Consider the following 72,089-nt stretch of genomic DNA (forward strand, 5'->3'; position numbering starts at 1 on the left):
TAATTTATGTAAAGCAAAAACTATAAGAGTAAATAAATTATTGTACTCAATGTCTTTTCCTCTTTTCTATCTTTAAGTAAATGTAAGGTTTTTGGTTCTTATATACCAGGGACACGAAATGGTAGATTTCTCCTTGAAAATGTATATAACCTTGGGAATATAGCTGCGCATATATATGTGTGTGTATTCTCACTTACCTGTATGTTGCTCGTGGAAACTCGGCTCAATTAAGTCAATTACGAAGAAGATATGCATACAAAATGAAGTTAATCAACTTGATAATGATGTATCTTAAGATTATGATCCGGGTACGGGACGGAAAAGCAACAATTTAAGTAATTAATCAATGTAATAATCAAAGTAATGACTTGAGCGATAATTTACAAAATCTGGAGAAAGAATGATTTACAATGTTGCAATCGAAGGTGTGCGGCGCACCGCGGCTTCGCCCAATGCCCTTGAATAATGAATATTCTGAAGCAAGCTCACCGACCTTGATGCTGACTTCTCCGGGTAATGTTGTTTTCCTTCCCGGGACTACTGTCTTGGACTTATGCTGCGTCAGGGAACGTCGTTGACCAACGTAGAACTTCCCGGCGTCCTTTCCCGCAATGTCCAGTGGTTCGAGGGCTCCTCAAGCTGCTGGGCGGTTATTCCTACTCAAAGCGGAACATAATACAGCCTTGTCTGGATCGAATGGCGGCGAAAGCCCAACTGGCGATTCTCGATCGCCGCGGCGTGCTCGTAGCCTCGTTTGGCGGGACCTCCTTCCATGAAGAAGCTCCTCCTACACTGTTATCGCACCGCCGCTTTGGCCGCAACATGATTTCTTCTATGGTTTGACCTTTGGAAGTATTGTGGAACTCTTCATTATCGGTGGCTGGTAACTGGATGACCTGGAATATGCTTGGAATCTCTCCCGTAGGTAAAGGCATGAGTATCTCAGCAGGATGTGCCGGAAGTAAAGATGTCGCCACTTGACACGAAGGGACATAGAACCTTCCTCGTCTTGTAACAAGCTTTATATTGAGTTTTTTTTTATAATGAAAATTAGTAATGCGATGAAATTTTTGAGTTAAATGAACGTGAAAACCTTTCTTTCACTCAAGGATTTTCGTCTTATGATGAATCTTCACATTATATTGAAGATAACATTGAAATAATGTCTGCACCGTCACCAATTGGAGAGAAAATTATTAGCAATGACTTGAGCTGGCGTCAATTCGATTTTGCAGATAATGAAGACGATGACAACACGATCGTTAATGTAGATATTTGGTTTGATGTAAGAAATTATTGAAAAATTACAAAATAACTGTTATACTATTGAAAACCAGACTTGTAAAAAATATGTTGACGAAGTATAGTCTTCGCATTAGTGATTTCTTTTATATATGTTTTCGGTTCGCACCTTCCCTTAAAGTATGGAGTTTTTTTTGTTGGTTGCACTGCCTCCTTGGTTGCTTCTAGAGTGTGTATGTGTACAACTTAGTAGTCATAGACTAGTGGAGCAGTAAAGTTTCTTTCTTTATTCAAGTCTTTTACTTCATTATAACTAATAAAATCTTACTTTATATAAATCTCTTCACTTAATAAATCAATCCCTGGACACCTTTTCCATAATAGATTATGGACTCAAGTATCGCGTAACTGTCATATATTTTGAGTAAGAGAAAACGTTCGAGAAGTTTTTTTTCTATAACGGTCGCGAGCAGGTAGCCGTTACACTATTTTTTTGAAACGAGTATAAGTATACGTTGTGGTAAAAATGGCGGACGATTTTGTTTTAAATGCAACGACAAAATTTGATGGAAGCAACTTTTTACAATGGAAATTCCAAATTAAAAATGCTCTGTTTGTGTAAAAGCAACAGGACCTATAAGAGAAAAATGGATTAAAGATGTAAAAGCAATGTACTACATTTTAACGATATTAGTTCCAAAACAGCTAGAATGGTTGATAACGTGCACTTCGTCTAAAGAGATGTAGGACAAGCTTGTTGCCGTAAACGAACAAATTTCTGAATCGAACAAGATAATTCTACTCAAAAATTCTATGACTACAGTATGAATCCAAGTAAGTTGGTAAACCAGCACGTAGCCAAGCTGCAGAACATAGTGGGTCAACTCAAAAATGTCGGTGAGAATGTATCAGATGCATCGCTACTGGCTAAAATTTTCGGGAGTCTTCCAAGTAAATTCAACAACCTGATGACTGCATGGGATAGTGTTCCAGTAGATAGACAAAGTGTCCAGTTGCTACAGGGGCAATTGTTTGAGGAAGATTAGAAGATACAAAATTTAAAATTAGAACCAGATAAATGCCTTTTCTTAAAAGAAGAAGTTTGTTATTTAGGACCTTTGATTAGTCTGAATCATTTAAAACCAGATCCAAAGAAAATTGAAGCAGCTAAAAATTATCCAAGGCCAACTACTCAAAAGAAAGTTAGACAATTTTCAGGATTTACAAATTATTATAGAAAATTCATCAAAGACTATGCTAAAATTGCTAATTATAGTATTGATTAGTAATTTATTTAAAAAAGATGTAAGATTTGAATGGGCTCAAGAAGCTGAAAATTCATTTAATTTATTAAGGGAAAAGTTATGTACTCCCCCTGTATTAATTACTCGAGATTTCACTAAACGTTTTATTATTACCATTGACGCATCAGGATATACTATTGGAGGTGTTTTATCACAAGGAAAAATTGGTCAAGATTTACCAGTCGCTTATTCATCAAGAGTTTTAAAAGATTCAGAAATTGAATATGTCCTGGTTAAACATTCCGATTGTTACGTCCCCGTAACAGAACGGTATCTTTTTTGAGTCAAGACACAATCGCCTTCTACTCCACTCGGGTGCGGAGACCTCGCAGAGTTTATTTTAGATGGAAAATTAAAGAAATAGGTAAGGTAATCAGTGCTGGCAAACCACTATGGTGCAACAAATGAAGAAGAGAGTTGTTCCTTTTTATTACAGATAATCTTTATTAGCCTTTACTCACTTTAGTTGAATAGAAATTGTTTTACAAGGGTAAAATTGATAGGTAGCAGAAAGTTGAAGCGCTGTTCAGCAGGTCGGTGCGTAGCAGGTTGTAGTGCTGCCTGAAGATACTCGGCTAGGCTCCCTGGTTGGTTGATTTACAGCCGCTTGGGCTCCCTCGCCGTACCGCACCTCTCTCTCTTACTCGTAGACTTCGACTTCGCTCGTTTGCTCACGTATATATATATATTTCTTAAAGATTTCTCTTCACAAAATCTTTCCCGACGAGTTGAAAAAAATTCTTTTATTATTCTAAAGAAAAAATATTTCTTTGGTCGAGTTGAGATACTTTTAAAAATATACTTGTTTGAGTAAATAGAAGAATTATTTTCTTCAAGAAGAAAATTCTAAACGAATTGTTTCTCTTGAATAGTTATAACTTGAAGGAAACTTTTAATGTTTCTGAGAATAAATCTTTCTCAAAAAAATCAAATCTGAGTTTGAAATATGAAGTAGACTACAGCTCAAAAATTTGCACCAAGCCCGATAAAAATTCAGCAGAGACTGAAGTTCCTTGGGAGAACCTGGACTATTTATCCAGGGTTCCAACCCCTCTGAAAAGCTGGAGGTGGTAGCTTTAATGTTCTTTTTGCCAATCCGGTAATGTGAATATCCAAATTTCCTTTGGTCAGGCTATCCACGTGCGGGCCTCTTGAACTGCCTTTACGCCCGCTTTCTCTTCTTTCCTTCACCTGTCTGTCCACCTAGCGTCCTTGAGTTTCCCCATGGTGCCTTCAAGTCTGACTTCACTCTGCATACCGTCCCTTTTCCTTTTTAAAATTTAATATTCTATTTTGTTTTAACAAAAATGTTGTGTACTCTGGTACATAACACCGATAAAATCTTATAAAAAGAACTTCATAAGAATGAATCGGAAAATTGCATTAGAAATATCACATTTTTATAAGTATCTATAAGACATTTTCTTATAAATTCTTATTAAACAAGTGATATTTCTAATACAATTTTCCGATTTACTCTTATAACATGATAAAATTCTTTAAGAAACTTTTGTATCGTTATTTATCGAAATACATAAGGAATTTCTGAGAATATTCTGATCGCTTTGTATAAGAATCTATAAGCATGTTTTGTATCGTTTTTTATCGAAATTTATGTTCTTACCACAAAAGGAAATCAGTTCAAACGAGTAGTCTAGTAGCCGTATGAATTTATCGTGCATTAATTATAGAATGGAAATAAAAATTTTTTGGTTATAGATTCTTGTAAAGGATGATGAGGAGAGCATTTGTCCAAATTTCTATTACTCGGAAAAAAGAATTATTATTGTTTATCGAGTATTAGAGTTTGGCAAATTGCGTTGTTTCACTTTTCACCGCTTACGTAGCGAGAATAGTGATAAATATAAAAAGAAAGTTAGCATCTTTTTTTGTAGAGAATCGAATTTGGGTGTGATCTTAATCGGGAGTGGCGGTTTTATGGAATTATTTTAATATGGAAGAGAGGAAGAAAAGAATAAAGAATTGACTTTAATAAAGAAAATTTATACTTACCACGAGTATAGAGCTTAGAATGAAAGAAACCATGATGCTTACTCTTCTTCTTTAATGATTCTTAGTAAGGCCCAGAAAGGTTGAAAAAATAGTCGACAAATACCAATAGACACTGAGAGTTAGTTTTGAAGACTCTTATTTTATTCTTATGTAAGATGTTTTTTCACTTGATTTATAATTTATATTTTAAAACTAAATTTCGAATTCTAATAATTATAAAATAGTTACAATTATTAATTTAACGGTTCTGAAGAACCTGAATAAACAATTCACTTTACTGAGATTAATAATGCTAAGTTCACAATGTGACACTTTGCACTTGGACTCGGTAATGAATTCATTATTTATTATTTGTATTTAATTATTGGTTAATTTCGATACTACGGTTTTTCCTCGTTTCCTGTTCTTTGAACTACGACACTCGGTACGCTAGAGGTTAGACTTGCCTTCCAGAGAAACGTAAAGAGTCCGAAGTATTCTTCATTAACACGAAAATTATTACGCAACGATCGGTACGCGGGCAGTCTTGACGAGTCTACACGGAGAAAAATGCAAAAAAAAAATTATAGTCCAGCACCATAAATTGCACGTATTTTGTCAGTTTAATGATTTTTATTATGATTTAAATGAAAAATTATAAGTTTTAAAAAGAAATATTATAGTTTAGCTAATAATTTTTATTGTTCAGCACGGTAATTTTTTGGCCGACGAATAATCGATAGAATGTTAAAGAAAAATTAGAGAATAAAACATACATTTCACCTGTCCGAGAATTTTTCTATTGCGGCACGGTAAAATTTCTCTCTCACTCCAAGCACACATGCGATTGAAGGCCCATATTTTATGACGAGGCAGTTCAGAACTTCGGAGCAGACGCTACGCTTGAACGATGGATCATGAACCTACTCGCCAATAGGACGGCCATCACCCATTTAGGAGGTGCAAAAGTTTGAGCTGCAGTTGTCAGGGGCTGCCCGCAGGGAGGTGTCCTATCTCCCCTGCTGTAGACCCTGGTGTTGAATGAACTTCTTACGACCCTGAAAAAGGTTACGTTGATGACGTGGCCATCACGGTCACAGGCGACGATTTGGGAAGTCTGTCCCTCAGGATGCAGACGGCACTCAACGTCATTGAGAGATAGTGCCAGGCTCGGGGGCTCAGGGTCAATCCTAGCAAAACTAAACTGGTCTTATTTACAACAGGAAGGAGGACTGAATTCAGGCCTTTCTCCATTTTTGGCAAACGGCTGAGATGTTCGGAAACAGTGCGCTACCTCGGAGTAACCCTAGATAGGACGCTCTACTGGAGGGTGCATGTGGACAAGCAGGTTAAGAAGGCCACGGTTACCTCCTGGACCAGCAAAGGAATGTTCAGCATCACATGGGATTTGAAGCCAAAAATAATAGAATGGCTGTACACAGCTGTTGTCATTCCCCAACTAAATTACGTCTTCATAGTATGGTGAACCTTCGTCAGGAGGGACATCTGCAGGAGGCATTTGAATGAAGTCTAGAACAGCATTGCTGGGTATAACGGGAGCGTTGAGGACGACCCCGACCCTGGCCATGGGCTGCCTGCTGAACATTCCTTCGCCGGAAATTATGGTGGAGGCATTAACGAAGAGGGCGTCCATTCGCTTGAAAAATCATAGACAGTGGAGGCGTTTTCGAACAGGGCATGTGACGATTTTAACCTTATAGGACTCCACGGGACGCAGTGGCAAAAATTATTGTGAACATAATCTCTCATAATTAAAAATTATTATTTACTATAACAGTGTTTTCAAGGCTATTTTCTCAATCGTGACACAAGTTCAAAATTATTTCATTGCCGAGTTTGTTTTTGAATAGTTTTTTCCTTGATGAAATATTGTCATCATATTTTCCATCCAATCATTTCAAGGATTTAATTATCATATTTTTCGAAAGAACACGAAATTTGGTCGAAAAATGTGTTTTGACTTCGAGTCGGCCAAGATGTGAAAAATCGAAGAACCTAATGGACTGTAATGACAAGAGGTAGGTTGGATGCGAGATGGTTCAACAGAATAATGCACGACAACCAAAAAGTATGGTTTAATTGTTTGTGAGTTTTCCGTTAATTGTCTATATAATACACTAAACGAACTTTCTGAAATAATATAATCACTAACAATGATCGAACACAGCGTGTAGCGACACACATACTAGGTATTATGGCGTCAATGCCAGCATAGCTTCGCCCCTCAACACACAAAACTGATTCTCCTGGACCACTGGCATTGTGTAGATTGATGATTTTACTTATACGACACTATATAGTTGATCTATGAAAAAAGTTCCTCAGTTTTTTCAATGCTTTCGGGCTCTTCACCACTGATTTCTTATCCTTTCTACCACGTTTTTCGCTTTTGCACGAGCGTACAAGAGCACCTGAGGAACTCTCTTCTCAGTCTGACTATACAAGTGCTCGACCACGTACTTGTTAGTGGGTGCGTCACCAACTTGTCTGTTGAGCCATGGGGGAACTACTTCTCGACGATTGGTCTAGTGAGTTTACTGAAGCGCCGGTGGACAAGTCCGGCAGTCAACAAATTTGAATATTTTCAGACTAACTGACTTGGGGCTCTCCAAGTTAGAACAAAATGGTATATTAACTTCCCAGCAGAAGGAATGGGCCTGATTTTTTATAAATTGCAAGATACAGGTAGTTTTCTATTTTTTTCAGTTTCTTGATTTTCTACAAAAAATGACTAGATCGATATCACTGGAAAACTTATCGGTTCTTATTTACGTAGTTACACGTCGAATGCAATTGGTCCTACGTCGATAATATTTTTTGTTCTCGAGATAATCGACCAAAAAAATATTTCGGAACACACGTACGAGCATATACACGCACACAGAAGTCCACTGGAAAACGGTCGTATTCGACTCTGGGGACCTTCAAACGTGGAGATATATTAAAATTAAGATTCACATAATCAGACCCATTACTATAACTTTCCACTGGGAAATTAATAAAAGTTTTTTAGGTTTTTTCATACCAACAAATACCTAGTAAACACTGAAAATAACGGCAATATAACATAAAAGTAACAATATGTAACAAGTTATGTAACGCAAAATCACATATATCTCATATAACTGTAATATATTGTCAAAGTAACACGTTTATATTGTAGATGTCACACTCATGTGACGTTTTAGCCACATACCGTAGTTATATAATGGCAATATAATGAGCGTGACATATATGTTGTATTGAATGGCTAGAGGTAGAGCATCAGAATTTTATGATTTTTGTAATATACTTAATCTGAGGGTGTGGGTTTTTTGGGATAGACTGAAGAGGAAGGTGGGTGGATGTGGTTATTGCTTCTCTAAAGAGAGTGAATAACTCGTCCGATTAGCATATATAGTCTTTTGTAATTATTACAATTATTCACAAATTGCTTTATGACAGTTGTTCAATAATTATTATTCTCTTTTGCCAAAATTATATTTGTTATTAATATTATAGTGTTATATATCACTATCATTTATAAAGATGACAAAAGTGACCCGATGACGAGTTTATAAATTTAATCGTTATTATTCTGTTCAATATCGTTTCTAATTCCGCGTTCCTTTTCAATCCCTATCAGCATCTCCAACAAGCTGCAGATAAGGTAAGTGAGAAGGAGAACACGTATGGTTAAATAAAATATTCGAGATCTTAGGAAAAATATTCATAAAGAGCATAATTCCATTGTTACCGACAGTAAGAAAGAATCGATCTATCTCAACTAACATTTTTATCTTTTTTATTCTGATGCGATCCTTGACGATCCCACTAGAGTATCTCTAAGAGACTAGGTTGAAGTGTAGAAGGAGCTGATGGTGAGGTGTCACTGTACACTGCAGTTAGTAACATATGTGGCGATAAAGATGTCAAGCTGGTCTTCTTAACCTTTGTTCTACATGTGCTTCCTTTTGCAACACCACTTTAACTTTTGACTGACTTAACTCCATCAATGCCGATGGTGAGTGTGTTTGTCGTGGATGTTCAGGAGTCACAACCATTTCATCGATGATGTCTGGAACAGAACGATTATTTGTTGGCTAGCGCGTGTATCTTAGAAGGTTGACCTTTGGGGTTATCACTATCTTTGGTAGGTGAATCGAATAAACGTCTCTTAATTTGAGAACGAGTAACCATGGAAGATACTGAAGTTATAGACTGAGATGGAATGGCAAGAATAGTAAGATGAAAACTATAATCTGGCATATCATTGTAATGTCTAAATGTATTTTTAATTATTTCATATAATTATTTAAAATATATTTTAAGAAAAGCTAAAAATGAATAGCGATAAACTTAAGGATTGAGGTTAACGATTATTACTCAAGTTATTTTTTTGAGTTTTCTTAAGATTTCGTTAAAATAGAAAGGATTTCGAAGAATAGTTGAGGAAGTCATTTTTTAGATATTTTATTGCTTTTGGAAAACCCACGTGGCGAAAAGCAATAAAACTCTAAAAAAAGAGTACGTGACGTAAGAAGAGCGTTAAGCTTTTCCAAAAAGGGAAAAGACCATGCGAAGGGACTTGTGCGCGCCTGAAGCAAGGGACTTCTAATTATGTCACATTCGACTAAATAGATACGTAAGGTTTGATGCATCAGTCAGTTGTCGAAAAAGTAAGATCGAGATCAGATCGTCGTGGAACATCTCTTGAAATCATAAGTCTTGAGTATGGTATTGATAATACTTCAAAGTTTGTAAATTTTTGTATGAAGTTCATTTGATCGTCAAATTATTTTTAAATTGATATTTAAATTAATTTGAGAGAAAAAGTGAATAATTGCGCTGACTGAAACATCGAATAAGGACCAATTAATTGTAATTCATCTCGACCAGAGTAATAGGAATCATCTGTTGGTAACGTTTAAATTGTTGTTATAATTTTTCAATAATTTTCATTCAATAAAATTTTGTTATTGTTTTTATATAAATCACACATTTTTACTTTCTCTATCGAAGATCCCCTCATCCCTGTCTATTGGTCGAAAGGCTAGGACTAAAAAGAGGAACTTAAAGTCTCTAAGGTTAAGCATATGGTTTACATATTGACACCTTTAAAGAGCAAAATTACATAACAACTTAATATTCATATTTTTTTAAAGATTTCGAAATTTTGTTTAAAAAATGGTATAATTTATAAATTACAAAATTCCGGTCGTTTTCCATTTTCGCTAGTTTTTTGGTTCTGCATAAGAAACTACTGGACCGATTATGCTGGAAACCTTATAAGTTCTAAGTTGCGCAATTACGTGTCGAATGCAGTTGGTTCCACGTCGATATCATTTTTTGTTCTCGAGATAATCGAGGCGAAAAATAATTCCGAACGCACATACGTACATACACAGACGTCCACTGGAAAACGATCGTATTCGACTCTGGGAACCTTAAAACGTGGATATATGTCAAAATTCGGGATTCGCAAAATCGGACCCACTGGGAAGTTAATATTTTAAATAAACAACATTAAATTAAATTAGATAATAATAAACATAATAATAATACCTGTACTAATATCGTATTCCACAGAAAGCTGGATATCCATTTCATCGATTAGCGCCACACAGTCTGCTTCAGAACTTGATTTGTGACTTTTTTTTTTGATTCCATTAGGGATACCATATCATGCAAAATTCCTGGCTTGAAATCGAGTTGATTTGTATTTCTACAAATAGTTGAATAGGATGGCAGTGGGATCCCTAGATCTTTCCTCAAATTAAGATATGCTTCCCATCAAACTAGAAAAAATATGAAAGAAATGTTATATAATATATGATATAATATTCTATATTACAATATTATTTAAAGTTTATATTGATTACCTGCATATCAACTTTGTGTAGCGAACTTCAAACTGTCTGGACACCACTTTCCTCTCTTGTTACTCAACTCTTTTGCAAAATATTTGATGATTGGTATTTTAGTAATTTTATTCATTACTGTTTTATACTTTGTAATTATATTAGTAAAATTTAACTTTTTCTCAAAAAATCTTTTAATCCCTCGCGGTTTCTAGGAACTGCAATTCTGCGGTTAAAAAATCGTTAAAACGCGGTTAAATTTAAGTTAAATTCCAGTTATTTTCTGGTAAAAAAATGGTTAAGAACAGGTTGAATAATCGAACCGAAATTCAACCGTTTTCTCTCGGTTAAAACCCGGTTAAAAAGCAGTAAAAAAACTCGCGTATTTAACTGGATATTCGCGGTTAAATCTCGATTGAATCCCGGTTAAATCCCGGTTGAATATTAGGTATTTAACTGAATAAAACAAGTTAAATATGAGTTAAAAACTAGTTAAAGACTAGCTACATAACTAAAATATTTTTTATATATCTAGACGTATATAACGGTTGAGTATTGGTTAAAAACCGGTTAAATATTGGTTGAATAATAAAAAAAGATCTCACGTATTTAACTGCAAAAAAATATTTGTAAAAACAAGTTTAATATCAAAAAAAAAAAATATTTTTCAGTAAATAATTGATTTTTTATCTACTCCCGCCACTATAATTTGTTTATAACAGCCTGTAATTGTTATAAATAATTAAAAAACGTCAATTATTGTTAGATTTCAGTTTTTCTAGTGGAATTTGTAAAATATCGACTAGATGAGGTCTCTGATAACTCTGTATCCACTTTTGTAAATTTTATTTGTTTATAACAGCCTTTAATTGTTATCAACTTAAAAAAAAAGGTCAATGATCGTTGGATTTGAGTTTTTTCATTGTTGGATTTTTTTTTCATTTTTCATAACAATTACAGGCTGTTATATACAAATAAAATTCAATTCTCTATCGATTAAACACAACTTGTTTTTTGAGTTTTTGCGAATTTTTATACGCAAAACAATGCCATAAAAAAGAAGGTTCCTAGCATCGTTAGGTATTGGAAAATACAGATTTACTTATAAATGAATTTTTAAAATTTTTTAGATACTTAGAACTATTGTTATCACGATACAATGGAATATAAAGTAATGATTGTTTATTTAGTATTAATAAATAATTATTGCGTAATTACGAGATTGTGCAAAAATTTCAAGAATTTTAAAAATTACGATATAAGTAAATCTGCATCGTTCAATACCTAACGATACTTAAAACCTTTTTTTCATGCAATTTTTTTGCGTAAAAAATTTGCAAAAAATCAAAAAAAAATTCCTTAAGCATTATTAGCTTTAAAAATATAAATCTCTATCTATAAAGAAAATTTTGAGTTTTCTGAAATAATGAATAATTCTATTGCTAAGCTGTAATAGTATTTAATAGTATAAAAGTACTTTAAAAAGCTTGAAAACTTTCTGAGATCTTTCACCTTAGCATTTTTTTGTTCATAAGTCTTGAATGTCTAATTCAGAGCCGGGCAAAGTTTGAATCCATGGGCGCCGCTACCTGCAGTAAACCTTGGGTTACCATAACCACCAATAGGTGCAAATAAGTGAGAAACATGACCCATGTTTCTCTTCTTTTCTTCTCCCTTCCATACCGGTGATCCCCACTATTCCGCCTAGAAGTCCCTTTCCTTCCGTGGGCAAGCGAAGCCCCACTCGCACTTTAAATGGGACTTATAAAAATTTCCTTGGTTGAAGGAACGTCATCTGATGATCTGTTCACAGAACTAAAGCTATGATGTCATAATGTGAACCAAAGAATTGTCCAACAAAAATCCAGCAGGTGACTCTTCTATTTACATCTCTATTCCCTGGCACAGGTTCTCTCCTTCATGACTAGGACACCACTGATGTTCAACTCCGTGGTAGACGATGGTAGGTAATGGATGCTACGGTCGGTAGCGAGGATTGCTACTCGTGCTGTCTTCGGGTTGAATGCTGCCTCGTTCTGGTCCATGATTTCTTCTAGATATTGCAGGTTTTAGCTTAGAGGGCAACAGAGGTCACCAGTTTCCATGAGAAGGGACAAAATATGCTCTATCGTGTAACAAGATTAAAATTAAAAAATGTCTACTAAATTTTTGTCTTTGATGTATTGACTTACAAAAATTTACTAGTCAATGTAATCATTGAATAAATAAATTTATAAAAATTATTATCATGACGACTGATCGCCGTTTTAGAACAGTCAACAAACAGAAACTTCATGATGAAATCTCAAAAATAGACTAAAAATTCAAGTGGTAGTAAAGTTTTCTACAATGTACTTAAAATGGTTAGAAACAGTAGTCATTTCAAAAACTTGTACGAATAATCTCTAATATATCATTAAAATTTTTTTTGGTTAAAAAGTAATAGTTATCTTCTAAAAGATGTCTTGAGATATATCACTGTGAGCAAGTGAGTTGATACAAAAGAATTGCTGTCGAATGACTATGAGATTTAGGTCTGTCTGGGAATATCTATATTAGTAATTGAAATAACAAAAAAAAAATTATTAGAATCTTATATATTTGTTGATAGTATTCACACTTTTTTATACAAATCTATATAATTTTTTCAATTAGCTAATAACCTCGTATACCACAAGGAAAAAATGGATTATAAAAAAGTTCAGAATCTTCATTGTCATAAATGATTTTAATTTTTAGTTGTTTATTTTTGAATTAGATTTAATTTTTAAAATTTTATTTAAAAAATCTACTGCTGATACAGTATTTTTTAATACTTGGATAATCAAAATACAAAGTTGGAATTTATAATCAATTCTTTAAATCAAAATTTAATTAAGTATAAAATTTTAATAAAATATTTTCGGAATTAACGAACAATGTGACAGCAGAATTTAAGTTAGTTGGACGCTGTCGACCTTGTCACTTTCAGCGCTGACTTTTGCCTTCATTCTCCCGCCATCTAGGGTTATAAAACTTACATCTTTAATGAAGAAATCGAAAGTAACGTATTTAAGTCATTGCGGTTTCTAATTTTTAAAAATCTTGTATCCTCTATTACATTAAATATTTTATTTTACTATTAAAGTAATAATTCTTTTCTTTTTACTTTTTGTTATCGTTTTCTATAACTTTATATATTCGTTTTTACATACTTTTCACTTATAATAAAAAAATATATCGATGATAGTCCAACACGTACTAGTATCAGTGTTCCAACCAAGTGACTATAATTATACATATATCTTAATACTGAATACATCTTTCTTCGAAAGACGATCTTCAAGGATACTCTAAATTCCATAAGAATGACAACTCACTTTGAATATGTAAATAAACTCTACCCAATTATGTTAACAGTCGCAAAACATCAACTAAAAAAAAATTAGTTTATAACCATGTTTAAATTATTTAGTATTAAAAATTTTCATGTTATTTGTATTGAATATAGTGAATAAAATAATCATTGTTAATCGACAGCCTTATCAATAAATATTATTAAATTGTTGAATAGTATAATAAGGTTTAAAAAAGTTATAATTAACTAATAGAAATTAGGTCTATGTTCTTTTGTTATTAATAATTATAAGTTAATACAAATATCGTTTCTTCAAGTAACTGTTTGGATTGCTTTCAAATTTGAATAAAGAATATCTATTTTTTAATCAATATGAGATTTTAAGTTACGTCTAGCATCTGAAAATCGTGGGGATTTGAATGTCACATTGGTGGGGTAAGCATTTTCTATATAATCAGACAATCACTTCATCGTTTTCTTATTTTCTGTCAGTTAATCGTCGATCGTTGTTGTCCTCAAATCATTTAATATTATACTGTAGATAAAAAGGTAAGATATGAAATTTTTTAGCTTCATGAAAAAAAATTAATTAATTTATATCTTTCTTACTGTTCAAACAATAATATGAATAATAGTGAAAAGCAATTTATGCTTTGTTTTGATAATGTTAAAAGAAATATTTTCATTCAAAAAAGTACTAAACATTCATATTGCACTGTTTTATATCAATATACTTTTTAACACAATTTAATTTATAACAAATAAATTTTAGAGAAAAAATAAAACGAAATATTCTTTCTTGTAACGGAATTTTAAATTTAATTGTATGATTTTTATTTAATCTAATAAAACGTCTCATTTTAAAAATGTTTAGATGATAACACCATTAGTTTTTGCTGTCATCCTGGCAGCTATTTCGAATATAGATGCAGCAATTAACGAAGCTCGTCCACACAGTAATCGTCCTGGAAGATTTTTATCACTCCCTATTGCCCAAAAATGTTCGAACCGTAAGTCTCTATTATTTCTGTTTAATAAATAAACAAAACAATATATTTAGAAATAAAAAATAATTATAAAAAAATTAATCTCTGTATATAACTGTCTAAGTTTAACAAGAAGACAGGTATAATCATCAGTATTCCGTACCTTCTTATTGATGTCAGTCGGTCAAACAAAACCCTCCGGCGTTTATGATATTTTATTCAACTCATTGATACTGGAAATGTAATTTTCTATTTATGTAATATAAAATGTAAATAATTTATATCGTATATTTATCACTCCGAGTAGTTAATGACAAAAAAAAAAATAAGATGAGATCGAAATTATAAGTACATCCGACTCTTTTAAAATATTGTAATCGTGTAACACTTTCACTACGAAGTGTTTTGGTATAACGTAACACACGTTTGGAAAGAAACAGTAATAACATAAACGTAAAACTGATTTACGTAAAGATGTATAAGATCATAATGTTACGGAATACACTTGAAATTTGTTTGAAAATAATAGAAAGGAAGAAGAATATGTTTCTTTTCTACATTCTCTCCGATTCATACTAAATATATTATACTTTATTTTAAATGTGTAAAGTTTACTCTCTGTCATTATTTATACAATATTGTTTTAAAAAAAAACTTTATTATAAGTCAACAACAAATATTAGATAACAATTTTCTAAAAATTCAGTTAGAAATGTATCTTTTACTTGAATATTTAGACGATACCTGAATATTAATGTCTAAGAAAGTATTTATTAATTTAGTAGTAGACCTTGGGTATAGCTGTTATAATATATTCAATGGATATTGTATGTAATGAATCCAAACTGATTTATTGATTCATTTTCATAACAGTTATTGAAATATTTATCATTTCTGTGATTTATTAATTCAATAATGATGGTTTTTTTTTTTTATGTTTATACATTTTATATAAATTTAGTATCATCATCAATTGTCGCTTAACTTCAAACTTTATTTCTAGTATGTTTAAAAAATTTCATTAGCTCATATAAATTTGAAAAACATCTATGAAACTTTGATTCATTTGAAAAATATAATAATGATGAAAAAAAAACGAAAGATAATGTGGAAGAATCCAATAGAAAAAAATCCAAGAAAGACTTCCACGGCATTTAATGATGTGAGAGGTCTATGTAAACGGTTAGACCGTGGGAGTGTATCGTCACATGATTTCCAAGCTACGTAAGGTGTCGTAATGCACTGCTTACCCATGTCATTTGTGGAGATGTACACCTTTCAGATGGTTTGTAATCATAGCAATTTCTTGCCAAAGACTCCATTCTCTTAATTGATGTTTAATCACTCACAATATATACATTATAATTTTTCATTATATTTTTCAAAAATGACAATAATATAAAAATGAAAATTTATATATATATATATATATATATATATATATATATGCCATCGTGGCATCATTTTGCCACACCTCTTTGTGTAATACTTTCTCGAAGTTTCTCTATACAATTTGGCTGTTTCGATCTTCTGTTCTTCATTTGTATCCCATCTCAAATATAATATTGATGTAAAACTTGATTCACATATAAAAATTACTGTACGAATTGTTTCTAAAAATTTATTATTACACATTCTATTAAATTTGTTTTATCAACAAAAACAAACAAATTAATAAAATGAAATTACAATCGTTTTTATCTCTAATTTACTTTTTTAAAACAAATATTAGGTTTGAATTCTAATCCGAATTTTTTTCAAAATATAAAACAAGTTTGTATTTAATGATCCTGTTGAAGCTCAATTCTAGTTAATCATATTAATTTGATTGATGACTCCATCATCATGCCATTGAAACACCGAAAAAATTTTGTTGTAAAAATAAATTTCCTGAATTTTATGGTGTAATTTAGTCATTTTTGATGAATTTAGAAATAATTTGTGGAAAATAATTTTTCTTGTATGTATGTAGGTGAATAAATTATGTTACAGGACCAAAAGAATTCAATTTCCGAGGCCACAATTACTTTTTAAGTTCTCATGTACCAGCACATGCAAATCAAAAGGTTGATTGGTTGGATGCAAGAAACATCTGTAGAGAATATTGTATGGATTTGGTATCTCTTGAAACTCAAGAAGAAAATAATATGATCTTCCGATTGATTCAACAAAGTACGTATCATATATTAGAGAAAAAAAAATAAACCTTTCCTAAAAATGATTCTTTTATTTTAACGATAAATTTGTTTAAATCTGTACGGAAAAAATCAGTATAGTTGGATGCACTATTTAACGTTAATTTTTCATTTGGAAACTCATAGTTAAGACTTTTTATTACTATAAGGATCCAACTATGAAATGTTAAATGGAAAATGAATATTACATAGTAAATCCAACTATTTCATTTCTTTCAATGTCTTTTTAATATTGTGTTAGATAATACACTAAAGATATGTGATAAGTCTAATATTTAATTTGAATACTAATTTTTTAGACGATGTTCCTTATATTTGGACATCTGGACGACTGTGTGACTTTAAGGGCTGTGAAAACCGTCGTGATTTAGAGCCTAAATCGCTATATGGATGGTTTTGGTCGGCAAATCGTGAAAAAATGGCTCCAACCAACCAAATACCTAATGGTTGGGGATATAATCCCTGGTCTCAAACCGGACACAAGAAACAACGGCAACCTGATAATGCCGAATTTGATATTAATGGCACTAGTGAATCATGTATGTCAGTCCTTAATAATGTATACAACGATGGTATTGCTTGGCATGACGTTGCTTGTTATCATGAAAAACCATTTGTTTGTGAGGACTCTGAAGAACTTCTCAATTATATCGCAGGAACCAACCGGGGAATTCGACTATAAAAGCATTGATAATCTATTTTTTACATGCTATTCACTGTTTTTAAAATCAATGATTTAAAAACAATACAAAAATATTACTTTGTTATATTTTCATGCAAAGTATACACAGTTTATATAAAGTATAAATAATTTATTTAGTTTCTTACAAAGTTTTTTACGTACAACTCCATATGCTGTATTATTATTTAAATTGATATTATTTCACAATTCTATATATATATATATATATATATATCATCACAAATACTTCCATCTTTTATTGTCGAAAAATATATCAATGAGATGAAACAAAGAATTTTTTATTACATCACATAATTTCCTTTAGTATTAATTATTTTTTTCTTTACTTGATTTTTCACCATCTTGAGATTTATCTTGCGTTGCTTCATCGATATTGGATTCATTTGTTGAAGTTTCTTCAAGTTTTTCGACGGCAGTGTTTTTCTTAACATCTTTTTTTATCTGTGCTGTTCTTTTAAATACTTTTCTCTTTGGTAGTGAAGTAGGATCTGAAACACATCCGTATTAAAATTGATATAAAATAAAACCATTACATCTATACTTACGATCTTCAGGTATATTCATTTTTTTTCTTAAAACAAGTCTGACTTGCTTATTAATGATTTCTCGGCAGTGGTCACTAAAACCACTCGGTAGCCATCCTCGTTTTTCATGACACTTTATTCCTATCGGATCTGGCAATTTAGCCAACATTTCCTGAATTTCTTCAACGTGTACATCACAATACTAAAATCCAAATTATTTTTAATTCTTTAAGGGTATCAAATTAAAAGTAATTTAAAAACATGTAATGGAAAAATCCCATGATAAATTTTCTATGAATTTCTAATCAGATGACTAATTATTTTTAATAATATATTAAAAATGTTTTTAAGAAATGAAAATCGAATATTTAACAGCCTTTATATTCGTATTAATAATCATTTTAAATATATTTAAACTTATGTTATATAAACTTACTAAAGAATTTTTTTTTCAATATTCAATTTATAAAATATTAAATTATTAAATAGTTGAAATTTACCTGGTAAAACATTTGTCTTGAAGGAGGAATTGTCCCTTCTCTATAAATATAAACATTGTCACTAGATTCTTTGCTTTGTTTAATATTATGTATTTCAGTTTGCATATTAGTGAGTATTGCTGTTTTTGGTTTTGACATTGCTGCAGATTTATAAGGAAGAACATAATTCGAATATGTTCTTTTACCTTTAATTGATTGTTCCAAACCATGCATGGACTTAAGGCGGTAATCAAGAGTTTGATATATTCTAGCAGATGGATCTTTTCGTGGGTCATATCCCAATTTAACCCACATTATTCTCCATGGGCCAGTTAGAAAATAATAAGCTACTGATGGAAGAAGAATTTTTAATTGTTCATTTGTAAAATTTGTTCGACACACAAGTGCTGTTTTAGACCAAATGGGACGTTCTTCGAATAATGAACGGATTAATTGAAATTGTGGATTAGTTAGAAATTTAACTTTCATTGCCACTTCAATTCCTTTTGGTGGTGATGTAGGAATAAATGGTGAATGAAAAGTTATAAAATTTGCAAGCCCTGCTCGACGCTTTCTTGTTTTTCCTATTACATTGTCCGGACCACTCTCTTTAGATTCTGTTTTTAAACTGTATTGTTGCACGCTATCCATTCTACTAAAAACCGCTGGTGGTAAAAAATAAGGAGCTTCATTGTCTAACCATTTATATGGTAAAATTCCGATTGGATACGTTAATTCGTAAATACATTGATTTTTATCAGGTTTCCATGGATGTGGCATTATTGGAAGAAATTGAAAATCACAAAGACCAGAGAAGCGAAACTCGGTTGATACTCTTCCAATTACTTTCAGTTTTGGCAATCGATAATTTTCATCATTATTTAGATTTTCTTCATATTTCTCATGAGTATTAAATAAACTATTATTTTTACACAAATTTGTTTCAAATGATTCGTTCATTTGTTTAATTTGAGATTTTTTAACTCTTACTCGTAGTAAAAAAGCTGCTACTTGATGTCTGTCACCACAAGCTGGTTTGCAATAACCATCAGATGGTCTAAATCTTAGCTCTAAACGACGATTTGGTGCATTTATAGCCTTTACAACATACAAAAAGAAACTAATAATAATAATTGGACGAATCGCAAGATGAAATAATAATAAATTAACATTTAATAAAAAATATTATACAACTCACCGTTGATATTGAACTCAATCCTCCTAATGTTTCTATGGCTTTCTCTGGATGTATTACTTTACCTGGATATCTCAGAGAAATTAATTTTTTATCAAATCTGTGACCACCAGGCAAAATGTGTCCTGTTTCTTCTTCGATAACATTTTTTTTGTTTGTATTAATTTTATTTTCATCCTGAAAAGTTTTTCGTTAACAAATTTTCGAAAACTATTTATTAATTACAATGGTTTAAACTTACAGAAAGTATCCTGTCATTGTCAACAGAATTATCACTATCTTTTTCAGGGTCATAATTTTCATCATTGTCATCATCACTGATGCCCATTGTATTTATTTGATTGTAAATATATTTGATAATTTCTTTAAATAATGATAACTTACAAAATTACGTGTACGATGTACTGGGCGATGTGGTTGGACCAGAGAAAAAAAGACCTTATATATTTTCCTTACTTTTTTGACTAAACAGGTGGAGGAAAAACTAACCTAACTTCTATGTTGAATTATGCAATAAACGATATACATATTTTTCATTTACAACTGAAAGTAACACTTGTTCAGATACGTGTCTATAACATTAATATAATTATTTTAAATAAATTTTACTTTGTATTTGTTTAAAAATTTATTATGTATTGGACTACTGCTTGAACGCTATCATAACAGTCAAATGTAAACAACAATCTACGTACAGTGAGTGTAAAAATTATTTTTACACTTTATCATTTTTAATATTAATTAACTTTTCATGATAACAACGTAAATAAGACTTAACAGAAGTACACCATGTTATTCTTTAACTTTTTCTCTATCTATATTGAATATAATTGTAACATTAAATTACATTTAACCAAAAAATGGAAAAGAATTTAATCTTTAAATTTTACTCCAAAACGTGGAGGCGACAAAGATAAAAAAAAAGGGGAGGGGACAAGTAAAAAAATTTTGTTATTTTTATATGAAAAAGCTTTATTAGTGTCTTTTAATTTCTAATAATAATGGTTTTTGTTAAAAAATATTGTAATTATTTTTATCAAAATCAAATGAATCTTACAAAATTTTTTAATTAATATGTAGGCATTGGCTGTTGAGTTAACAATAATCCAAAGCGACGTTTTAGTGTGATTCTTTCCCTCGAATACTTGTCTTCTGGAGAAAATCGAGCTAAAAAAATGTAACTTTTAGAAATCATAGATATAAACTTTTCATCATTCAACATAAAATTTTTATTTTGTAACTATAAATATTAAATATATATATAATCCGTTGAAAAACTTTACATACCTGGGTGTGCCGATATTGTGGGTTTTCCATTAGGATCAACTTTCTATAAATAAAAATATTTCATTTAAATTTTGTAAATGAAAATTATCAATGATAAAGGAAAATATTATAATTATGTAAAAATAATCTTTGTTGATTGAAATTGAAAAAAAGTTTTTGTATGGAAGTATGTATTACAGAATAGCATAACTATGTAATAAAATTACCTTCAAGGTGTACTGCCGTTCTCCTCGCTCATTAAGATAATACATAAGATACATTTTCTATATGTTTGGGTAATGAAACACGTTAATTGATAATGATTTTTATATTGTAATTGAAAAAAACCGTAAAAAATTGGAAGAGCATGTGCTTCTAGCGATTTAGTTGTTGGTGAGTTGTATTTGTGTATAGTTCAGTCATTTGCTTATATATATATATATGTATAGTCGAACTGAGAAGAGAGTTCTTTAGTTGCTTCAACGCTTTCGGGCTTTCCACCACTAATTTCTTACCCCTTCTACTACGTTTTTCGCTTCTGCGCAAGCGTTCAAGAGCACATGAGGAACTCTCTTCTCAGTTCGACTGTATAAGTTGGTTCTATTATAGTAATTTCCGATGAAGAACGAAGTTGTTGTTTTGGAGCACTCGATTATTACAATATGAAAAATTGAAAAAATAACAATCGTGAAAATCTTATTTTGTTGAACTTGTTTCATCTATGAAATATAAGCTATATCTATTATTATTTAGAATTATGTTTTTCTCTTTGTCTAATTAAAAAAAACATTGCAAATATTATATTTTAAAACAATGATTTATACTTAAAAAATTGTGATTAGTATTTAATAAGAGAAAAAGATTACTTTCTGACATATTGTTCATGTTAAAATTACTCCAAAATTATAAAAAATCATTGTATTTTACTGTTAACAAGAATAATATTTTAAAATATGGATTACATAGATTGGAATCTTATTTCAACAATAGGATGTTTTTGCTCTAAAAAAATTATAACGATAAATGGAAAGAAATATCGTATTGTAGATGATCTTGGAGAAGGGTAAATGAATTTTTTTCACTATATTCAAATCGTTTAAATAAATATAATTGTTAAAATCAATACAATAATGAAATAAAGTAATAAAACTATGTGATCTTATAATTTACAATATTTTTAAGATCACAAGTTATGTATAGGCTATTTTAATTCAACAATAATAAAGTTGTTAATTTTTTTAGGGGTTTTAGTACTGTCCATTTAGTAGAAAATACATTTACAAAAAAGAAATATGCTATAAAAAAAATTATGTGTCACAGTTTAGAAGATCAACAGATAGCCACCAAGGAAGTTGAATACCATTCAATTTTAAAACATCCGAATATAATTGAATGTATAGATTATGCTGAAAAAAGTAGTCCTGATTCTCCAATGAATTACACAAGTGAAGTTTATCTTGTCTTACCTTATTACCATGTAATATAGAAACGATCAGATTATTATTTTTATGATACAAATTTTTTTAATACAAATTTTACATTACAATAATATTTTTCAGAGAGGAACTTTGGCACATGAATTAGAGCTTAGATCAAAAGTAAATGATCCTTTCAGTCCACTAGATGTATTAAATATGTTTCAATATATATGTGAAGGAGTTAAAGCATTCCACGATATGAAACCTGAACCACTTGCTCATAGAGATTTAAAAACTGCAAATATCTTATTAGATAACGGATATGTACCTATAATAATGGATCTAGGTAAATATTTTTTTTATTTTTTAATTGATTTACAAAATCAAACAATTCATGGTTTTAATAACTATTTTAAAAGTTACAAAAGAGATAAAAATTACTTTCAAATGAATATAAATTTATCATTGTCAATTTATTTTATTTCTCTTATGATCGATGTACATTTTATAAAAATTGCTTATTTTTGATAACTCAACAGGATCAGTTGCACCTGCTCGAGTAAAAATATGTGGAGCACAAGAAGCTCAAACACTAGAAGATTTTGCAGCAGAAAGGTGTTCAATGCCTTATAGAGCACCAGAATTATTTAATGTTGAAAATTATTGTATGATAGATGAACGCACCGATATTTGGGTAATATTTAATTATAGCATAAAATCTTCGTATCCTAGTATACTAATCAATTCTTATATTCTATCATGGATTTTATTTTATTGCAGTCATTAGGATGTATATTGTATGCCTTATGTTACTATAAATGTCCTTTCGATGATGTATATGAACGTGGTGATAGCATAGCTTTAGCTGTAATTAATGCAAACATCAATTTTCCCGAAGATGAGCGTTATAATGAGGTAATATTTTCAAAATCTCAATTATAAATATAGTCTAACCCTTTTGTGATTGATATTTTTTCAATAGGATATCAAAAACTTAATTTTATCAATGCTGAAAACCAATCCTATGGAACGGCCTTATATCTATAGTGTAATTGAACATACACATGATGTAATTAAAAAATTACAGAACACAGTGTAAACACAGAGACGAATACGATAAATAATATTTTAAACTTTTTGTGGAGAGTGTAAAATATTGTAAGATATTTCGTATAAGTAATATATTATATAAAAGTTTTTATTAATAATCGGAACTTTTTTATCTTTTAAACCCCTAAAAAATAATGATAGGAAATAAGAATTTACATTACTTTAGTGATCAATAGAATTCTCTATAGTAAAATTTTTTGACAGTGTAAGATACTGCTGAGTAATAATTTTCTATAATAGTAAAATGTAAAATGTCAAAAGTTTCAGTAATAAATTAATTATCGTAATTATAAAATATATATACATGTATTTACATACACAGTTTTAAAAAAAAAAATTGTTTCTTCAGAAAAACAGCAGTCGAATTAATTTTATCATTGGTAATTTTCAAGTATATAAAAATTATTCGATTACGATTTTTATTTCATTGATTTCTTTTATGTTTTTAAGTGGGATGAAAATGGAATCATTTTCTTCAATCATTGTCTAAATATCGTACGATGTGACGTATTCTCTAAGTAATTCTAAGATTCCAACGTCATCAAAATACAAGACACTGTGCTTATGATATGAAAATCCCTGAAATTAAACAAGTTACTTGTTACTTTAAAAATGTATATCTTAAATGAACATATATGATTTGTTATTAAATATGAACATTATTTTGATGAATATTAAAAATTAATTTTTATAAGATAATTTTTATTCCGTAATGTTAACTAAAAATGTTGTTTTTGAAAATAAATAATATATAGGGAATTTCATTCAAAGCATTCGGTCATTCATGCCACCATTTTCATCAGACGAGAAGCGTCTTTCAATCAGTTAATATCGCGCGTGCGTTCTGAGTAAATGTATTTGCTTGTTCTTCAATTTTGTAACGTCTTAAATAACCTTTAAATATTGAGTTCATATTTTGAGTAAGATTCAAAAATATTATTAGTCGAACATTAGTTCCAAATATAAATCATCGAATTGCATTTGGTAAAGATACTTTATTATTATTGAATATTAACTATTTTTATAATACTGACACTTTCTACTTTCTCTTGACCTTAAAATGCCGACTGAAACGATTGACTTGAGAGGTTAAAAGTAAAATCATTACATGAACATTCTTTTCAATTTAATGGTCAATTTTTTAGAAATATGTCTTTTCAATCTTTTCAATATTTTTTTATAATTTATGTAAAAAACCAAATCATGGTTTCAATAATTATTATTTGAAAGACTTTAATTCAAAATTCTTAAAAGTATTTAATTTTGTGGAAATGTACTCACTAAGTGTTTAAATTTTCATAGTTTCCTTTAACATTATTATCTACTTAATGTTCCATTTCACATTAGAAAAAATTAATTTTATAAATTAAAGCGTGAGTACTAGTTAATATTTAAAAACTTTAAATAAAGACAATTCTAATAATTAGATTTCCATTTATCAGTCTATAATAAATTGAATTTGTAATAAATAAAATTTGAAAAAATACATCCTATAACTGGTAATTAATTAAATATTATGATAAATAATTGAAATATTGTCAAAGTTATGCTATCTATCCTGTTTATAAATAGATTTGACTTATTTTTCTACTTATCTGAAGTTTTTACAAATTGTCGACGATTATGAATCAAAAACATCAGTATAGTGTACGCAAATTGTTTCATCGCATACACGTTTACCTTTACGCTTTCATAAAAATGTTATATTTATCATTTTGTTATGATTGTCTCTGAACTTGTTATTTATATTTTTCTCATCTTAGTTATAATGAGTTGAATATAATTTCTTTTTGGTGTTTATGATACTATCGAAGATAGAATAAACAAAAAAAAGGACATGAATTGTGTACATTTAAAGCAGGAAATTATACACATCATAAAAAATTCAAACTCAAATTAAAATTTACAATTAGATTATTGAAATGGTTTACGACGATAAACATTTAAGTATTCCTTAACTATATATTGTTTAAAAATTCAAGGTGAATATTTTTTAAAAAGCTAATAATCATTAATGATTTCATATTCTATTCATAAATTTGAATTTATTGCATTTAATGTAACTAACTGTCTTCATATATATCTTGTAATTGTAACCTTGACCTTGTTTTTTATTATTATAGTTTTTCAGTAAGCTATGCTGATAAACGATGTGAATAATAATGCAAATTTTGATGATAGAAAATTTTTTCATCTCTCGTAAATGTTGATCCTTTTTTGTATGAAAGAAATTTTAATGATTATGATAGTCAATTAAATTTTATTAATTTTTAGGACTATTATGTTAGTAAATCAAAAAGATTATACAAATCATACGATATGTTACGACATTGACTTTTGCATTTATGATGCATGCGTAAATAGCAAATTAAAAAGTTTATTTACGTTCAAGTATCTATTCAGTTTTTCTAATGATATAAATTTCAACAAAATTTTTTCTTGTAAAGTATTTAAATAATACGATTAATTTACTGCTATAATTCAAGAATTAAAAGTCAAAAGTTTGCAATATAATATGACTAAACAAATGGATAAATGACCATTACTCTTTAAACTAATAAATTGTATTTTTAAATTTAGAATTGCACTATTCTTACATTTCTACTCCGAAACTCAATGTAAATTTAGTTTTTATAAATTAAAGATTTCTATTTTACATTCGATAAATTATTAGCCGTAAAATGTTTTGTATTGAGATTTAGAAAAGTGAATACACGTAAAAAACAATAAAACTCTGGCATCATACTTACAAATAAAGTTATTGTTATAATTTGGAATTTTTATCATTAACTCTGGCTGAAATTATTCAATAACTGAAATTTAACACAAAAAAATTATTCTATACTTTTTCATTAATTAACAAATAATAATAATTTTTCAAAGCATCTTTCATGTGATTTTATCAAAAATTAAATTTTTTTGTAGTCAAACACAATAAATATACAAAATGTCAGCCAAAGCGATCCGAGAAGCAACAGGGAAAGATTTAATCAATAGAAAACTCAAAAATGGAACAAAAGCAGCAAAATGTAAATTAGTCACGATAAATGAAACAACTAATTGGTCTACAATTGCTGATGAACATCCTTGGTTAAAGACCGAAAAATTAGTTGTTAAACCAGATCAATTAATAAAAAGACGTGGAAAACTTGGATTAATCAAAGTAAATGTAGATCTACCAACTGCTCAACAATGGGTGATGGAACGAATAAACAAAGATATTCAGATTGAAAAAGCTCATGGAAAGCTTAGAACATTCATTATTGAACCCTTTGTGAGTCATACATCTGAAGAAGAAGTTTATCTATGTATTTACTCTCATCGAACTGCAGATACTATTCTTTTCTATCATCAAGGAGGTGTTGATGTTGGTGATGTTGATGCGAAGGCTTTAAAACTTGATGTTCCAGTAAATCAAGAATTACCTGATCGAGAAACCTTAATTCAAAAACTTCTTATTAATGTTCCAGATTTTAAAAAGCCAATGATAGCTGAATTTATTGAAGCACTCTATAATCTATACGTAAATTTGTATTTCACGTATTTAGAAATAAATCCACTAGTTGTTACTGAAGATTCTATATATATATTGGATCTTGCAGCAAAGCTGGATACAACTGCTGATTTTATTTGTCGACCGGATTGGGGAGAAATCGATTATCCACCCCCATTTGGACGAGATGCATATCCAGAAGAAGCTTATATTGCTGATCTAGATGCTAAATCGGGGGCAAGTTTAAAATTAACTATTTTAAATCCACGTGGTAGAATTTGGACGATGGTCGCTGGTGGCGGAGCCTCAGTTACTTATTCAGATACAATTTGTAATCTTGGTGGAGCAAATGAATTAGCTAATTATGGAGAATATTCAGGTGCACCAAGCGAACAACAAACCTATGAATATGCTAAAACTCTTTTGAGTCTTATGACTAAAGAAAAACATCCACATGGTAAAGTATTAATTATTGGTGGTGGTATTGCAAATTTTACCAATGTTGCTGCTACATTTAAGGGAATCGTTAAATCATTGCAACAATTCCAACCACAATTAGTCGAACATGATATAAGTATATTTGTGCGAAGAGCTGGACCTAATTATCAAGAGGGGCTTAGAATAATACGTGAAGTAGGTCGTCGTTTAGGGATTCCAGTTTACGTTTTTGGACCCGAGACTCACATGACTGCAATTTGTGGTATGGCAATGGGGAAAAAACCAATACCTGATCCAGAAGCTCAGGAATTTTCTACCGCAAATTTTCTCTTACCATCAGGTCAAGATGTAGGTCCAACATCTCCTTTAACTAAATCATCTTCACCTTCATCATCACCAGAAAAACCTAAAATTGAATCCAGCGATTCAGTTGATTCAGCTAGTTTACCACAATTGTTTAGTAATAGTACCCGAGCAATTATTTGGGGAATGCAGACAAGAGCAGTTCAAAGTATGTTGGATTTTGATTTTGTCTGTAGAAGAACAATGCCATCAGTTGCAGCAGTAGTATATCCATTTGTTGGTGATCATAAACAGAAATTTTATTGGGGTCACAAAGAAATTTTAATTCCTGTTTATAAACAAATGAAGGATGCTATGATAAAACATCCAGATGCTGATGTAATGGTAACGTTTGCATCACTTCGCTCAGCTTATGAAAGTACAGTTGAAACACTACAATTTCCGCAAATTCGCACAATAGCTATAATTGCTGAAGGAATCCCTGAGAATATGACTAGAAAACTTATTTTTATGGCGCATCAAAAAAATGTAACAATAATTGGTCCAGCAACTGTTGGAGGTGTCAAACCGGGTTGTTTTAAAATTGGTAATACTGGTGGAATAATGGATAACATTCTTCATAGTAAACTTTACCGTCCTGGTAGTGTAGCGTATGTTTCACGATCCGGTGGTATGTCAAATGAGCTCAATAATATTATATCAAAGGCGTCTAATGGAGTTTTTGAAGGTGTAGCGATTGGTGGTGATCGCTATCCAGGTACAACCTTCATGGATCATATAATGCGATATCAAAATACACCAGAGGCAAAATTGATTGTTCTTTTGGGAGAAGTGGGAGGCATAGAAGAATATAAAGTCTGTGAAGCATTGAAAAGTAAAAAAATAACTAAACCATTGGTAGCCTGGTGTATTGGTACTTGTGCTGCTATGTTTACATCAGAAGTTCAATTTGGTCACGCTGGATCTATTGCTCATAGTAATTTAGAGACTGCATCCGCTAAAAATGCAGCTTTAAAAGCAGCTGGAGCGTATGTTCCTGATAGTTTTGATAATCTTGGAGATTTAATTGGAAATGTATATCATAAATTAGTGAAAGATGGAGTTATTGTTCCAGAACCAGAAGTTCCGCCTCCCACTGTACCTATGGATTATTCTTGGGCACGAGAATTAGGACTAATTAGAAAACCTGCTTCATTTATGACTTCTATATGTGATGAACGTGGCCATGAACTCTTGTATGCTGGAGTTCCAGTAACTGAAGTTTTAAAACAAAATGTTGGAATCGGAGGTGTTGTATCACTTCTGTGGTTCCAGAAATCTCTACCTCCTATTTATTGTAAGTTTTTAGAAATGTCATTAATGTTAACTGCTGATCATGGACCTGCAGTTTCTGGCGCTCATAATACAATTGTTTGTGCACGAGCTGGAAAAGATCTTGTTAGCTCTTTGGTATCTGGATTATTAACTATTGGTGATAGATTTGGTGGTGCACTTGATGGTGCTGCTCGTATGTTTTCTGAAGCATATGATGCCGGTCTTCATCCTCAGGAATTTGTTAATAATACCAGAAAGAAAGGAAAACTTATTATGGGTATTGGTCATCGTATTAAAAGCATAAATAACCCTGATATGCGGGTGAAATTAATTAAAGAATATGTGTTGGAACATTTCCCAGCTAAACCACTTGTAGAGTATGCATTAGAAGTAGAAAAAATTACGACAAGTAAAAAACCTAATCTCATATTGAATGTTGATGGAATGATAGCATGTGCATTTGTTGACATGTTGAGAAATTCTGGATCATTTACTCGAGAGGAAGCACAAGAATATATTGAAATTGGAGCTATAAATAGTTTGTTCGTACTTGGACGGAGTATAGGATTTATTGGTGAGTAATTACATTAATACTATTTAAACTATTACTCAAAATGTATACAAACACTATTAAATATCAGCTGTTAAAAATTAATCGAAAAAATACTGAGGTTTGTTAATTCTAAAAATATAAGTAAAATGTGCATATCTTGATCAGTTCATCTAAAATTAAAAAAAAAATTGAATAAAAGTATTAGATGTCTACTTATTAGTAGATATATGAGTATGTTTAACAAATTATGTGTTAGTAGTATGTAAATTAATTTGAGAGACGTAGTTGAAAAACATTTTTATTGTTTGAAACACTTAAAAAACATTTTTTTTACAATATGTAATGAAAACGTTTCTACAAATGCAACCGTTTGTAGTAATACGCACTGTGTAGTAGTAATATGCATCATTTCATACTTTTTACATTTTTTTAAATTTTGTATTGAATTACGTAATGTTAAATTGAAAAAAAAAAATAATATTGATCTCAAAAACTTTAAACTATTTAAAAACAATGAAAGAAAATTTTTTTGCTTGTGTGTACCGAGATGTATGAATTTTATTTGTCATGAATTGAAAATACTTTCAAAGGTTTCTGATTCTTTAATTTCACAAAAACATAAGATAACTTATTGTTTTTTTTTTATTTTTATCAGCTCTATTTTATTTTGACTCCAATAACAGTTTTTCAAGTTTAAGATTTCAATAAATAAAGCCATTTCAAGTAGTTTAACATATATAAGGTGTACAAGTTAGCATAAAGCTCATAATTTATGGAGTTCCGAGTTTGACAATAGTTTATAATTTTATTATTTTACTTCAAGATAAAGAATGTTGCATTTTTTGTTATATTACTTATACGTCATATTTATATAACTAATTATTAAATAGACAAGTATTAATAAAGCAAAAATGCTTTCACTTTATTTCTCGTATGCTATTATAAAATCGTTATTTCTGTTACAATTATCTTGCAAAGTAATAATCAATATAATTATAAAAATTAAAATGATAAATAAAGAACAGCTTTAAAGTCAATAGATGATATATATTACATGATTAAAAATAAGTAACGAAAATTTATTCTAATCCAAACACTTACTTTCTATAATCACAGGATGATATTTTTTATCTATCATCTATATTGATTATTTATATTCAAGTCAAAAAAAAAAAGAAATGAAAATAAATCAATTTTTAATCAATAACTTTAATTGCCTAAACATAATTTTACACATTTATTTGGAATTTTTAGGGCACTATATGGATCAAAAGAGACTCAAACAAGGATTATACAGACATCCATGGGATGACATTTCCTACGTTTTACCAGAACAGTACAACTAAAAATTGTGTATATATATGTATGTATATATATATATACAATAATTTCCAAAATATTGAATAATTTTCAATATGTATATTTAATTATGTATTTAGCGTACACACAAACTACTGTAACAGAAAAACAATATAAGCGTGACTTATCATGAATCAATCTAATTGATTAACAGGAAAGTGACTTATAGGGATTGCACTTTTTAGGTAATTAAAACAAAAACAATATTAATTAACATTTATGAGAGATAGTCATGTCTTATAAAAAAAATTTATGAGCATTATTTAAATCTATATTCATTTGATAAATAAAATGTCGTAGAGGAAAAATTGTATGGAAATACAATATGAGAAGGAATGTATTAAATACTTTTTTTTAGCATACATTGTTATGAATAATTAATAGAATTTACAACACAATAGAGAGAAAATTCATTCATTTAACGAAATAGTTTCAAAAACTCAACATTCCTTACTGTGCATTTTTAAATGAAAAAGTTTTGTATAGTGATAAATATTTTTTGTTTCCATCACGTGGATAAAGAACTAATCAATATATAAAATATTACATAATCATTGTACGCCTTCAAATTAATGATACATCAATAAAAAATGAGAACTCAGGTGTAAGTTTCTCGCAGGATAGTCTGAAATATCTGATGTATGAAATCAAGTTGTATAAAACAGATTATTGCACAAAAATTAAAACTATTCTTGCTAAATTGTTGATAATTATGACTTAAATATGTAAAATAGACAAAAATATATAAATAAATAAATTACCACATTAATTAAATTGCTCTAACAAACCTTTCACGAAATATTAAGAAAAACTCTAATAAAAGGCATATTAATGTTCCCAGAAAAGATATATCTACAGGCGAAAATTTTGAAGTTTCTTATAAAACAAATTGATATGTTAATGAAAATTATTTACCAATAACTTCTTATTTAATCTGATGACATTCATTCTAATAAAATCGTATAGAACCAAACAGAACATCGCACGGCGTCATTTACTTACAAATTTTCATAGGATTTTATGACAAACAGTCTGGTTGTTTCTTATAAAAATAATTGATACAATGATAAAAATTATTCTATTTCTGCTTTGAAATACTTGCTAGGGAGCAAACTTGATAAATGTTTAAGTTACTTTTGATTTTTAACTCAAATAGATTAGGCGGAAGCAGCCCTATCCGACTCCCCCACTTTTTTGGTTAAAATGTGACCCCTCCGGAAATTAATCCACTATGCGGCGCTAGTGTCTTCAGCTTGTAGAACAGATGGGTCAAACTGCGCGAGAGTATGCGCGTCAAACAGACTTCTACCAGAGAAGAGAGACCAGTATAGAAGTCCAATGCTGTGTTAAAAATCCGGACGAAGTTTCGGTCAACATGTCGGTAATCTCAGGTCACAACATGAAAGTTTCTGTGAACCCACCGAGCGATGGCGCTGCAACGGTTTATTTCAGCCACGCCTCTTAATCTAAGAGAGAAAAGAGATAAGATTTGTGTTCTCTTTTACTCTCATTACAAGAATCCTAAGCCAGTCGATTTTCAAGCACAAATTTTTAAATAGAAAAGGTCCAGCGCTGTTCGCAACATATATAAAAGCTATAAAACCAGTTTGATATTCTTGTAACAGCTCAGAGGTAACACGCTCGACTACGGAAACGTAGGTTTTGTGATCGAGCCTATCAATGTTATTTTTTTTTTTTTTTTATTTAATTAATTGTAATAATGAATTTTTTTAGGACAAATTTCATACGCAATCACACTAAAGGAGAGTAAAAAATGATGTACGACTGAAGGAATTTTTTTATAACAAATAACGATGTTTATAAGGAAAAAAAAGAGGATTCAATTATGCATGATGATAATGAGTCAAAGGCTTCGATAATGATATTTATAATGTTATAAATATTGGGACTGCTCGAAAGGCCTGGAACTTGGTACCTGAAGAGAGTTTTTAAAAAAATTTTCTTGGGCAATAAAACCTCTATTGCCTCAACATCCTTAATCTCACAAACAGTAGTAGGGACTTTTCGAAGTCCTATTTATCACAGTAGATAGAAATGAGACAAATAACAAAATAGTCTTTCCTCTGTGTTCCGTAGGGCAAGCCCACCCTACTTAAGACTTTAAATATTACTTTACCTTCCATTCCAGTAAATAGGACGATAGCTTAGGGGTAAATTCTCTGTCTACGAATCTTTTGGTGACTGATTCGAATCTCGCCAGTTGCTTTTTTTTTTTATTCATTAATTAAATAAAATTTATTACATTTTTTTTGTAGCAAATACTAGTACCCTTTTTCTTTTCTGGGTAATGGATAGAAATGCAAAATTTTTTTTATCATTTTCTAATCAATTTTAATAACAACAATGGACAACTCATAAATATATGACCGAAAGACATGGTGAAATATCTACATAAGGCTTGTACTAAGTAATACCAGAATTTAAAAATATAGTATATATATTTGTAAGTTGTTCATTGTTGTTATTAAAACTAAGTAAAAAAAAATTTTTTTAATTTGGGATTTTTATCTATTACCCAGAAAAGAAAAAGAGTACTAGTATTGCTACAAAAAAAATGTAATAAATTTTATTTAATTAATGAATAAAAAAAAAAGCAACTGGCGAGATTCGAATCAGTCACCAAAAGATTCGTAGACAAGAAATTTACCCCCAAGCTATCGTCCTATTTACTGGAATGGAAGGTAAAGTAATATTTAAAGTCTTAAGTAGGGTGGGCTTGCCCTACGGAACACAGAGGAAAGACTATTTTGTTATTTGTCTCATTTTTATCTACTCAGTAGATTCTACTTACTGTGATAGATAGGACTTCGAGAAGTCCCGATTGTTTGTGAAATTAAGGATGTTGGGACAATAGGGGTTTTGTTGCCCGAGAAAAATTTTTAAAAAACTATATTTTTTTCGCTCCCTACTACCCGAGAACGAAACTAAGCTCCGCCTTTCACTTCAGCTCGGCGAGATGTGTAGATTTATAGGAAATCTAACTAAAGAGCGGGAGAACAATTGTTTAAACAAAATAGTAATGTTTATTCAATTCAAACGATACAACTTATTAATCCTTAATTAACTTTTAAACTATTTATTGAACCATAGCTGTGGCGTGAACACAAAATTAGACTTTTCTTTTTTAATACTGCCTGCCTGCTTTTCCACTGCTGCCAACTGCCAAGGCCGGCACAATTGCGCCTCTGTCGATTGACAGCAGAAGTTGGTGCAATGCAGCCACATCACTCCCCCCCAAGTGACCTAGTGCCTTCACTCGGGAACGATATCTTCTTCCTGGCATATGTCTTTTTCGGCCGGTCCATGCCCGAGCCCCACTGATGAGTATTTGGAGTTTCAGGTACATCGTCTTCCGCTGGAGTAGTGATGTCATCTTTTGCTATGTATGCTGGTTTCAATCTTTCGATTGACACTGACTTTTCTTCACCATTAACAACAATCTTGAATACTCTGTCACTTATTCGTTGAATAATTTTGTATGGTCCAGAGTACGGAGGTTCGAGAGGTTTTTTCACGGAATCATCTCTTAGAAACACATGTGAACAATTGTGTAAATCTTTGAGAATGGAGACTCGAGCTTTCGTGTGGTGAGCGGTTGGAGTTGGTCTGATGCTTCTCATGTATTCTCTGAATTTTTCTACAAAGATTTGTGGATCTACTGGCATATCCTGATTCACGAAAAATTCACCAGGAACACGTAATGATAAGGTGTCGTTCTGATACGCGAAGAACCAATTAACCTTGCTAAGGCAGTGAATAGAGCTGACTCGAACTGAGTACCTTGATCCGACGTGATTGATAATGGTGTGCCATAACGACATATCCAGTTGTCAAACAGAGCTGTTGATACTGTATCTGCAGTCATATCTTTAACGGGTATAGCCTCTGGCCAACGAGAAAATCTGTCTACAACTGTAAGACAATATCTGAATCCGTCAGCTATAGGTAATTCAATGAGGTCGATATGGATGTGATTGAACCTAGTACTTGGTACCTCAATGTTGTTAGGCTTCAATCTGGTGTGACGATGCACTTCAGCCCTTTGACAAGCTAAACAATTTCGAGACCAAGTTAAAGCATCTCGTTTGATCCCTGGCCAGATGTACTTAGCTTTTAATTGTTTGCTGGTTGCTTTGCCACCAGGATGAGATAGTCCATGAACTGTATTGAAAGCTTTACGTAGATTTTTAGGGATGAACGGTCTTACAACGCCGGCAGAAATGTCACAGTAAATGAAGATCTCTTTCTCTGGGTCAACATTAAGACGTTGTAATTTTAATGAAGAATTAGAATTTTTTAACAAGTCTTGAAGTTTTTCATCGTTGGTTTGAGCTTGTTGAATTTCTTCTGGACTCAGTATTGTTGGCATATTGATTTGATTGATCCTTGATAAAGCATCGGCTACAATATTGTCTTCACCTTTGACATATACTATTTCTGTGCTAAATTGTGAAATGAATGACAACTGGCGAAGTTGGCGAGGTGAAGCTTGTTCAGTCTTCCTGTGCAAAGCATAAACAAGAGGTTTATGATCAGTTTTAGTCACAAAAGTACGATCTTCTAGAAAATGTTGAAAGAACTTGATAGCTGAATAAACTGCGAGGAGTTCTCTATCGTAAGTGCTATAGTTACGCTCAGCTGAGCTTAACTTTTTTGAGAACAAACCTATAGGTTTCCATTGACCATCAACGAACTGCTCTAAGACTGCTCCCATTGCTGTGTCAGAAGCATCTGTAGTGAGAACTAAGGGTGCTTTAGGATCTGGAAAAGACATGAGTGTTGCTTCTGTGATGCTTTGTTTGCACTTTTCAAAAGCTTGGATTGTTTGAGGTGTCCAAGGAACCTTACGTTTATCGTTCTTTTTTGAGTCTTTGATAAATTCGTTGCGAGGTGCTTGAAGTTTAGCTGCATCAGGTATGCACCTACGATAATAATTAATTACACCGAGGAAACGTCGTAACTCTTGGATGGTTTCTGGCTGTTTATAATTGATTATTGCTTCTACACGTTCCGTAGGTGGTTTATAACCATCTTGATTGATTGTATAACCTAAATATTGCACTTGCTCTTGTCCAAAAACACATTTACTCACGTTGATGACTAGTTTGTGCTCTCGAAGACGCTGAAAAACTTGCTTAAGATGTTCTTGATGCTGCTCGTGAGATTCTGACATGACAATTACATCGTCTATGTATACGAAAACAAAGTCAAGTCCTCTGAAAACTGAATCAACAAACCTTTGAAAAGATTGTGACGCATTTCGTAAGCCAAACGGCATGACGAGGTATTCAAACAGACCAAAAGGTGTATTAATTGCTGTTTTAGGTATATCTTTTTCTGCCATGGGTATTTGGTGATAAGCTCGAACTAGATCTAGAGTTGAAAACACTTTTTTTCCGTGTAGACATTGGAAAAGATCTTGGAAAAGTGGTAATGGATATCTGTCTGGTGTTGTCTTGGCATTTAACTTTCTGTAGTCACCACATACACGCCAGCCATCAGTTTTTTTAGGTGTAAGATGAACTAAGCTTGCCCATGGGCTTCTTGATGGTCTGATCATTAATTGTTCAAGCATGTATTCGATTTCAAGCCTAAGCGCTGTTAGTTTGTCACCAGTTAATTTTCTGAAACGTTCAAAGACTGGAGAACCCGTAGTTTCAATGTGATGAGCAACTGGAGAAGTAGATTCAGTGCGTGGAGTTGTAGAAGGTTTGGTAATGTCAACAAAATCTTTCAATAGGTTAGAATAAGTATTCTGCTGATTAAGAGTAGAAATGCTATACATGGAAGCTCGTATGATATCACATTTTGTTGTGAAAGTGGTATTAACATCGACAAGACGTTTGTGGCGAAGATCAATAAGCAGTCCAAAGTGTTTGAGAAAATCGGCTCCAAGGATCGGTGTCTTGACATTTGCAATCGTGAAAGACCACTTGAAAGATCTACGTATTAGAAGTTATTGCTTTTTTGTTTCTTCTTTGCTACACTTTTCGCTTCGCGGTAGAATTAAAGATTAACAACGTGATGAACTCAGTAGACTTCCTTTTATAGTTTTGCAGGATAGCCCAGAAGATTCTGGTAGGCTAACCACTATTGGAAATTTCTGGATCAGATTTCCATAGAATTCCCACAACAGAAATTTCTATCCCTGATCGCCAGTATGAGCAAACCACTCCAAGTAATTCATAAAATTCTGGAATTTTCTTAATGCAAGCACCTGGATTTTGATATATGAACAGGTCTTAAACTGTTTTTAGGTTAATTAATTTTGTTTATGAAAACCTCCAAGATCTTCTTTTTTTCTTTCTAAAGTTTTAAGTACCTTTTTCCTCGGTAGATGGCGCTCAGTTAAGAGAGCGGGAGTCTTTGAAAAAGGAAAAACTCACCATAATGTTATAATAAATTTTAGAGCTCTACATTGTTTAATAGGTGGAATGTTTAATTTCTTCATTTCGAATTATCCTGGATGTTTCATTAATATATTAAAAGATTTTTTGAGAAAAACCCTGAATTTAACGGTCCATTTTACTATTATTTACTATTACACTATGCGAGATAAATGCTGTCGAATTTTTTGAAGGTTATACATCCGATTTCCTACACTCTCTTATACCAAATTCAGACAGCATTTATGTCGTTCTGAGTTGAAGAGAGGGCAGTCCCAGAGGAGATGATTGATATCTTGAACTAGGGATCCACAGTTACAGCGCGTTGATTTAGCCAGGTACGATTTAACGATTTCTCTTCTTTCAAGATGTAGCTTATCAAACCAGGGTTTGGTAGTATCTCGGTGGTAATGGGTAAAGTAGGCTGTGCTTTTCCAATTAGCTTGTTGAAGAAGCAGGTTCCTGGTTTTACAGACGGTGTTGGATCTGAGAAGAGGATATAAATCAGTGTATGGAAGCTTCGTCGACAGATGATGACCATCTCGAATGGCTGCTTTTGCTAATGAATCAACATGCTCATTCCCGGGGATAAGAAAATGTCCAGAACTCTATGTAAGGCTTATTTCAAGGCCTAGGGAGTAAGCATCTTTAAGGGTTTTGAGGATAAGGAATATGTAAGGAGCATTTTGATCGTAGTTAGGGTTCTGAAGAGTTTCAAGTACGCTGAGTGAGTCAGATAGGATAATCGATTTGGGAATGCGTAAGTGTATGATAGTTAGAATAGCTTGATGAATGGCGGCTGCCTCTGAAGAAAAGATAGAAGCGTACGAAGATAGCTTGAATTTAAGCTCGAGAGGAGGGTCGGCACAATAGAGAGCAGCTCCAACTATGGAGAAAGTGTCAGCTTTAGAACCGTCGGTATAAAAGAAGGTGAGTTCAGAGTGTGTGTTGATCAGCAGTCGTCCGAACTCAGAGTTAATCGTTTCCTTAGTGGCTGATTGTAGTATTCTTCCAGTGAATAGGTTAATGTTGATTTCCTGAGAAGGTAGGTCATATGGGAATTGATATGCTATGGGGCCGAACCCTTCAAATACTTTTTCCATGAGGAAGCGAGTCTTGCGGAAGGCATGTGGTAAGACGTTATCACGAAGAGTTATGGAACCTCGAGTAGGATTAGCTAGAATAGAGATATGTAAGGCGCGACAAGAGTTGATGGCCATGTGGTTCTGAAAGGACGAGGATCGCAGGAGGAAGCGACAACATAGTTCGTAAATCCGATATTTTTTTGGGTGTTCTTTGGCCTCAGCCAAAAGGATGTTCGTGGGGGTGGTGATCCTTAGGCCAAAAGATAGCCGGATCGCAGCATTTTGAATCTTGGAGAATTTATCGAAGTGAATATGATTTCTAAAGGAGAAGATGTGTGAACCATATTCCCACTGACTTCTAACAAGCGAGCGGTAAATGTTTAGAAGGATGGAGGGATCAGCACCCCAATAAGTTGTCCTAAGTGCTTTAATAATTGACAGGAAGTTTTTCGCTTTGGGATGAATGTATTTATAATGAGGAACAAAAGTTAATCTGGAGTCGAAAATAACTCCTAAAAACTTAGCTTCGGGAATTGGACAGATAGGAGAGTTGTTGATAGTAAGCGAGATGTTGGGAGGGATTTTCCTATTGGAAAAAATCATAAATTGACTTTTTGGTGCAGAGATATTAAGGTTACGTTGCAGAAAGAAAGGAGTCAGTTCATTTAGCGAGGTTTGCATCCGATTTAAAGCTACTTGCAGATGACGATCAAATGCAATGATATAAAAATCATCAGCGAATTTGAGGAATTTACACTTGGAGTGGTTAAAGTTAGGAGCTTTGGAAACATAGAGATCGAATAGGATAGGGGCAGAAATAAGACCCTGTCCAACGCCTGTGTTGACGAGCTGGGGAGAGGAAAGGGAGTACCTAAGACAAGTTGTAAGCTTCTAAGGTTGAGAAGGTTAAAGACGAATTGACAGTAATTGAGGGGAAGGCCGTAGTCCAGAAGATCTTTTATGAGTATACTAGGTACCACGTGGTCAAAAGCCCCAACAAGGTCTAAACTAACCACTATTGAATATTGGCTGTTAAGTGACGCCTCGAGGATTTCCGCGTTGAGGGTCACCAGAACATCCGCAGTGCTTCTGCCCCGACGAAAGCCGAATTGGCAGTCCGGAAGCAGGAGCTTGTTTTCTGCCCACCAGATGACTCTCCTCATAATGATTTTTTCCAGCAGTTTCAAAAAACAGGATGCCAGGGTGATCGGTCTAAACTTACCAGAAGTAGGTTTAGGAATAACATAAACTATAAATTCTTGCCAGGATGTGGGGAAAGAACCTGAGGAAAAAATATCATTAAATGAAGATAACAGGGAGTTAAGAAAGGAAGGAGGGAGACGTTTAATGACTGTAGGATATCTGGTCTAGACCAGGAGAAGATTTCGATTTGGTTTTAGAGAGACCTGAGGTAAGTTCCGTTAACGTGAACGGAGTAAGTAAGAAATTGAACGTTTTCATAGATTGAAGAGTAGTTTCATTCTGAGGAACTAAAGGAGTAGACTGATGATGATTCTTGAAAGATTTAATCCTGTTCCAAATGACCTTGATTGAGGTACGTTGATTGTAAGTGAAGCAAAAGTAGACCCAGCTCTCTCTTTTGGCTTTCCGGGTGACACGTTTCCAGCAAGCTTCAAGACGGTTGCACTCAATGAGATTAGGGACACTAGGGTGTAATCTCAGGACACGATATGTTGCTCGTTTATCTTCAAGCGCTTCCTGGCATTTCTTGTTCCACCAAGGAGCAGGAGGAGGTTTGGGATTGGGCCGAGATAAAGAAATATGAGACGAGGGGATGGCGGTCGATAAACAATTTTTAATTATGTCGATGATTTTTTGATATAGGGCTGTTCCAGAGAGGGTTTTTAGGGGAGTTCAGTAGCTCCGTTTCGCGAGCATGAAAATTAGATTCAAAGATATCCCAGTGAGCGCGGGAAAAATTAAGTTTGTGAGAATATATGTGATAGAGTTCAGAAGTTAGGCCAAGCCTAATCTGGATAGGGTAGTGATCGCTCCCCATTGAGTCAGATAATGTCTCCCACGTGGAACGGAAACTAGATCTATAGAGACGAATGTGAGATCAATAGCCGATGAGCATTGGTTAGGTCAGACGACCCGAGTGGGCCTGCCGTCGTTAATTACAACAAAATCATTGTTGTTAGAAGCGTTAAAGAGGGAAGAGCCCACGCAGCAAGTCGAGGCGGAGCCCCATGAGGTATGATAGGATTTGAAATCCCCACCCACTAAGACTAGAGGAAAAGAGTTGAGAGTTTCAAAGAAACTGGGCCAAAAAGATGGTGGGAATGCTGACTGAGAGGGAGGACGGTATAAAGAAACTATTAATAGGTCGCTCAGGTGAGTAGGAGTAGTAATAGCCACAATCTCAAGATGACTGGAGAAAGTATCAAAGTCATTGACTATAGAGAAGGTACGGTTTTTCCTAAGAGCGATAAGGACACCACCTCCGGGATGAGCCTCACTCCTATCTTTCTTAATAACGCTGAAGCCCCGGGGGCTAAAGACATCCCTGGAAGAAAGCCAGGTTTCGGAGAGTAAAATTACGTCGGTATCAGTTGGAAGTAGATGGAGATCATCTTTCTTTCTTGTAATGCTTCTCGAATTTCACTGGATGATGTTGATACGAGGCATTTTACGTGGGGCTATGAATTTTAAGCTATTTCAGGGAGAGGGTAGCAGTGGGTAATGTTTGAGATGAGAAAAGCGCAGTCGTTAATCAGATTCGAAACGTCAGGAGGAGAGGAATCAGGTTTAAGAGAGAACAGCTGGATAGTTTGCAGTAAAGAAGAGATATTTTGCAGGAAATTAGAGAGAGCTGAAAGATTGACTTGATGCAAGATGAGCGAGGATCCTGTGGGTTTGTGGGATAGGAAGGAGGATGTGGAGATGAGGGAAGAGGGCCTGAGGAAGAGGGATAGCGCCCGTTAGGTGTGTATACCTGTACGAGAAATTCTCGGGGGTTGGCGTTCTAGAAGGAGGTGGAACATGATTAGGCCAGCTGACGCGATAAGAGGTAGCGCTAGCGAAAGGCGTTGAGGGGGTGGCTGCTACATGCGAGTAGCTAGGCGAAGGGGGAGTGGGCGTGTGATAAGGGGGGCGGAGGAATATGAGGGTAAAGGGTTAGTAACTGGGGAAGGAGGAAGAGAGGGAAAGGCTTGGTGGTTGAACGGGGAAGCGTCAACCGGGAGGGATGAGGGGCAATTGGGGTAGGAGGATCTGTCATTTTGAAGAAGACGATTAGTGAGTACCCTTACAATTGATGCATTTAGGAGTTTGAGGGCATATGGTACTTTCAGGATGCGAAGAAGAGTTGCAGCAAGGACAGAGAGGTTGTGATCTACAGACTTTGCTGAGATATCCAAGAATATGGCATTTTGTGCAGCGTGAGACTTTAGGGGTGTAAACTCTAACTTGGAAAGAAGATTCCCAGATTCTGACTGAAGAGGGAAAATTCTGGCCCATGAAGGAAATGCGGATAGAGCGAGAGGGAACCAACTCATGGAGACGTTTGTCGTATCGCAGACAGCGTTGAATGTTGAAGGCTGGAGTGGGCGACTCTAGGCCCTCTTTAATTTCTTTTAAGGAAACCTCTGAGTGAATTTATGTGATCACACACTCCCTGTATAACCTGAAATTGGGTATGAAACAATTAAGATGTTTTTCTGCAAATTTTATATGATTAACTAAAGAGTTAGCGTGTTCAATTCGGTTAAGTGTAATAGAAAACGTGTTACCTAAGTGTTTAGAATCTTCTATACTCTCAGCTAGATTGAGAGAACTAAAAATATTTAAAACGGTCTTACCTAATTTAATAGGGTGCCAACCCTTAGCCTCTCGAGACTTAATCAATATTTCGTGTGGACCAGGGTGTGAAGGAGGATAGCGGTTATTAAACATAATACGGGTTTGCGAGGTTATGTCGTCTTTAGAGGAGTTATTGTTAGGATCAGAATTATTACCAGGGTTAGTGTGTTTGTCATAGGTTAGGAGAGGAAGGTTAGAGCTCGTTGGTTTATCATTCTTGTGTAGGTCCGGAGTTTGTGAGACAGAAGAAACAGCTCTAAGTTTATTTCTAGCATTAGCAGCAATGTCATGCTCTTGAGATCATGACTCAACTTTTCTTTTATTATTCTTAGAAGTAACAACAGTAAAATTACTATCCTGGGGAGTAATATCCATAATTTCATAAAGTTTATTAGAGGCTTGATTAGTTACATCAATATATGATTCAATACCCTTCACACTATTGTCAAGCTGGCTAAAGCATGCTTGAGGGGATGCCATCTTGGCCACAATTAAATTGTGCGCCAGGGCGCTAAGAAAAAGAATGGATTGAGTGCCAAATAATAATTAACATAAGGCCACAACCAAAATAAAATAAAGTAAAATAAGAGCACAACTAATAATCACTCACAGACAGCTCACTTATTGTTAATTGATCTTACTCGGTTTTTGGCTACACTTACTTCGTTTACCATCGCAGTACGATTGTAATTCTCGTATGCATTGTAAAATAGGAAGTCGGATAGGGCTGGGCGGAAGTCATGTTTCCATGTTTTAGAATAGCGCAGTCGGCAGCGTACTGGACTGTGGAGCCGAGGATACTAGGATTAAATCTCACCATTTGCAGGATATTTTCGAACAAAGTTACTAATAAATTTCATTTCAAATGTATATTTAAACAAATCCGTATAAACGAAAAACTTCTCGAGCGAATTAAAATTTCCTGTGTTTAAACTATTTTTTTGTGATAAGAAGACGAATTTCGATAAAAAAACGATACAAAACGCGCTCATATTTATTGTTATTATTATTATTATATGAATGGCATTGGAGCGGTCGCTCCATCCAGCCGGTGGCGTTCGTGAGAACTTCTTTTGTGAGGCGGTGTCTTGGACTTGCAGTTTAGCTCTCCGTAGAAAATTACAGATAGCGTGGATTAGTCGGCATAGAGGGTTCCTTAGGATGTCGGCGATGGTGAAATGAGGTAGCTTGGTGATGATACTGATCGTTATTTTGAGGTTCGTTCGTAGATGATTGTAAGAGGGGCAGTCGAATAAAATGTGCCAAATGTCGTGGAGATTTCGAGAGCAAGAACAGAACGGAGATGGTGCCAGATAAATGCGGTGTAAACTGGCGTTAAAGTTATAATGGTTGCTGCGAAGGCGGCAAAAGGTAGCGATTTCTCATCTTTCCAGTGGTAGTTTGTGGAACCATGGTTTTGCTGCATCGTTGAAATAATGATTGAAGTATAAGGTTCCTTTGTTGGTAGATTGAGTAATTAGAAGATTCTTGGTCCTTGACTGGGTTTTAGCCCGGAGTGTTGGGTGGAAGTCCGAAAAGAGTCAGTGGATGTTGAGATGAACTCCTGAGGAGATGCCCGCCTTGGCAAGGTTGTTTGCAATTTCGTTGCCTTTAATCCCGGAGTGGCCAGGAATCCGTGACAAGCGATCCGGAGTCGATCAGGGATTGATAGACTTTCAAAATCATGCATTCGGAGAGAAGATTGTTGCTTTAGAGCTGGGCTGGAAAGGTTTTAACAGGACACTCTGGGAGTCAGTGAAAATGATGGTTTTTTTGAGTTTAGTTTTTTGAGTAGAAATTATAAATTTGCTTCTTACATGACGATTAGCGGAGTAAACCCCTAAACCCACGAAAACAGCAGTTTCCCTCTTCGAGCCGTCGGTGTGAAAGAGGTTATAGCCAGAGTAGTGTGGAAAAGGTAGTTGTAGCGGGTGGGGATGAGTCTAGGGCTAGTATTCCGCAGTTTTTCTTTTAATTTCCAAGTCTATAAAGATATTAGTAAAGGGAAGGAGGTACGGGAAATAGTAGGCTAGGAGCGTGGGGCTGGTGTAGACAAGGTTAGTGTAGTGTTGGGTGGCTCTATAGGTACTGATAAGAACGAAGTTGTTGTAAAAAGAGGGTTTCAAAATGAGAGTGAAGTACAAATCTCGGCAGGAGTCTAGAACTGAGTGAGCGCAAAATGCGGGTGATCTGAGGATGTAACGACACGCGATTCTGAACCTGATAAAAGGTTTTTTAGCTTCAGTGAGAAGAACTGGGATGGACGTTGACATAAAGGAGCGATAAATGTTCAGTAGGATGGAAGGGTCAGCACCCCACCATGTGGTTCTAAGCATTTCGATTGTCGGGAGGAAGGTCTTTGCTTTGGATGCGACATGGGTAAAATGAGATACAAATGTTACCTTGGGGTCAAATATGACTCCCAGGAATATAGCCTGAGGTTGTGGAGAGATGATGATACTATTGATAGTGAAGCTAACTGGAGGGGTGCTTTTTTGTTTTGTAAAGACCATAAATTGGGTTTTGGAGAACGATATATGACGGTGTCTCGCCGAGAGAGAGGGTGTGATTTTATCGAGAGACGTTGGATGGATTGGATAGCAAGGTTACTTGAGGAGTTTGAGGAGATGAGGTAGAAGTTGTCAGCAAACTTCAAGAGTCAGGAGTTTGAGATGGGGATCTCGGGGACGACGTGGTCAAATGCTCCTATCATATCAAGGCTGATCACAACTGTCGATTTTTTGGTAGAGAAGGAGTTGAGAATTTCTGCGGTGAGAGAAGCTAAGACGTCTGCTGTGCTGCGTCCCATGCGAAAACCATGTTGGAAATCCGGGGGATTTCAAAGTTTTCCGCCCACCATATAACTCTGCGGATGACGATTTTTTCCATAAGTTTGAGGAAACAGGATGCTAAAGTGATAGGTCTAAATTTTCCTGAGGTGTTTTTCAGGATAAAGAGGACCAGGAATTAGAGCCACGAGGGTGGCAGAGTTCCTGAATCTTCCATTAGGGAAGAGGAGTACGTCGTAGTGCGCTTGGGAGATGCTTAAGTACGAAGAGGGGGTAGATCGTCTTGGCTGTGCGAATTAATCTGCTAGCTTCTGCGTACGATAAGTCATTAATGGCGGAAGTTTCGCAGATTGCTTTAAGTTTGAGTAGCTTAGGGCACTTAGGATCTTGGTGCCGTGAGAACCTCGGCAGTTTAAGCAGGTTGAGGGCTTTTCAGCCATGGAGCAAATGAATCTATCTAAATGCACCTCCTTGAAGCAGCGGTTGCATCTGAGTTTGCCAGGGCAGTGGGAGGGGGAGTGGCCAAAAATGAGGCATTCGCCACACCGCTTGACGTTCGCGATAAAGGGGTGGACTTTGAATGGAATTCCCCAGATGGATACTTGAGTGGGAAGGTCTTGTCCGATGAAGATGAGGCGTACAGTTCGCGAGGAGACGAAAGAGTTAGATTTTTTGTCTCTTTTCGTGCATCTCTTAATTTCTTCGATCAAGATTGAACAGAAAAGACCAGGTCTCATCTCGTCTTCAGAGACTTCAGTGGGGACATTGCTCGTTTAGTTACTTCCTCCCTATAGAGCCTATGGTTGAGGATAAAGGGTTCGAGACCTTTTCCGATAAGAGATAGGTGGTTGACAAGAAAATTGGCCAAGCTGCGTTTATTAAAGGTTAAATTTAGGGTTTTTTCTAGGTAGTTAGATGAGAGGATGTCTTTGGCTATGTTAAGGGAATTAAGAGTTGTAAACACTTGTTTGCCGAGGCTAATGGGATGCCACTTTCCAAGGTTAGAGGGCTTAACGAAGATTTGAAAGGGGCCTGGATGACCAGATGGGTATAGGTTTTTTATTACTGGTTTATTGCTTACGGTATTTTCCAGGTTACTGGGAAGCTTGTGAGAAATCCCAGTGTTACTCGTTGTCACGCTTACCTCGGATGCCGGTGGTTCCGTGGATGATTTGGTTGATAAAACAGGCGCAAAAAGTCGTGGCGATAATTGAGGGAGTCCATCCTTGTTTTTCCGTCGCTTGTTTGATCTCACTGTCACATAGTCATCGTTATCACTTTTTGATTCATAAAGAGGGGCTGAAGGGGAGTGATTAATAGCTGTTAGATTGGACGTACACTAATTGTTATCTCGAGGTGTCACTTTACTGGTTGGAGTATTGATACTTGACTGATTTTCTTGGGACAGCACTAGTTTCTCAGAGGGAAGATCGACTTCCATTGTGGAAGAGCATGTAAAAACGTCACTAGGGGTTAATTTATTTATAAAATTTAAAAAAAGAATTGCACTAACACTAGGGTGTCATCCCTAAGGGGCGAAAATCACAAAGATTGCACTAGATCATACTCCCAATATTAATGAATTTAAATTTGAAAAGGGTTTCAAAACGGAAGCCTATGGTACCACGGAAGCGACCGCTTCTTACGGCTGTCAGGTCAGAACTAAACGCGCTGACATATTCTTATACAAAGCAATAAGAATATTTTCAATAATTTCTTATGAATTTCAATAGAAAACGATACAAAAATTTATTAAAGATTCTTCTTGTCTTATAAGATTAAATCGGTAAATTGCATCAGAAATATCACACATTTTATAAGAATTTATAAGAAAATGTGTTATAAATACTATTAAAAAAGTGTGATATTTCTGATACAATTTTCCGATTAATTCTCAGAAAGTTTTTTTTTTAAGATATATCGGAATGTATAACCAGGGATATAACATATGTTGTATCTACGTTACGTGGATGTTATAGTAAACAATTATATTGACATAATTTAACATTTGTTACAACTATGTTACGTAGATATTATAATACATGATTATATCAACACAATCTATCACTTATAAAATTAGAAAGATAAATATTCCTAAAGTAATGTTAACGTTGAAATGAAAAAAGTGTAATGCGTTGTTTTGTGATGATAACAATTTATTTATTAAAATATTCACAAAATCAATTACTATTTTTCCTATTTTCTATCTTCGTGATGAATAAATTGGATAATTATAATATGGATATTATTGGGTGGTAATCGTAAAAATTTCTTTTTAATATTTCCTAATGAAATAGTTCAAATCTCCCTTGGTAAAATGTAAAATTATTTAATTTTCCGCGGAGTTCTTCTTAACTATAATCAATTAATAATATTTTTGATGTCATAATCATGAAAGATAAATTGTCTAAGTAATTTTAGTTTTCAATTACGAAACTGTAACATTAAGATAACATACCCGCATAACCAGTGCTTACGTACGCAAACATGCGTTAACATGCATACGTCTGTTTCCGTTTTTACCAGAGAATACTACGGTACATACAGAAAACTCTAAAGGAGCCGGATTCCGGTTTCCTAAACCGGTAGTACACTCGGTTTCATTAATGCTGAGCTGAATCCAGAGAGGTGACTGATTCCTCCCATCCAAATACATGGGATCGGGATATTTCTAATTTTTTTGCCAATTTATAAATGACATTTTTATTGACAATGACTGTCATTTATTAATTGGCTAAAATATTTTCACAATTTCATGCTTTTATAAAATCTTAACAGTCACGCCAAGTTTTTGGTTGTTATTTTTATTGTGTCATTAAACGTACTAAATTTTTCTTTTTAAAAAAAAAACTGAAGACAATAATTCATTTTTAATATTGTTGATTTGTAGATTTAAATAATTGGCTTTCAATGATTTTAGGACTTTTTGTAGTTTCATCATTGTCGTTATTTATGTTTGAGGCCCATGTACAGCCCAGAAGGAGGGGGCTGTTTTTGATGAGATATACCTTACTGACCAGGGTTTTGTATCCACAGTCTGTAAGCTAACCTATGTTAACAGTAACGCATAGACACTTTAACTTGGGTTAAGAGCCATACACGAAGATTAAACGTCGAAGTAGCTAAATGTAAATCAAAAATAATCGATTTATTCGTCAAAGTAAATCAAATTGAAAGATTATTATTTTTGGATGTAGAAAAATTTTGACTGTATAAACGCCTTAACTAATCGATGTTATAACCGAGGTTGAGGCTACCTAACTTCGGTTTATTTTCACGCATAAACGCGCTCTTTGTGCGCAAATGCAAAATTTTTGTCCTGAAATATGTTGACGACGCAGCCATCTTAGCGGAAGACCCTAATAGCATGAGAAGAATGCTCATTGAACTCGAAAAATATACAGCAATTGGAAATTAAATAGAGACCCGATCGAAGAAGTCAACTCGTTCAAATACCTAGGCTGCATATTCACCAAAGAAAATAGCCTGCAACCGAGGATAAACTTAGTGTGTGAAAGGATAGAGAATGCTATCAATGCAACATGAGGGGTTATAAAAAGAGCTAGGAGAATGACGCTCAAAGAAAGACTATATTCATATAACTCTTTGATTAACCCTTTCTCCATGTCGCTATGAGTATTTTACTCATGCAGATTTTCAAACTCGATAATTATTAAAATTTTAAATGGAAAGACGTTTTCAAAACTTGAGTATTTTTATAAAATTCAATTTTTTACAAGATACAACTAATTCAGAGATCTTTTTGATATTTAGAATAATTAAAATGAAGTTTAAAAAAATTCCATAAGTATTTTACTCGTCACATCATTAATCTAGACAGCAGAAATTTCGTTATTCGGCTAAGCTTGGAAAACTTCGGAATCTATCCGGGGAGAAAACATTCACTGTTCCAGCAACCACGTCACCTATTCAGCAACTACGCCATCTACTCGGCGCGGCGGCCACGACATCTATCGCCAACAGACACAACACCTATGACCAACACGCCAGAGGCCTGTTTTACCAGCCAAGGTCGATTGACGGTCAACTTCCAACCACATCCAGCAGAGCAGCGCTTCGGTCAAGCAAAGAGGGCGGAGTCAACGCATGGTGGGGATCCCACCAAAACGAAACTATATACCTCGACGCACGACGCGGAAGCGATGAGCGTTCAGTTAGCGGCGAGCCAGCCAGCAGATCAGTACTAGCTAGAAGTTAGTCGCACACGCAGTTAGTCATGTAATCACGTGATAAGTCCGGTTAAATAAGTACATTGTTCCCGAGAACGGTGAATCGTGTCTCGCGCTCAGTTTCGATCGCCGAAAGCATTGCAGCTGGATCCAGGTGGACGGGTTGGACGGACACATTCAGGTCGAGACGCCAGGCAGTCTCCCGCACAACCTCCTTCACCGAGAGAGTCGCAGTACACGTTGCAGCCGCTGAGAACTAGAAAGAAGCAGTCGAAGGACATCCAAGGGCACCATCAGCTGACGGCAGGAATCACCGCGGTATCCCAGGATTTCCTCATTTGATATCATCACGGTGAGCTCGTACATAATTTCTGTACCTTCTGTAAGGGCATAGGGCGAGCTGCGCCATAATCAATTGTAATACACGATTATAATTATTATTGATATCACTTGGCCCTTCTGGCAACTGTTAATTTCTTGTTCCTCTCGTGCCCGGCTAGTATTCCGGAGATTGTACGTTCATTATAATTTATTTGAATTGTTCATATTAATTATTATAATCTCAATTAGACTGCTAGGTTATATATTCTGTAATTCATGCGAAAAGCAGGTCCGCTTCAGGTCGCGGATTGGTAGAATCCTGCGTACAGGTGTATAAAGCAATAAATAAACAGATTGTTCATATTACCTAACGTGAAAGACAATTCCCAAGGGATAACATCCACCTGCCCGTTTTGCATGCATACTTGCAGGTTTTAACTGACGGCTAAGGAATACTGGAAACAACGTACATCAATTGTATTAACATCGCGGGCCGACGGATCGGTATTACACGCCGACGCTGCGTGGGTTTCTTCGTCGTTTGCATTTTATTGTCTTGATCAATTAAACTTATTTGATTTGACTAATATCAGTTAATAATTCATTCAATTTAAATCGTTACTTATTTTCTTCTCGCTCATCGTTGTCTCTTCTCAATCACACGAGCTCTACCACCGAGGGAGATAAAGGTAGGTGAGAACACGCATGACTATACACACATTATACGCAGAAAATATCTATCAAAAACCTAATTGACTTCCTTCTCCGCCAAGACCCTGGAATACCCAACCTATTCCTCATCAAAATTCATAAGCTCTCAAACCTGGCGAGGACTTCTTCAAAGTGGACGAGATAGATGAAACAGGACAAAGACAGATAGAGAGAGACCTCATACAACCTTTCCCGCGCTTCCTAGTGCATTCCCCATTCCTTAAATTAACTATCCCTTTTCACTAGAGATCCTCCTAAATCTCCACAATATCCAGGAATCCCCTTATTCACTGTATGAGTATTCCAACCATATTCTCTCCCTCAGATCTCTTCCCCTTTGTCCCCTCCCCATCGCCCTATCTCTTTCTCCTGGCGCGGAAATGAACCTCTCCGCCAGGAGTCATTTCAACATGCTATATAGCAAATTGAAATTTTAAAAACTGTCATATAAAAAAATAAGTAATTACGAATAAATAATTGATTGATATTCATCATAATTATAATCATTAATTGTCCATCACTTAAAAAAAAAAATCTTGATCTATAGAGACATATCATCGTTAGTTAAGAAAGTTATTTATGATCATATCGATAAAAAAAATTAGAGGTTAAATTTATTGATTTACACATAAATATATAAAAAAGTTAATTGTTTATATAAATTATTATTATTAATCAATCCATCAATTAAATCAATGTTTTTTTTTGTAAATATTGTAAAATATTTGTATGTCGCCATTTAATGACTATTAGACTAACGACAGTTTGTTAGTTAACAACGATTGCTTGATGATTAGATTGTTTATAGCAACGACGGGAGAGTTTGTTTATCTTCAGTTTTTGACTGTGACTTGAGTTGACCGCACGGATTCTTACTTTTAATTAATTGCTGTCAATCATTAATAAACATTTTATTTATTTTCTAATTTTCCGAAGTTGTTATTGAGTCTCATTTTACATTGGTGTCAGAAGTGGTTCGTTTCGCGTGCCGTGAATATTTTTGTTGGTGATTTTTGGAAGAGTATTTAAAAAATCATGCCAGAGAGTCCAAGTCGGAGACAAACTCGAGCTGGAAGGAGAACTCAATATGCCGATTGTGTCGAAAACGGTAGTAATGGAGGACTTCTAGCTTTAGAGATGAGATTAAATCGTTTGGAAGAAAGACTAAATCGAGATCAGATTCATTTGGAGGAACGTTTTGAGGAAGGTCGAAGAGAGACTCAAAATTTATTTGAAGAGATAAGAAATTTAATTAATCATAATAATAACAATGATAATAATAATAATAATAATAATAATAATAATAATAATAATAATAATTTGGAAATTCATAATTTAGAAAATAATTCTAATAATTTGGTTGAATCGGTCTCAACTTCTTCGGTTAATAATAGTTCTTTAGCTTTTGCAGAACCAGGAAAATTTGATGGTTCTCAGACGTGGGAATCTTATTTCCGTCAATTTGAGACTATCGCTCGTCTGCATAAGTGGACAAATGAAGTTAAAGCATCGATTTTAGTGTCCTGTTTGAAGGACAAAGCTCAAGTCATTTTAGAAAATTTGAGTTTAGAAGATTTAGGGAATTTCGATAAATTGAAGAAAATTTTGGAAGATCGTTTTGGTGAAGCTCAATTTTCTCGAGCTTATTTTAGTCGTTTTCAGGCTAGAAAACAGTCTGAAAATGAAAATTTAACTGATTTTTCAAATGATTTGGATAGGCTTGTCAAATTTGCGTATCCTTCGGTCTCTTCCGAAGAGAGAGATAGAATTGCTGGTTTGCAATTCATTTCTGGATTAAAAAAATTAAAGTTACAATTTTCTCTTCGTTCAGAGAGAATTGAGTCTCTTCAATTAGCAACTCAGAGAGCTTTAGAGCTTGAATCGATTGAAGATTTGACCTTTGGAGGTCAGAATAAAAATAAATTTAATAATAAGAATAATAATAATTTTACTAAAAATAATTATAATTTCAATAAAAATAATAATTTTAGAAATAATTTTAAAAAGGATGATAAAAATAATTTTCCAAATTTTCCAATGTTGGATTTGTGGTGAAAAAGGACATTCTAAGAAGAATTGTCAAGTTCTTCAAGCTGTTCAAAGTAGTTTATCAAGTATTCATAATTCTAATGAGTCTACTGGTGAAGGTTCATCCAAAAAAAAATTTCGTCAAAACTAAAAATTAATTCAATTGATTTTTCTTATTCTTCTGATTCTAAACCGAAACTTTTACTTACAGGGGAAGTTAATGGCAAAAAATGTATTATGACAGTTGATACTGCTGCTGATATTACGGTTGTTAATTCTTCTTTGTTTAAAGGGATGGTAACTGTTTCGAATAATTCTTCTATTTCTTATTCTATTTTTACAGTTTCAGGTGATAAATTTGATTTTGATTTTATCGAGACTGTAGAATTAAAGATTTCCAATATTAAGGTTAATTTAGAGGTTGTTTTTGCTCAAATTGAAGAAGAATGTATTCTAGGATTAGATTTCTTAATCAAGTCTGGTTTATTTACTGATTTCAAAGATCTTCTTGATAAAAAATTCTCAGAAAGTAATAAAGTTGTTTCGATTAATAAAATTAGTTTTTCTTTGAATAAACTTCCAGAATTTGTTTTAGATTTGTTTGAAAGATCTTCAAAATTTTCGGATGTCAATGATAAATTTCATTTTGAAGAACTTTTATTGAAGAATTTGGATATTTGTGCGAAAAATTCTTTTGATTTAGGAAAGTGCAAAATTTTACAACATAAAATTAATGTTGGAAATGCACTTCCTATTAAACAGGCTCCTCGTCGTATTCCTTTACATTATAGGGATAAAGTTGATTCAGTTATGAAGGAAATGAAACAACAGAATGCAATAGAACCATGTAATGGTCCTTGGGCTTCTCCTGTTGTTCTTGTTCCAAAAAAAGGTGATGAAATTAGATTTTGTGTTGACTATCGTAAATTAAACGATGTCACAGTTAAGGATTCAACACCAATTCCTCATCAAGAAGACATATTGAATATGGTTCTTGGTGCTCAATGGTTTTCTACCGTTGATTTAAAAAGTGGATATTGGCAAGTTGAAGTTGCTCCGGAGGATAGATCTAAAACTGCTTTTTGTATTTGGAATGAGGTTTGGCAATTTAAGGTTCTTCCTTTTGATTTGTGTAATGCTCCTGCTACCTTCGTTAAACTTATGAATATAGTTTGAAAAGGTCTTCTCGGTAAAATTTGTTTAGTTTATTTGGATGATATTATTATTTTCAGTAAAAGTCTTGATGAACATTTTATTCATCTTCAAAATATTTTTGAAAGACTTTTACAAGCTTCTCTTAAGATAAATCCTAAGAAATGTATATTTTTCCAAAAAGAAGTTATTTTCCTTGGACATGTAGTTTCTGGTGGAGGACTGAAAAGTTCTCCGGATAAAATTTCTGCTATTATTAATTGGCCTGTTCCTAAAAATAAATCTGAACTTAGAAGTTTTCTAGGTCTTTGTTCTTATTATAGGAAATCCGTCAAAGATTTTGCTACTATTGCAAAATCTTTATATCTTATTAGTCAGGAAAAGAAACATTTTATTTGGGATGATTTAGCTTTTCAAACGTTTCAAAAATTAAAACAAATTTTAACTTCTACTCCAATTTTTGGTTATCCTGATCCAAATTATCCGTTTATTCTTGATACTGATGTTTCGAATGTTGGCATTGGTGCTGTGTTATCTCAAAAGATTCCAGTTAATAGTAATGGTGAGACTGTTTATGAAGAAAAAGTTATTGCTTACTTCAGTAAGACTTTAAATAATCGAGAACGTAACTATTGTGTTACTAGGAAAGAATTATTAGCTGTTGTTATTTCTGTTGAACATTTTCGTCATTTTCTTCTTGGCAAGAGGTTCATTATTAGAACTGATCATGCCTCTCTCACTTGGTTACTTTCTTTCAAAAATCCTCAAGATCAAATAGCTCGTTGGTTTGAAATCTTATTTCAATATGATTTCGAAGTTCAACATAGACCTGGTCATAAACATGGCAATGCTGATGGTCTTTCTCGGCGTCCATGTGATTGTAAAAAATGTCTGAAAATAGATTCTGATGAAAAATGTGATAGTAGGCATATTTTCCGTGTCATTTGTAAAATTAATAATGATTCTGATTGGATCAAATTTCAAAATGATGATAACATTTTGAGTTTAATTATTCAATTCAAAAAGGAAAATAAAGTTCCCGAGTTTAATGATGTTTCACATTTGGATTCTACTTTTAAAATTTATTTACTTTATTGGAATTCTTTAGAATTGAAAAATGGTGTTTTAGTTAAACGTTGGGAAGCTCCAAATCTTTCTCATATTATTTTTCAGGTTGTCATTCCTCGAGCTGAAGTGAATGAAATAATCCATGAGGCTTATAATTCTCCTTCTGGTGGTCATTTTGGTATTAATAAAACGATTTCAAAAATTCGTCAACGATTTTTCGGGGCAACTCTTAAGCAAGATGTTGAGATTTGGTGTAAAAAATAATGTTGGTTCTCCTTTTGAAAGGGTTGCCATTGATATTCTTGGTCCTCTTACTAAAACCTCTTCTGGAAATAAATTTTTACTTGTTGTTACAGATTATTTTACTAGTTGGCCTGAGGCGATTCCTCTGCCTAATCATCAGGCTTCTACTATTGCTGAGGCTTTAGTAACTCAAATATTTTGTAGATATGGTGTTCCTATTGAAATTCATTCTGATCAGGGTCGAGAATTTGAATCTGAAATCTTCAAGGAGGTCATGAGTCTTTTTGATATTAAGAAGACAAGAACCACACCTCTTCATCCTCAATCAAATGGTTTAGGTGAAAGGTTGCATAGGACTATTCTTCAATATTTGTCCAAATTTATTAGTAATAATCAAAAAGATTGGGATAAGTGAATTTCTTTATTTTTGTTGGCTTATCGTTCTTCAAAACATGAAACTACTGAGTATTCTCCAGCTTTGTTGATGTTAGGTCGTGAATTAAGGTTGCCTATTGATCTTCTTAGAGGAATTAATCCTTCAGATAATTCTTTTGAGGATAATTCTATAACTAATTTTGTTTTTAATCTTCGTGAACAATTAAAGATTGTTCATGATAATGTGCGGGATAAGTTGCAAATTAAATCTGAAAAACTTAAGTATATGTATGATTTGAAATCTAATATTCTTTCTTTTGATATCGATCAAAAGGTTTGGTTATTTTTCCCTAAAAGAGTTAAAGGAAAGTGTCCAAAACTTCAATGTGAGTGGGAAGGTCCTTATATTATCAAAAACAAACTTAATGATGTTGTATTTCGAATTCATAAAATTCTGAATGGTCGTTTGAAAGTTGTTCATGTGAATAGACTCGCTCCTTATGAAGATGATTAGTTATTTTGACTCTTTCTGGATTCCTAATTTCTGTTGAATTCAGGGTTTTTGTAACTTCCAGTCTGAGAATGTTGGCTCTCATTGATCATTTGATTGTTGATTTAAATTCACAATGTCTGTCCTGGAGCGTTCTCGTGGAGTTACTGTAGGATATACCCGGTTGGAGTCATTGTACTGGAATCCTTTTCTTCATTTATTGGCCAAAGTGAAGCAAAGTGAGGTACTAGATGTCCATGGTATCCTAATATTTTTGTTCGGATAGTATGCGTAACTGTGAGCCCAATTTTTAATAATTTAGTTTGCACAGTGAGCAGAAGCTATTGAACTTATTTTTGAAAATTCCTTGCGCAAGGTGGAATTAAATTGATTGTTTTAATGATATTGAATCATTTACTTGAGAGTCGGATTTTATTTAAAAAGGATGCGAAGTCGGAATTTATTTGGAGAATTGACTCCACGAAATGTGACCATTCAACCTAATTATTAATTGAACATTGAATTTATGATTAAAAATGAAATTTTTAAAGAACTTTGATTCTGTGAGGAACTTTTATTTTGTTTAGTTCCATGACCTTCCAGTTCTTGGCATTTCCTACTCTTTGGGTTCTTTTGGTTCTTCCCAGTTGTTCCTCCTGATGAAAAAGAAGGATGGAAACGGAATTGAAGATGAAAATTTTAATTTTTAATTTGACTAACGGACGATTAGTTTTTAAGAAATCTTTTATTGTATAGAATCACGTTTTTAGTTCAATTTAGATTATTTTGGTCTGTTTGGAGGTTTTTTACCCGCCGCAGGATTTTTCCCTCCTAATTATTTGTTTTATTTATTTTTAAAGCAGACAGAGTTGGGAAGCGGCAATATTGAAATCTAGGCTGAATGATTATTGTTTTGATTATCATAATTTCGAATTAGAAATTAAATTTTAGATTTTTTCATGTTTTTTTATTTCAGCCTAATCCAATATTTTTACCCAACTAATAGAGATTGCCAGGTGGCAATTTTTAGAAGATCGGGAGAAGTGTAAAATATTTGTATGTCGCCATCTAATGACTATTAGACTAACGACAGTTTGTTAGTTAACAACGATTGCTTGATGATTAGATTGTTTATAGCAACGACGGGAGAGTTTGTTTATCTTCAGTTTTTGACTGTGACTTGAGTTGACCGCACGGATTCTTTCTTTTAATTAATTGCTGTCAATTATTAATAAACATTTTAATTTATTTTCTAATTTTCCGAAGTTGTTATTGAGTCTTATTTTACAATATTATAGATTTTGAACCAAATGGCAGAGTCACTTGAAAGCACGGATTCGGATAACTGCTCCAATTTATTTTCTTCTGTGGACGACAGTGGAGAGTCTGATGAAGATCCTGATAACCAATCTAATCATAACAGTTTTTGCACAGATACTTTAGCATGTCTAAGATTCGATAACATTCATGATCGAGTAAAACGGAAAAAGATTGATAATCTAGCTGCAATACGAGAATTTTATGAGAGTTTTATTGGAAATTGTAAAGTTCATTATTCTTCTGGTGCTTACCTAACAATCGACGAAATGTTGGAAAAATTCAAAGGAAGATGCAAATTTAGACAATATATACCAAATAAACCTACTAAATATGGACTAAAAATCTACTCCCTAGTGGATTCTAGAACATTTTATACTCAAAATATGGAAATATATGCTGGTAAGCAGCCAAATGGTATATATGACCAATCTAACTCAGCTTATGATGTTGTAAAACGACTTACTGATCCAATTCTTGGTACTGGCAGAAATGTGACATTTGATAACTACTTTACATCGATTCCATTAGTTGAAGATCTGTTGAATAATCATAACACAACTTGCGTTGGTACAATTCGTTCCAACAAACGTGAACTTCCTATGGAGTTAACAGACATTAAAAAAAGACCCGTATACAGTCCAAAATTTGTTTTTAAGGATAAGTTAACTTTGGTCTCGTACGTTCCCAAAAAAAAGAACGTACTTGCATAATGATAATTCCATTGATCGAGAAACTGGTCTTAAAATAAAGCCGGAAATATTAAGTTTTTATAATTTAAGAAAAGGAGAAGTAGATGTTGTCGACGAATTAAAGGCTAATTTCAATGTAGCTGGAGGTACACACAGGTGGCACATGGTAGTTTTTTATAGCTTCTTACACATCGCAGGTATTAATGCTCAAATTATTTATAGACAGAACACTGAAGTAAAATATACCAGGCATGAATTCTTAAAAAAATTATCAACTGAGCTATTCCACCCTCATTCAATTACACAAAGTAAATTACCAGATTTATCTACGGCATTGTGCAATATTATCATAAAAGTCGGTGACATACAAGTAAATAAGACTAATAAGGCTGATACAGCTGATAAAACGCTATCAGACGTTATTGTACTTATTGTCCTAAGAGGAATGGTATCAAAAGTAAAAAAACTTGCTGAATATGTTTCAGCCCAATATGTGCTCAGCATACAGTATTATTCTGTTTCAACTGTGAAGTCAAAATTAATAAAAAGTAAAATTAATGATATTTTCATTTAGTTTTTAACTATTTTATAATAGATTTATTACTAATATATTATTTTTGTTTACGTGTGTTAATTAAAGAGTTTAAAAGACTAAAATAATAAATGTGTTATAATTGAAAAATTTATAATCCGTTATGAAATAAGAAAAAATTTTTGTATGTTACTTATAAATAATAAAAATTTAATCATCAAAACTTTGTATTTGTTATAAGTTGGAATTTATTGATAAAATAAGAATAAAATAATTATAATAATAATATTTATTGATGAAATAAAATAAAAATTACATCACTTATTTTTCAAACCTACAAGACTGCTGCGCATGCCCGTGCAGCGGCGCGCACGCGCAGAAGCGTGAGCATTTTACTCGTCACGACACGGAGCTAGGACTACCGAAAGACGACACCGCGGAAGGGTTAAGGCAGGCGGCTTATATAGAGTAGAAGTTTGGGATTGGCAAGAAAGAGTGAAAATAAGAACACTATTTAGTAAGTGCCGTAAAATGGTGCTAGGTGTGAGTATAAACACACCGGAATATCTGTGGAGAAACGAAGCTGGGGTAGAAAGCAGTTACGTGAAATCAGTAAGAAGAACATGCCGATATTTATGTGATGTGATAGAAAATGATAGATGGCTGAAGATATGCCTTAGAGAAGAAGTTGGGCAGATTTGGAACGGCAAACCGTCAGAACGAAGCAGAGAGTTGCTTAACGCACTAATCAAAATAAAATATGAAAGTGCCCGTAACATCTTATGGAACCGAGGTGAGGTGTCAGAACTGAAGGAACTCTTCAAAGAAGGCATTAGACACTGAAGAGAGTGTCAAGCAAGAAATGACAAAATGAAAATATTAAACTCGAGATACAGCAGAATATATAAACTAGTAAAGATATCACGATCACCAGAGAAGTTTTGGAGTGACAAAAATATTCAAGGCTAGATCAAGGAAACCTGGTCAAGATAAAGGTGTGACTGTAGCATTTTTGGAAAACAGGGGCATAGCTTATGTTTGTGCAGATTATGTGGAAATAGCAATAAGAGCGTAAATCATATATTAATATTCAGAGAAGCGTGGAAAATTGTTAGTAATCGTACTAATGCAGGAATAAATAAATGGTTGGAAAGATCCAATGAACGTGAAGTGTACCCCGCTTAAACAATCCTATTGGGAGAGGGGAGTTAAATGGAAAACTGCATCGGAAATTTCCTATTGAATTCTATTGAACGTTTTTGTTTTTCCTATAGAAATCGCTTGAATTCTATTCATATGTTCCATTAAGGTACGCTGAATCCTGTTCAACTTTCCAATAGGATTTGATACTATACAATGGGAATATTGTTGCTTCAGAATTTTCTATAGAATAATGCAGAATTCTATTTAATTCTTCAATAGGATTTTAGTGAATTTAATACGACTTGTGAGATTCAAAAGAGGCAATTCCTTTTCGATGTTTTAATAGAATTGAGTATAATTCAATGGGCATATTGTTGTCACAGCATTTCGTATTAAATTAAGAATAAACCTATTAAACGTATCAATAGAATCTTAGTACCACGTTCCTTCCTGTTTGAACGTGGGTTCTGGTCCTCCTCGAGTTCCTGGAATCGTTGTAGACGCTGGAACCACTCCACCAATACTCGTTTACCGGTTCCCGGACTTGTTTTCAGCTTGTTTATTAGTACTTATAGCTTGCTCTCACAGAGCGTCGTACGTTCACGTCTTTACTTGGTAGCGGCGGAAGCCCAACTGGCTATAGTCAGACTGAGAAGGGAGTTTCTCATGTGCTCTTGTATGCTTGCGTAATAGCGAAAGACGTGGTAGAAGGGGTAAGAAATAAGTGGTGGGGAGCCCGAAAACATTGAAACAACTGAGGAATTCTTTTCTCAGTTTGACTATAATTCTTCTCAGCTCGGCGTGCTTGTAGTCTCGTTTGGCGGGACCCTTTTCCACAGAGAAGTTCCGCCTACTCCACTATCGCAGCGCTGTCTTGGCTGAAGCATGTTGTAGTCTGACGTTTGATCTTTAAAGGTCATAGGGAACTTCATGTTATCGGCAGCTGGTGTTGTTGGCTGTGATGTTATCTGCAACATACTCGGGGATTTCTCCCGTAGGTGGCATGGTAAGGATCTCATCAGGAGTAGAAGAGAACGAAGATGTCGCCACTTGTTACGAAGGGGGCATGAAGCAGTTCTCGTATTGTTACAGTATATAATTTCTGAGTTGCATTCTACCTGTCATAAACCTATTAAGAAGTGCAAAATCCTATGGAGGTTTGATTGATAATTTGAAAAATTTCTAAGTCGTATTATCCTATACAATTTTTCAGTTTTCTATTCAGATATTTTCTTGCATTTCCCATGGAAACTCTCCGTTTCCTATGGAATTGGTAACAACCTATCAAAATCATCATAATCCTATTCAGTTGTTCGAAAAGGAACGTTCTAAATCCAGTAGGTTGAAATGGCTCCTGCCGAAGAGGGTGATTTCCGCGCCAGGAGAAAAAGAAGAAGAAAAGAGAAAGATGAGATAATGAGAAGGTGGAGGAGGTGGATGAATGAGAATAGGAGATTCCTGTAATATTTTAGGTACTATAGAAAGTCCCTATGGATCAGGTGGACTAGATAGGTTCGGGATATATGTTGGGAAAAAACGCGGGAAAAATTATGTGATGTTTTTCTCTCTCTTTCACCCTAGTAATTCCTTGATACCATTTCTAAGAAGTTTCTGCCGAGACAGAAGCTTGTGTATAAAACGGAATAACGGGGTATTCCAGGGTCTCGGATCCTTGATCAGTCAATTGAAGTTGGAATATGAGTTTTTTATGATTGTTCTGCTTAATATATACGCATGTAGTTTCTCACTTACCTCATTCCTCGTCTGCTGGTGGTAGAGAAATTCATACAAGAAGAATATGTTGCGAACGAATATGAGTGTGACGAGAGAATCAAATAGCAAGAGGAAGATACGAATATTAGACTGGCGACGGCGAATTAGATCACACACGCAGGCTACGGGGATGAGAAACACCCATCTGCACGATCATGACACTCGTAGGAGGTTTCCAGTATTCTTTGGTGGTTCTGAGGTCAACCCCTGCAAATTAGCATGCAAAAGACAGCAGAAACTTAACCCTAGGGAATTGTTGTCCACGAAATTTACAATACTGAAACTTTATTCAAAGACATCAATGTACAATCTCGCAGGATTCCCCAATCCACGACCTGAAGCGGACCTGCTTTTACACGCGTTACAAACAATTGATCGTACTGGTTCAATTGTAATTATTGATAATAATCATTAATAATTACTAGAATACTAGTCGGGTACGAGACGACAGTAACAAATAAAGCAATTGCCTGAAGGGCCAGTAAGTATCTTGATTAATTAATTATTACAATTTTCAATTGACGGGGACTCACCCTATGCTCTTTAGAGGTATAGTATAATGATGTCGACATAAGTATTTTGTGACATCAGGCTTGTTCTGGCCGGCACGGATGGCGCCACTTGTCTGAAACGGACAAAGAGTTCAAACCCGTCTTGTCACAAGGTTCTACGATCACCATTTTCATACCTATCCAGATTTGTGTAATTCTATTAGACATTTTGTAGGTGACAGAAATTTTTCATTTTTTCCTATTCAAATATGACGCTTTCTATTCAAATTCTGGAAAAGCCTATAGGATTCAATCTTTTTCAATAGGAATGTTGAAACAGAGTTTAAACAACAAATACGTATAAAAAAGAAACGTCCAGAGTGAATTAAAATTTCTCTCGTTTAACTGATTTTCTTTTGTGGTCGAAAGATATATTCGGATGAAAAACGATACAAAACATGCTTAGAAATTCTTATACAAAGCGATCAGAATATTCTCAACAATTTCTTATGTATTCCGATAAATAACGATACAAAGGTTTCTTAAAGATTCTTATTATGTTATAAGAATAAATTAGAAAATTGCATCAGAAATATCACACATTTTGTAAGAATTTATAAGAAAATGTCTTATAGGTACTATCAAAAAAGTGTGATATTTCTTATACAATTTTCTGATTCATTCTTATAAAGTTTTATTTATAAGATTTTATCGGAATGTTTAACCAGGGCGAGTTCCCGGTACTGTTAGAACTTCGTGTATGTGACATTAATAAATTAATATTGTTTTTATTGGCTTATATGTACTGTAACAAATGTAGTGCTATAACCCAAATAGAATAATAGCATTATTTACCTGACTGTGGTGCACTACTTGTTGGTGATAAGACTAAATCATAGCTTTCCGATAAAAATGGCTATGTGAAATTCAAACTATCAGGAATTCGGGCTTATAATGACAACCAGTTCCTAGTGTTGTCAGAATGTAGTTTCGATGTCATTCTTGACTCAGAATTTTTTAAAAATTATTAAAAATTCACTAAGAGTACAACAGACGATCTTTACTTAAACAATGTTCTATGTCGTTTCTTCTGACACAACTTATGAGTTTTCAATTTATTTTTCTGACATTCCTTTTCTCACCACCTACGAGGTAGAATAAATGGCATGTTTTTTTCAATGTGATTTCCCGATTGGGCCTAATCCACGATTTACCTGATGTCTTTTCTTTGTTCAGTTAGCTACTCTTCTAATTTTGATTTCATTTTCTTGTTTCGCCTCGCATTTCCAAGAATCTGATATTAATTACATATTTTTTTTATCTATCATTGTTTTTTTTGGTTTTTGTATAAATTATTTAAATTTTTTTTGTATGTATTTTATATGTAGTTATTATACCTTATTGTATGCCAGATACTGTTTTTAATTCATTGTGTTAAGTATTTTTGCTCATTAGAGATGTCAATATGTAAACCATATGCTTAACCTTAGAGACTTTAAGTTCCTCTTTTTAGTCCTAGCCTTTCGACCAATAGACAGGGATGAAGGTATCTTTGATAGAGAAATTGAAAATATGTAATTTATATAAAAACAATAACAAAATTTATTGAATGAAAATCGTTGAAAAATTATAACAACAATTTAAACGTTACCAACAGATGGTTTCTTTTACTCTGGTCGAGATGAATTATAATTAATTGGTCCTTAGTTGATGCTCCAGTCAGCGCAATATTCACTTTTACTCGCGAATTAATTTAAATATCAATTGAACAATAATTTGACGATTAAATGAACTTCATACAAAAATTTACAAACTTTGAAATATTATCAATGCAATGTTCAAGACAAAACAAGACTTACAATTTCAAGAGATGTTCCATGACGATCTGATCTCGATCTTACTTTTTCGACAACTGGCTGATGCATCAAACCTTACGTATTTATTTAGTCGAATGTGACATAATTAGAAGTTCCTTGCTTCAGGCGCGCACAAATCCCTTCACATGGTCTTTTCCTTTTTTGAAAAGCTCTTCTTACATCACGTACTCTTTTTTTAAAATTTTATTGCTTTTCGCCATGTGAGTTTTCTAAAAGCAACAAAATATCTAAGAGATAATTTCCTCAACTATTCTTCGAAATCTTTTCTATTCTAACGAAATTTTAAGAAAACTTAAAAAAAATAATTTAAGTAATAATCGTTAACCTCAATCCTTAAGTTTTATTGCTATTCATTCATTTTTAGCTTCTCTTAAAATATATTTCAAATAATTATGTGAAATAATTGAAATACATTCAGACATTACAATTGATGAAGATTATACTGACGATGTCGTTATTTTTTAACTATTCTTGAAGATTTTTTAGAATTCTATTTTTTTGAATCAATTCTTCTTTTCTTTATGGGACGGATAGTGTGGATTTAATTGTTTCAAATTTTGCAGATAGTTTTTTGAACACTTTAACACGCTCGCCTATTAAATTATAATTATTTATGTAACAAGTATTGCATTGAAAAATTTACACTCAATTTTGTATGATCGCACTCTATTTAAAAATTACGTCGGTATTGAATCAGTTAGGCTGATTTCAATTGGAACAGATTTGACAAAATAAAATTTGATTAGATTCATTATGATGGAGATGTTAAATAAGATATTATCTGGTTAAGAATAGATCTGCGTAGATCTCCATTTTCACTATTTGTTTGATATCGCTTAATTTAATTTGATCTACTCATGTGTAAAAAACTGAAGAAAATTTGATCCAAGTAAATCTATGTATATCTAGTGAGATTACTTTATATGTACACAAATTATTGTATTTCTACAGAAATCTCTGTTGATCTCGATAATAAAAAAAATTTAAGACATCTACAGAGACCACAGGAGATCTAAAGTAATTGAAACAGATGTACACATAGCGAAGTAGATGTGGTTGTCCAAAGAAATAGATCAACGGGTGGAGTCCGCTCATCGAATTCAATCGGCCATCTCACGACTCGGAGACATTATTAGTTCTTCTTTTAATCCTGTAAGAAGGGCATTTTTCTGGAGGGCAGTTTTAATCGATTGACGACGAAAGTATTCTTTTAACGAAAGTATACTTTTAACGCATGATTTTCTCTTCTACTGAAATAAAGTAACTAACCATATCAAATGAATAAAAGCACACTCATTTCGTTTATAACAATTCCATTCGTTATGAAGAATGAAAAACAAGATCGATGCAACATATTTGTGTTCTATTAACGTGTAATTTTTTATTCTACTGAAGTCAAGTTACAAACTGTACGACATAAATAAAAACATGCTTCTTGGTTCATAACAATTTAATTTGTTATAAATAATAAAAAAAGAGATCCATGCGATATATTTGAATTCTTCCGACGCGTAATTTTGTCTTTTACTAAAAAAAAAGCTACCAATCGTATGAAATAAATCGAAACTCACTTGTTTTGTTTATAACAATTAAATCTGTTATAAACAATTAAAAACAGGTTCTATTCGAGGTGTTTTTTCATTTTTTTTACTGTACACAGGGCTTGAAATTACGGCCTCCCGTAGCACCAACTTTATCCGCTTTGGTCGGTGGTCGCTAATGCGTCTCGCGCTTGGCGTGGTCGAAGTACCCATATTCAGACTACCATATAGGGCAGTACGAAAATGGGGCACGACAAACTATAATCTGCCTCCGTGTTACGCGACATATCTTAAAGGACAGAAACATCTACTTAAACCCGGGGGCCCATTTATTATTGGGCATGCGTATAGCGTTGTACCCGGCGTAGTTCGGCTAAGCGGCCTTGACGAGCCATCTAGCGGTTAACCGCGGTGGTATGGTTCTCGGCTGGTATACGGTAAGCAGACGCGGTGTTACCACGGTCGAGCGTAAAAGTGGAGGGGCTGGCGCGTGGTAGGATTGAGGCCGATTCACGCTGGCTGAACGCCGTTTGGAGCGTTCAGTCTTGCCTAGCCAGGGTCTACACACGGGGGGTTTGTTGCGTGGGAAAATAAGATTGAAGGAAGCTGCGCACGAACGCGTTGTCGTATTTACGGCTGTTACGCACAGATATGTATGCTTCAACTTCTTTTTAGTTGCAGGCGTGGCGCTTGAGCTGTAAATTGTGCGAGTGAGAGCACAAAAACACAGCAAAACATGAAGGCAGAGAAAAAATAATTTTGCAGATCCTTTAGCATTACGTAATGATACAAAGTTTTCTATACGCCCACCAAAGAAAGCATCACGTTGTTTAAGATGTGTATTTTGTAATAAGGGGTGAGAATTAATGCATATTTCCAAACTAGGATCTTTTTTTAAAAACTGTCGGAAGTTACATTCCCACTCCTTAATAAGAGTATACCCTGTTGAACGCATTCTGTTTGAATTGGCCCGTGTTAATTCTAAACGCTGATCAAATGTTTCCCCTCTACGAAGTTGTTGATCTCTGTTCACGCGATAACACATTGTACAGCCATGCCAATAACAACCATGGAATCGAAATACCATTTTTTTCTGAGTTTCTGGATTATGATATAACCGTTGACTAAAGTATCACAAGGTAACCGGATCTCTTTACGTCGTGCCGCGTGATCTATAATGTGCCTGCGTTCTTCCTCCTAGAATATCAACCACGAAATCACAATTGATGATTGATTGGATGACCACCGATATACACCGCGCGGCAGTAAGATACCAATTGTATTAGCTTTAAAAAATTTTTTTCTAAGAAATTTTTGAGCGTATCGATGCTAATGTACAACATTCAGAAAAAGGGCAAATGTCACCACATTTAAGTATCATATCTCTAAAAGCTATGTAGGCTCGCCTTAACACGATAACATCAGCACAACAATAGTGAATGAATTCTTTTCTCTTAAGGGAAAATTAAAAATATAGTTAGCTTGTTTCTTTTCATTATACCAGGTTATGAAAGACTCGCGTTTTTTATTAGGCATTCCATCAGGAGAATAATATTTCACATCAGGGAGAGGTCCTTCATAATTGGTGTTTTCAGGCGTGTTGAATAAACGTGGAAAGAAGCCTTTAGTTATCTCGTTGTCAAAACCAAACGCCTTAGGCAGAGCCTTAAAGGCAATTGTAAATAATTTCAACTATCTAGAAATGTTACATTATCCATTGTCATGACAATAGTCTTACTACCATTTAAAATAAGCTTTGGAATACGTGTTTTCTTGTTTTCTATCGAATAACAAAGAATAAACTGTGCATCAAAACTACGTGCATTATGAGCAATACATATTATTTTAGAAAAAGATTTATATGTTTAAAATTCAAGATCTACAAGATTACCGATTGGATTGTCATGAAATACATATTCACGTTTACTATACAATACTATACAATTGCCTGTCGCCTTAATATATACATTCAGAGCTACTTATCTTCAACGAGAGGACATAATGACAAAAATTCTCGAACAACTGGCCACTATCTACAAAACATCCTCCGCTGTATCAGTTATGGACGTCGAAATCATCGCTCAAGAATTGTGTCACCTTTTCAATGAATACGTTGTGCGTGAAGTAATGCTTCAAGAATTATTAAGAAATATTTTTATTATAACATGTTGTAAAACTATTACAAATAATTTTATGTAAACATTATGTAAAACCACTATAGTTATTAAATGTCAATAAGAATATTTTTCACCTAACCCTCAAATTTTTAGATTTTCATTTCTGCATTAATTTCGGGTTGCTTTTCTTTTGATATATTATATAAAAATAAATTTTAATAACACTACTTTTTAATTTTCGTAAAGTAACTGTGTGATAATTATTTTCTTTTCGAGCATAATGCTTATTAGAGCATGCGTACAGGGTCGTACCAGTATGCTTTGCCTTAAGGGTCTTGGCGAGCCATGTAGCGATTGCCTGTGGTGGTACGGACCGCTATATTACTATGCTCGAGAGTAAAAGTGGAGGGGCTGGCGCGTGGTGGGACTGAGTCCGATTCCCGCTGGCTGAACGCTGTTTCAATGATAGTTTTATAATAATCAATCATCCCCTAACGATAGCCATCCGTTAGGAGATAAAGGGTATGGAATCTCCGAACACATGTTGACTCCATTCAAATTGCGAAGGGCTTTGACTCAAGGTGTAAAAAATTATCATTTTTGTCTTTTATCAACCAAAATGGTTATAGAAAGAGCATTTGGCTTGTTAAAAATAGGAGAAATAAAGATCTTGGAAAAATTACACATGTTTCGAACAGATTTAATTTCGCGATTTATAATGGCATTATGTATTATTCACAACTTAAATATTGAAAAAGACAATTTAAATAATCTCCTAACTAGACCATGAAATGTAGGTTGTAAATAACAAATATCAATGAAAAAATTATTTAGTGTGCAGGCAATGTGTAAAATTATATTTATATTTGAGAAATACGGTTATATTTTTAAAATGAAAAGTTTCATATAATCATTACTATCCTTTTTTATAACTATTGAATTCTTCTTTTACTATGAAAGTAAATAAATTTAACGATGACATTATCGAATAGATATGTACATTAAAAATAAGAAAACTACATGTTTATGGAAAGATGTTCTTAAAATATTGTATCACAATATTCTGTACAAGGTTTTCGCTTTTCAATTGGCGCAAAGCTTAACAAAAGGGCAAAAGAAAGAGTTTTGACCAATGAGTGTTGGAGTAGTTTAAGCTATTAAGTTATGCAGAATCCTATTGAGATTCGAAATATAATAGATATAATTTTTGTGATTCCATTAACATTTGTTAATAGGAATAATCAGAACTCTATGGGCTTATAATATTGTAAAATAAGGGCAAATGTTAGTCTAATAGTCATTAGATGGTGACATACAAATATTTTACAATATTTATTCTCAATTTTGATAAAAATCCATATTCTTCGAATGAACTTTTTTAAAAACAAATGTTTCTCTGGCTGAACCTATGGGAATTTTTCTCAGAAGTCTATAGGATTCTACATATTTTAATAGGTCAGTTTAAACAGGGTAGTCTAGTGAAATGAAAATTTCAAAGTAGTAAAACTCCTTTTTTTTCTTTAGAATTGAAACAGATCCCATTGAAAAATATTTTGGGACGAAAACATTCTTTAAATTTCATTTTCCTGTTTATTTATATTCATTTCTTTTGAATCTTTTTACTAGGATAAGCGTTTTCTTAATGAAACTACAATTTTAATTCTTAATTTCTTTTAATATATGATGTTTTCCTATTAATAATTTTTCGAAAGCAAAAAATTCCTCGGCTTATCCTATTAAAATTGACCTCTTCCCATTCAGATTTAATGAATATTCAATTGGATTGTCACTTTTAAACAGAAGAGTTTAAGCAGGGATATCTTTGTCGATACGCAGACATTTGGATCTGGCACAGTAGAGCAAGTTTTGAATGGAGAAAATTACAACCGCTCAATATATGGATTGTTATTATTAGAAGAGGCTCTACAAAGATAACAAATAAAAAATTCCCTCGAAGCGTATAGTTCTGAACAATATTTCAAAGATTTGGGCAAATATAAATTATTGCAAGACGTGCTGTTGACGAAATGTCAACTTTGAATAACCTAACCGGTTAAAGATAAGAATAAGTGTGCCGGACCAGAGCAATTAGGAAGTCAGGTTTATAAAAAATAATCTTTATTTTTTTGCACTATCAATAGTACTCAACACGCTTCTCAAGTCAAGCAAGATTATGACTGTGCACGTGGCGTTAGCCTATCATCCAATGCAAAATAGATTTGAATTTAATTTACTGTGAATTGTCTCGAAATATTATTTGATTTATCTCTAAAATGAATTATTGTATGATTTCTGTTATTTTGAATATCACAAACTCCACAGATTGTCTCAAAAAAATTAGACTTTTATAGAAAAGATAAGAATTTCCGTATGAATGGTCAAGAACCGAAAAAGAACTCTACGACAGGAACTTCGCTGGTCAAACTTGACACTAGATTTGGGTCAATTGAATGACTAAAATTTGAAAACTTATTGATTGCCTGGTCGATTGGTTATCGACGTAGTGCCAAGATGGCCACCACAGTTCCTCTCAACAAATTGTTCAAATTGAGAATTGATTAATTCTCAACACGTGCTTTTACGTGAAGAGATATTAGGAAGAGACTTTATAGTGATTTACAAAATACTAACACTAAGTTATACAGTGAATTTAAAAAATTCGTTTCACGTAGATGTGAAAAATCTCTTCTGTATAAGTATTGGAATAATTTTTTAATTATAATACAATTGATAAAAAATTTGATAACGCCTGATAACACTACAAGGCTTATTGATTTGGCTAAAGAAAGAAGATATAATTTGAAACGATTATTTTATTTTTGAATTAATACCAGATCATTATCAACTAACTGATAAAAGAGAATTAAATTCTTTGCATCTAGAAAATCAATTAATCGAAGTAATCAGAAATATACATCATATTGAAAATGAAGAAATAGAAATAGAATACTCAAATATAAAAATTAACACTGCAAACCTCAGTGTTTTATAAACGATTTATATGGAAACACTTTTACTGATTTCATTTTTGTAGTCTAGTTTTAAGCATTTAAGCATGTTTACAAATCAGAAATACTCGAAATATTTTCAATCAATGAAATATAAAAAAAAAGAATTTCACTTCATCTTTCCATTACTGTTATTACTAATAATACTTTTCATCATATCGAAATAGAACCAGAAGTATACAGCTTTTCACGTGGAAGGTAGAGGTCAATTTGAATAGATAAGGATGGCGTTTGGTCCAACAGGTGCTCCATCGACTTATTGTTGACTCGCTGATATTACGCGAGAGAAGATCAGGGAGTAGTTACGCCAGACACATCCTTATCTTAATATAGAACAACACATCTTTGTATACTTGGACGATCGAGTCGTTGTAAGTCAGACAAAGGAGAAGCACGATATCTTGTTAGCCATCTTGCTTAAGGGTCTCACTGAGTTAGGCTTTCAGCTTAATCAGGAGAAGTGTAAACTTTATTGTTATCGTCTTGAGTACCTTGATTTCGTAGTAGATAATAAAGATATCCATATGAATGAAAAACTAATTGATCCTGTTCTTAAGTACCCGGCTTCCCGGGATAAAACTCAACTTCGTAGGTTCATCGGATTTGTTAATTGGTATCATCGTCACCTTAGGGACATCGGTACCATCATGGCACCGTTACATAAGCTTACAAGTCCTAAGGCCAAATAGGGATAAACCGAGGACGCTGAGCAGGCATTCAATAACACCAAAGATGTCTCACCGTGATATAGGCAGTCACACAAGTACTTCATTTCATTATGGGAAGTCATGTCAAAGTTTTTAATGATCATTCCGCCTTGACTCATCTAAGAATTGCTTCCGACCTCAAAGGTCGTCTCTTTAGGTGGACTTTACTGTTGTCAATGTTTGACCTCAAGTTTTTACACTGTTGAGGTGAAAATAATAAAGCTCCAAACCCATAATCAGAAAACTGATGTACCACTAACTTTTACTTCTACACCTATAACCTCGAGTCAACTATATCAGACAATTATTGGAAGAAGGTTCCTCCTGATTATGATTCGATCATTAGAATTCTACAGAGGTCACACAATTAGGTTATCGCAAGTCATCTAGGTGGGGATAAAACCTACTCTTGTGTGAAGTGCGACTATTATTTCCCGAACATGTCTCGCGTAGTGCGCGAATATGTAAGCGCGAAACATCTATGACAAACAAATATAATCAGTTCAAGGCGACAAATCATCGGGGGCATAGGCCACTCCGGGCTTCATGGGCCATTGGTACGTTCCCCGTCTCTACTAAACAGAAAAAGTATGCGATTGTTATTCAAGATACTTATACTAAACTAGAAGATACTTGCGAATGGAAAGATGAAGTGATACTTGCGACTTCGTCCGTGTAGTGTGTATAATCATGTTAGAAAAACTCAAATTTATCAAATAGATCCAGTTTTTTTATTGTTTATCACAAATTATACTGTTATGAACAAAAGAAGTAGGTTTTTATTCATATTTCACAGTTTGTAACTTTATTTCAGTGAGAGAAAAAATTACGCGTTGGACGAACTCAAACATGTTTTATAGAACCCGTTTTTAATTGTTTATAACAATTTAGTCACACAGTCAACTAAGTAGTTGACTCGTTTTTACGTGAAGTGATCCTTACTTTTGGGATTCCTCATCAATTAATTCTGGATAATAAACAAAACTATCCGACAACTCCCTGAAGAGTATAAAATTATATTAGCCTACACGCCTGTAGCTCATCCACCGGCTAACCCAGTAGAGCGCGTCTACCATATCTTTAAACCAATGATCTCGTCGTACCTAGAGAAAAATAAACATCGACATTGGGATAAAAA

General features: G+C 33.4%; 5 protein-coding genes across 5 annotated transcripts; 3 read left to right on the forward strand and 2 right to left on the reverse strand.

The window, feature by feature from the left end:
• The first annotated feature begins 14,155 nt into the window (after window positions 1-14,155).
• Window positions 14,156-17,732, forward strand: slf (C-type lectin domain-containing protein slf). The gene is made up of 4 exons (XM_035089521.1): window positions 14,156-14,285; window positions 14,611-14,746; window positions 16,715-16,894; window positions 17,217-17,732. The coding sequence occupies exons 2-4, from the start codon at window positions 14,611-14,613 to the stop codon at window positions 17,597-17,599; spliced, it is 699 nt and encodes a 232-aa protein (XP_034945412.1). The 5' UTR covers window positions 14,156-14,285; the 3' UTR covers window positions 17,600-17,732.
• A 16-nt stretch (window positions 17,733-17,748) lies between these two features.
• l(2)37Cd (general transcription factor IIIC subunit l(2)37Cd) lies at window positions 17,749-20,639 on the reverse strand. The gene is made up of 5 exons (XM_035089520.1): window positions 20,060-20,639; window positions 19,822-19,995; window positions 18,645-19,721; window positions 18,166-18,346; window positions 17,749-18,108 (listed from the first exon to the last, which is right to left on the reverse strand). Exons 1-5 carry the CDS (start codon window positions 20,144-20,146, stop codon window positions 17,927-17,929), a joined length of 1,701 nt encoding a protein of 566 aa, XP_034945411.1. The 5' UTR covers window positions 20,147-20,639; the 3' UTR covers window positions 17,749-17,926.
• Window positions 20,640-20,854: 215 nt separating this feature from the next.
• On the reverse strand, window positions 20,855-21,519 carry Nop10 (Nop10 ribonucleoprotein). Its single transcript, XM_035089579.1, has 3 exons — window positions 21,312-21,519; window positions 21,106-21,148; window positions 20,855-20,985 (listed from the first exon to the last, which is right to left on the reverse strand). Exons 1-3 carry the CDS (start codon window positions 21,363-21,365, stop codon window positions 20,888-20,890), a joined length of 195 nt encoding a protein of 64 aa, XP_034945470.1. The 5' UTR covers window positions 21,366-21,519; the 3' UTR covers window positions 20,855-20,887.
• A 170-nt stretch (window positions 21,520-21,689) lies between these two features.
• On the forward strand, window positions 21,690-23,710 carry LOC118070766 (serine/threonine-protein kinase 16). Its single transcript, XM_035089578.1, has 6 exons — window positions 21,690-22,147; window positions 22,327-22,561; window positions 22,644-22,848; window positions 23,042-23,196; window positions 23,283-23,417; window positions 23,485-23,710. Exons 1-6 carry the CDS (start codon window positions 22,038-22,040, stop codon window positions 23,599-23,601), a joined length of 957 nt encoding a protein of 318 aa, XP_034945469.1. The 5' UTR covers window positions 21,690-22,037; the 3' UTR covers window positions 23,602-23,710.
• A 718-nt stretch (window positions 23,711-24,428) lies between these two features.
• On the forward strand, window positions 24,429-31,841 carry ATPCL (ATP-citrate synthase). The gene is made up of 3 exons (XM_035089491.1): window positions 24,429-24,596; window positions 26,538-29,734; window positions 30,968-31,841. Exons 2-3 carry the CDS (start codon window positions 26,560-26,562, stop codon window positions 31,057-31,059), a joined length of 3,267 nt encoding a protein of 1,088 aa, XP_034945382.1. The 5' UTR covers window positions 24,429-24,596; window positions 26,538-26,559; the 3' UTR covers window positions 31,060-31,841.
• Window positions 31,842-72,089: the final 40,248 nt, after the last annotated feature.

Source organism: Chelonus insularis, unplaced genomic scaffold (genome assembly GCF_013357705.1).
Source record: "Chelonus insularis isolate UGA/USDA-ARS -01 unplaced genomic scaffold, ASM1335770v1 contig_67_pilon, whole genome shotgun sequence".
In the NCBI taxonomy this organism is placed as follows: Eukaryota; Metazoa; Arthropoda; class Insecta; order Hymenoptera; family Braconidae; genus Chelonus; species Chelonus insularis.

Coding starts and splice junctions, on each gene's coding strand:
- slf (XM_035089521.1), top strand. CDS start 14,611: ATGATAACACCATTAGTTTTTGCTGTCATCCTGGCAGCTATTTCGAAT. Junction 14,747..16,714: donor TGCCCAAAAATGTTCGAACC/GTAAGTCTCTAT, acceptor ATTATGTTACAG/GACCAAAAGAATTCAATTTC. Junction 16,895..17,216: donor CTTCCGATTGATTCAACAAA/GTACGTATCATA, acceptor CTAATTTTTTAG/ACGATGTTCCTTATATTTGG.
- Nop10 (XM_035089579.1), bottom strand. CDS start 21,365: ATGTATCTTATGTATTATCTTAATGAGCGAGGAGAACGGCAGTACACC. Junction 21,149..21,311: donor AACGGCAGTACACCTTGAAG/GTAATTTTATTA, acceptor TTTTATTTATAG/AAAGTTGATCCTAATGGAAA. Junction 20,986..21,105: donor CACAATATCGGCACACCCAG/GTATGTAAAGTT, acceptor ACATTTTTTTAG/CTCGATTTTCTCCAGAAGAC.
- LOC118070766 (XM_035089578.1), top strand. CDS start 22,038: ATGGATTACATAGATTGGAATCTTATTTCAACAATAGGATGTTTTTGC. Junction 22,562..22,643: donor TTGTCTTACCTTATTACCAT/GTAATATAGAAA, acceptor AATATTTTTCAG/AGAGGAACTTTGGCACATGA. Junction 23,197..23,282: donor ATGAACGCACCGATATTTGG/GTAATATTTAAT, acceptor ATTTTATTGCAG/TCATTAGGATGTATATTGTA.
- ATPCL (XM_035089491.1), top strand. CDS start 26,560: ATGTCAGCCAAAGCGATCCGAGAAGCAACAGGGAAAGATTTAATCAAT. Junction 29,735..30,967: donor ACGGAGTATAGGATTTATTG/GTGAGTAATTAC, acceptor TGGAATTTTTAG/GGCACTATATGGATCAAAAG.